We start from the raw sequence: 72,089 nt of genomic DNA on the forward strand, positions 1-72,089 counted from the left end.
ACGCTTGTCGGGCACGCGGCCCCAAGGTATCGACCACCGTGGGTGCGAGCGGTTGGTCGGCGGAGATCAAGTAGCGAGGAGGTCGGAGGGGACGAGATGGAGGAACGAGCAAGAGAGGAGGTGGGAAAGGGGGTAGCGATAGGCACCACGCCCAACCCCCAGCGATCTCGAACCCCTAGCTTCCTCTCCTCGAACCCCCCGCAGAGACGAGCAGCCAGCCACCCCAGGGCGCATTATCATATATTTCCCTTTTATATCCTTTTCCGAACTGCACTCTTACTTATCGCTGTCCCTTTTTCGACTCCTACCCTTCTGCTTCGTTTGCCGTTGCTATCCATGATTCTTGTTTTTCATTCGCGCAAGAAACGGTGTTTCGCCTCTCGGTCCACTTTATCGAGAAGCAGAGATTAAGGAGTTTGCCGTGGTTTTTGTCGAAAGATTTTTTGAAGGCTGTGTTAAAGCTCGAAGTGAGCTGTTTTCTATCATTTGGCTCTATCATACTATCACATTTTGTTCGATCAAACGACACACGCTTGGAGACTTCTTTTTCTTTCTACCATATCCAATTCCGATCAACACCTTAACATGTACCAAGAAAAGGCAGGATTGCTCTCTTTTCATATTTTCATCATTTGTGATATAGAATAATGGCGAATTAATACATTCATTTTTTATTCGTTATCACATATAAATATAAGTTTTTCACTGAAACGAGATATAAAAATACGAATCTTTTGAGATAAAAGTAGCACTCGACTCTTGTAACTGATAGAATGTGCCGCGACATAACTCCCAACGGTGCAAGATACACATAAAACCTTGCGTTACGAATGGCTTAGCGGCCACAGTTGCCGCGGTATTTTTATCTCCACTATATCCGAAGCATAATGGCGACGTCATGACTAATAATGTGGTGGTCAACGAACCGAAATGGTGAGCACGAAATACTGTGTAACTCTTGCGTTATCTTACAACAAAATAATAATTATTACCACTTGAATACATTTGTTTGTGAATTGAATGAAAAGTTTAGCAAAAATATTTTTTGATTTTCTAAAAATGAAGATTTTAACACACATCAATGAGAGATATTTAATTATTATTTTTATCCTGAACAAAAATAAGAACTTAAAAATGTAGAGTAAAAGAAACTTTATTTAAAAATTAATATTATTCTATATTACATCAAGTATTTTGATAAGCAATGATGAAAATTATTGTGTAGATTAATTCCTATATTTGCAGTACTTAAAAAGCAAATTAAAATTCTTGTCTATTATAGAATAAAAGCGAATCGGATTAGTCTTTTTACATTGTGAAGGAAAATACGAAATGAATTTGCGACAGTTTCCGTATAATTTATTATCTTAATTTGTACACTATACACAAATTAAATAATTTCCCTTTCTCTCTTTGGTACACTTAAGTCGGGAATCGAAAAGTAAAGGAGGTAGATAAGAAATCCAGGCGCAATTATCATTCGAATGCTGCAAGACTGCCTGCCATGAGCCTTCGGTTTTCGTTTTCACCATATTATACGCTCGTACTAAATACTTCTGGCCTGTGTACGCCATCCGCGTTATCCGAATGGGATTCTATCGTACGTACTTTGGCGAAGAACTTATTTTCTTGTGCCGTTGTTTGTTATCGAATTTAGTATAGTCGCCGCTAAATTTTACTACAATCTCGCGTTTGTGAATATAAGAGAAGTGCGTGGTGCGACGGGCTGATAAAGTCTAAGTTTTCTCTAACAAATCGCAATACCGTGTTGACATGTAATTTTTTATCGCAATTTATAGAGCTTGATTATGGTAATAATCAAGAACAATAATTTTCTTTGATGATGCTACGTGCGAATTACGCTTTTCTAAAAATATAAATATTTTTAATTTTCACAAAATTTAGCCCATACATTCAATATATAACAAATATTAAATGCAAATTATCTCATTTGCTTATTGTACGCTCAAAATAATGTAACAAATATATCCATACTTGATTTTTATTAAAAATCTCTTACAAAGACATGGATTTATATAATTTTATTTCTCTTTTTCCTACTCTACTCTCTCGTTCTCTCTTACTTCCTCTTTCCATTGTCATTGTCGAGGAATCAGTATTTTTTACTTTAAGAGAATTTACATACTCAATATAATAGATACTTATAATGTTTTAAAAATTTGCATAATTTCAATTGATACGTGACATTCAGGATTTGAAGCTTAAAGGAATTACCAACTGATTTCGAAGAAATGATTGGTTTAAATATAACAACGTGAGAGCACGATCTTTGCAAACTCACTAGCGTGTCGGATGATCCTATACTTTGTTATACATACTCCGGTCGATGTCAGGAAACCCATATGCGTGCACGCACGTAGTAAGCCTACGTCATCATCACTTTACGACACAAGGCCGTGCAATCGCGAGCGATCATCCGCCGACCGACATCGTAAATCCGACGGGGGTTCTCAACCTTATCGAGAGACTATAACTCTGCCACGTTAAGTCTCACTGAATGCACGTTGTTAAACATCATTCGCCGCAGTTTTTACGTGAGACAAGCTGCTTTACACCTCGCTTAAATATTGTATTATCGTGACGATACTAGTTTAGAAAATTTCAATTACGTTTATCACGCTTCTTGCATTTATGTTACAAAGGATAAAAATTCGAAATCTTTTTTCGTTTTACATTGAAGATGCATATTTGAAAGATAAGGATTTACTTATAAATTATAAAACACTTTTGAAAATTATGATTAATATTTTTATTATTTTGCCAAATGCAAATGCTGTGTTGTCTTCTGTATATTTGGCCCGTTTTATATTCTATGTTGTCCCACCATATTTCTTTCTACTCACATGCTATTGGACACACACCACGATATCTAGGATTTCCATGAGGATTCTCATCACGTCGCAATAATAGCAGTTTGCATTCGACTTGGAATTGAAACATAGGACGGGGCAGGATGTAACCGAGACGAGACTGAATATTCTATGTAACATTCACACATCAAACTTCTTCGTCAAAACGTACGTTTACATTAACGATTATATATCATAAATTTCTTTTACATATGTATTAAAGCCCAGATACGGGAGAAAAGAACAAAAAATTAGAGAAAAGGAAATAAAAGATAAAATTTATATTCGGATAAAACACTGATATCTTGAAATGTTTAGAATTTTTTTTCAAAAAATTTATGTATTAATTTTTAATATTTTTAATATTTATATGACATCGAGAATAGATGAAAAAATTATTTGTTATACTTGAAATCGGATTCATGTGCGCAATGTGACTGCAATAAGCATAATGCACCCACAGAGATTCATGCATTCTTCGAAGGAACGCGCTCTATGGTGGCCACTCCGTGCGGTACGGTCAAGAACGGTGCAAACGACCCTCCAAGGCCAACCACGCAACCCTTCTATGGATTCGAGCAGCGCCTATGTACTTTACTTTATGTCACCCTGAAAGACCGTTTTACTAGTATTCAAGAACTTAGTTTCTCGACAGAAAATTTTTCAGTTTTCATACGGATAATGCAAATATATTTACATCTTACATATCGAAATTTAATGAATAAAATACGTAAAAACAAAATAAGTAAATAAAATAATATATACATTAATGTTGAGTAAAAATTAATTTTCTGGAGCTTCTAATTTTGAAAAATATATATTATTGGAGCAAAATAATTTTTTTACGTGCGATATATAAAGATATTGTAGACTCATGAAGCGTTTACTTAACGCCAAAATGAAATCAGCGTTCAAAGAATGTACGTCCTGCGCAAAAACAAAGAAATCGTTCGGCCGCTTTGAACAGTTTGAACGCCGGCGCCTCGACGCGCTATGAACGGCGATTCGGCTTTTGCCATTGACTTTTTACACGAGACAGTGGCTCGTATAACGCTTTTATTAAGCAGTTAAAGTTTTATGAATGTGTCAGTCGACGGACAGCTACCGCGGGGCGGTTTGCACCGTTAGACGTCTGAGGGATACTGCCGCCACGTGTTTTCGACGACACGGTGAAAGATGTCACATGCTGATCCGCTGTAATCAAACACGACGTACTGTGCTTTTTCTAAATCAAATATTAGCAATAGGAATCTTAATGCTCTCATAAACTCATTAATCATAATAAATCAATCTTTAGCAGGTTTTCCTTTCTGGTAAAAATTAAATTTATAACTACAATATTTATTAATAATTTGAAGCGGTATAACTTTTTAGTAGCGATCTGAATATAGCGGACATTTTTTAACGGTGCGAAATTAAGTATCGTTACTCATACGAATCGCGAGAAGTAGAAGACACGTTTATAGCGTCTTGCATTTATTGCCAACAATGAGCATACTTATGTGAACGCGTATGGGTACATGTGACAGTCAACAATTTACATCTAATGAATAACTTCTTAAAAAGCAAGGAATAACAAAATACATAATGTGTAAAAGCCACGGAATTTTTAACTCTTAACAAATATATTAAAATTTATATTAAAACTAAAAGTTTCGTTTATGTTAAAATATGTATGTGCAAATTGCTTTTAAGTGTATCGTTTCAATACTGGACCAATGAAAAAAATATCAAAAAGCGAGAAACATCTTATCTTCGACGTACTGAAAGTGTACTGATAGAGAACAAGGTTTGACATTGAGATGATAACGTAGCTTTAAAAATGTACAAACTTTAAATTTTTCGTCAAGTTTTTTATGTACGAATATACATTTTTTATAAAATTGAAGATTTATGTCACATCATAATGCTATCGTTATCGTCATCCGATTATGTTTGAGTTTTGTGGGTAATCGCAGATATGAAGAGCGAAGCTTCTTATACGCACATATGTTTTTTATTATTTTATAATTAAAATTTGTTTATTCGTGTGTTACGACAGTGAGAAACGAAACAAAATACATTCTATACGGTTTTCTAGATTATTTTTTTCTAACGCCACTCTGGCGACATTTGGGAGAACTATTTATCTCTGAGGGTATATACCTTAGATTTTCACGAAAACTACGGGGTACAGGAGTAAGGGAGGATTTTGCCAATCGAATCCTGTTTGATCGGCCGGTCCTGTGGTGGAGCTTGAAAACACGACAGAGAAGGGTGCGTATGGTGAGAATAGTTTCTCTACCCCACGCCAGGTGACGCCAATCTAACACACTGTTTTCGCAATCTCTCACTGCTCAATAAAAGTATTTTACTCTTCTCTTTTTTAATTAATTTTTATTTTAATTAGAGACGGAAATATTTATAATTTTTATATATATGTTGAGAATATCTAAAATATATAGAATGAGTTTGTAAATAAAATTATACACATAATATGAAGATATAGAAGATACTTAGTATCAAACTCAATTTGTAAGTTATAAAGAGGAATATATTTGTGTTGTATTTATTATATTCACATGTAATTATAAATAAATAATACAATATTACAGACAGGTATTATTAATGGTTAAGTTAATAAATGACTTGATTGAAATTTATTTGATCAAAATCTTTGTTTGTAATACGGCAAATTCACTTGTAATTACATATTCTGCAGATTATTATAACATAGGAAATATAAATAAAAAGGAGCGTTTTTATAGCTCATCATAAGTAGGAAGAGAGACCATTGCCGCAGGATTATTGATTTTCAAAAGCTGAACTTCGCTCACCTCCGTCTTCGCGCCACCCTCTCGCGAACAAAGTATCTATTGGAATTTCTGCTTTACTTAAAATTATTTGTTTAAATACTTTTTCTATAAATACAGAAGATATCAATGTACTTTTGATTGTACAATGACGACGACGTATCGCAACACATATTAAACATATTAATTACATAGATAACATTAAACGGATGTAAAAATCAAATTATGTCGGACGGGACTCTAAAATACTTTCGGGCTCAGTTACGACCGAACGCGAAGCGATTAATAAAACTTGCAGCACAACCTCGGCCCGCGGTTTACGAACTCTACGGCCCAATAAATTTCCTATAACGCATCTCTCAGCCACCGAAAGCGCGCTGTTGCATCTCGACGATCTCGACATTGGTATCCATTATCGTGCGGCTCGAAATGAAAATCAAAAAGCCGTCCAAAGCGAAATGTGCGCGACAAGAGCGTGTTTACTCCGTTAGATGTGAACTCTCATAATGGCGTTGCGGAATCTCGTAGGAGCGTCGTTTTCTTTGATATCACTGTGCCAGGCGTCGCGATTGTATAAGCGAAACTATAAACTCGTGTCTTAATTTTGCCCATCGATTCTTATCACCTCGAGTAATAAACGAACGACTGGAGGGCAAAATTGGAGATAAAATTACATCGTATAGAGAATTTTAATCGTTACCATCGTCGCCATCGTACGATCGGATGGCGATGCGCGATAAGAAAACGGAATTTGTTCTTGCGAATATTTCTCTCACTAAAAGCTCTTGTAGTGTCCGCCGGGTTATTTTGGATTATAACTGCAGTGCGACTAATGAATAACCGAACGAAGATGTCTTGATAAGACTTCTTAGTCTCCTATATTTTTATATTAATTATATTAATATTGTACTTATATTGGTATAATCATTAGGCTCTCTTATAAAATTATCCGAGATTGTGAATTTTTAACTTGTCTTTTAAATGGCAAATTTAATATTCACGCAAACGCTTTTCAAAAAGAAAAAAATCGTGTTTCGATGATCCGAAAGCAGGGAACGAACTTTTTGAGAAAGATATAAGTTGCGGCGTAGCGAGCAAAATTTGCGATATTAAGAAGGGCGTGAACTTCGCGGCAGGACGAAAAAGAGGAGCGACAGGAGAGAGAGCCAGTGACCGCGTTTAGGGGCGACGGGGAGGACAGCGAGGGGGCAGCGGGAGAGAATCCGAGATGGCCGGACGAGAACGTTCTCTGGAGCAAGAAATCGGGGGAATGTTGCCCAGTTTAACCGGCAGTCGGCGGTAAAAGTGAAGTGGGGGTGTACCCACGCGCATGCACGCTTCCCGACCGGGCATTTTATGTTTTGATGGTGCAATAAACCGCCGTAAAGCAGCAGTAAAACGCATCGAGTCACAAGTCCGACCGTTTTGCCCCGCTCCTTTCGCGACGCTTCGCCTCTCTCGGCTCCTCTCGCTCTCGCCCATCGGTTGTCTCTCGTTTCCTCTCGCTTTTCCTCGTTCCTTCCTCAGCAGATGTCGTTAAGAGGCCCGCCCCGTTCGCGGGCGCTGTCACTGTCACACGCCTGTTCGCTCACTCGTCCTGCACGTTCCGGACCTTCCGCACATCATTACGTCACTAACGTCGCGGTTGTCAGACGATCGGTCGGCTGTCACGTGCTTCGCGGTCGACTCTTCGGCGTCGTGTGCGCTGCTTCGTGATTAGCACTTTGTAAGAAGGTGTGTGGTTCACCACGCGAACTGCAAGACAAGAATGATGAGACTAAAGTTTTCCCATACTTCGCGCTTCCCATACGTCACCCTATTATCGAGCCAGATTGCTTGAGAAAATGAAGCGATTAATTCTCGCGCGATTTGAACCGATGAAATAATTATTATTATTGTGTGACGGTATCTGTCGAGATTAAAGAATGGAATAAAATTTATCTCTCACCTCATATTGTTATATTACTACTTTAGTACGTATTTTTCATTGTTGCAATAATTATGACGTGTAATTAACAATTAATGTAACGACATCTGTTTAGTATTAAAAGTAAATGCAATATTTATTATTTTTATATCTGAATCGTCGACAATTGCATCACGAAACTACTTAGATTCTTGAATTTATTGGTAAACATTGGACACTTCTAAATACTACACAATAATCTATTTCTTATAAAAAATTAAAAAATCGACGCACTAGTACATACTGTATTTACTAATTATTTAATTGCTAATTATTTGTAAATGTATATTCTATAAGGAAGATCTATAAGGAAGATATTGATTCTTATTGACACTATATATCGATTAAAGGTTTTATATCTCCACATTTAATTATACGATTATTACAGTTTAATTTACTTAACACGATTTTAGTCACTGCTTAAAAAGTGTTGCTGTCTATATAACGTTTATTATTATTATTATTGTAAGAGTTTATCAAGGAAATGCATCGTTGATAGCGATTTAATTAAGTAAACCAGTAATTAGTGCTTCGAGGAACATCAAAGGTAGGAAGACTTTTAGTGCTTATTGCTCTGAGAAAAACTTGCGTTCGCAATAAACCTAATGACAACTTAATGATTCCCACATTTCTGATATCGGCAGCGTGTGGAGCCTCATAAGCGATGTCTACACTTATGGAGTAAATATGTGTATATCTTATGTAATTTAAACGTTTTGTTACGTAAAACACTCGAACAAAAAGTGCGCCAATTTATACGTCAACATTTTACACGATCAATTAAATTTATAAGTTTTGGAAGAGCATACAATATGTAATTTGCCATTATTTTCTTTCTCGTTTATAAATTTTACATTCTTTCTTTATATCGTGTCTGTACAAAATTATCGACTATATAGGACATCTTATTTTTGCAATCGCTTACATCAGTCCCCAGCGATAATGAATAAATGATGCCATCAAATATATACGTAATGTCTTATAGGTGGAGCCTCAGCATTTATCTTCTTTATTTTTCTTTCATATTTCTCTCTCTCTCTCTCTCTCTCTCTCTCTCTCTCTCTCTCTCTCTCTCAATGAGACGAAGAGAGAGAAGCATCTTATTCGCGAGCAAAACTTATACAAGTTTGTCTAAAGTGATAAGTAGCGGATATACATTTTCAGAAATATTTATTTATATTTTATTAATAAAGTTCACTGATAATAATTTATCGTCTAATTTATCTTCCAACTATTGAAATCACGAATCACAATTGGAGCGGCTAAGAAAAACTTTAGTCACGAATTAATGAGTATTCCACCAGTAATATTATGTTATATTATATTTTTATATTATGTACTGCATTTTCTCTTGTTTATGTGTATAATAAAATATAACTATGATCCGAAATCTATATCTCGATATAGAAAGAAAAATTAAATTATGTCAGATGTGTCATCCAGTATAAATTGCTGTGTGCAATTATTATACAATATTATAATTTTATGTACATTTGTATAATTAAAAAACTATCTAATAAATTCGTAAATTTCTCTCTAAATAAAATGTTAATTTGTCGCTGCACAAGCTCAATCGATAAGGCAGACAAGAGAACCTTGACCTTGGATTCTAGTAACTTTGATCTATGAAATTATAAAATTTATCAGCTATCAGTTCTCCTTCATTATTTTTTACTCTCAGTTATTAATACAATTATTATTATACATTTATGCATATTAATTATATCTGCCTGCAAAGAGAATTTTATCGCACAATTATACATGATATAAATGAAATTATATAATTCTTATGCAAAACTTATGATGGCCTTATGAAAGCCTACGATCATTTTATATTACATTAATTCCTCTTCTGTATAAATTTGTCTCTAATATAAATCTCTGTCTATATCTTGATTTGCACATCGATCTAAGTGGTTTCTAGGAGATTTTGATATCCCGAGCCTTAACATCGTTTGTCGAGGCAAAATATATCGGTACACAGCCGAGGGTTCGCGAATTGCTTTTATCTTCCCGGAGATGGCGCACTAGGTGCTCTTCCCCAATCGCTAGGGCGTCTCCCCGGAATGGGTTCCAGGATCAGCACCCACCGACCGCCGCCCAATTTCTCTTTTTTGCGTCCCGACCCGCTGTCCTTCTCCTTCGTTCGCCAAAAAGTGTCTCGAGCGAATTCGCTGAAGGACGCGACGTGTGTCCAGCGAGTCTCCGGCAGAGCGATACGTTCCATGTTTCAGGCGAGGGACGCAGATCGCCTCTTTTTATCCCCTTATACACCTTACCGCGGACACACACACACCCACGTACACACATACAGATTTTTACCTTTCTCCATCTCTCTTGTAGCTTCGCGCGTCTTGACGTGGTTGCAATTTATATACCGTGGTGTCTGAGACAGGTACATGCGTGTCTTCGTCGGAGAGGACTGAGGACACCGCATGTGTGCCCACACGTTCACTCCCGTGTGGGTGTTACATCTGTATGTGTATATGTTTATGTACGTGCGTGTTACTCTGAGAGCTCTTGTGTTCGTGCCTTATCCAGTCGAGCAAAGACGTTGAGATCCGACAAGCGATCGTTGATATAATTGGACCGGTCGGACTGTACTGGTCAGTTTTCTGGGATTACATTCTTGAAACCCCTTTGTCTCAACTCATCACCCGCGATCGTACTACCAGCTGAAGAATGTATCAGTTGCGCTTTATGAGATTACGTTCGTCCTACGATGAGTTTGATATTTTAAGAAATTACTTATAAGTAACGAAAGGAAAAGCACGGGTATCAACAAAAAATAACAAAAACTGTTTAATATTCTTTAAGTTTGATGAATGAAATTAGTAATCGTTAATTATCTACAATTTATTCATCTAATACATAAAATCACTCACATGCCTCGCCATAATGATTAAATTGTAGTAAAAAAAGCTTTCTCTTTATTTCACAAAAAAGTGAATTCTTTAAAGATCTGTAACATATTTGCATATTTTGCGTTATTTCAATATCAATATCAGGAAGATAATTAGAAAATCAAGTGTAGCAAGCTCGATATAAAGAAATAAAGTATGAACATATAGACATTAATTTAAAATACATTTAATGACGCTAAATTATGTGTTTATTTCTTTTTAATAGCCACGATGACTATTGATTACATAATTAATTATTTAGCCGAGATATTCGCGTAAGCACTTTTTGTGATTTATCTTATTGATCCATCGTCCAGACACAAAGAACTGCAGACATTCATTACTATACATAAAAGCCATATTGCGAACAGCCAAATAGACGATATTTTAAACGACAAAGGGCGTAATAGCGAATACATTTATCTCCGTATATTATATCCAAAAATATATATAAATATTTATATCCCAATTCATATTTTATATCAGACTGACTATATATTTTATTTTTTATTTTTTTTTCCAATATCTTCTGTTTATCAGAAATAATATTTTCTGAATTTGGTTTCAGAAAGCAGGATTTGCATGACCAGCCAGTCAACACTTCATATGGTAAGTGCTTATTATTAGTGTTGTATTGCTTGCTAGTTTTTCATAAACTCTCATAACTAAAGTCATTATTCAATTTATATAACATTCAAATGAATTGCACAAATTCATGTGGATACTTCTGTGATAGGTAAGTACTTATAGTAACTTAAATAGAATTTGAAATATGTACAATAATGTTTTGTGTTCGTGATTAACGAATACGAAAAGGACTTGCGAGATGATCAGAATTATAATTTATATCTTATTATAATGAAAAGTAGTTAAATGTTCTAACTACTATAAATTGCATAAAATTCTTGAAATTCTTAATTATAAATTATTGTCTTTTTCTCATTTACATGTGTAATGCCGAAAGAATATTTTTATAAATTCTAAAAACAAATATTTTATATCTTGAGATACAACCCACGATAAACAGCAATTTTTGAATTTTAATTTAAATCTTTTTAAACAAATTGATCAGAAGGTGGCTAATAATTAAAGCAATACGATAATTATGTGATAAATACGTTTTCTATTAGACAAAAGTGTTTCAAGCGTATGAAGTTTACCAACAAAATGGGGTGTGTAAAATGAGCTGTCCATCGTAAGAAACGCCGGAATCCAGGCTGTAAGTTTTACCCGCCCTCTGCACCTTACTACCTTCACGTGCGATATTCCCTGTACACCTTCTATCACGGTATTCGCCACCGACGTAAGCCGCTCCCTCTCGCAAGCCGCGTCACCCCTCGCCCGCGCCGCCATTCTCACATAGAAATGCCGCCGCGATATCCCAACCGGGACGAGTTCAGTGGTTTCCAAAAGTCGACGAGTCGACGATTCGACGGTGGCCGAATCGCGCCAGTTTCTGCAATACTTGGCGAAAGCAGCCGTAAGAGAGAAAGAGAGAAAAAGAGAGAAAGCAAGAGACAGAGAGAGAAAGAGAGAGGATGGAGGGGGAAGTAGGAAAGGCGTGAATCGAATGTTTTTGACAGAGATTTGAAATTGTGCATACTCTCTATGGATTGAGAGAGGCAATTACCTAAAGTGCCTTTTCTTATCTTGCATTAGTGACCTAATGCAATAACTATTCATAATACTCTCTGTTCATAATTTTGTTACGAGGAAACATAAAGCAAAGAATGAAATATGCAAGTCATTTTTTAACGAAATGTGCTGCTTTTATAAGTCTTAATGATAACTCATAATCGCATTCAGTACGACAAAAAGAGAATCGTTTTGAAATTGAATTCTTGATTAATGATACATTTGCTCATTATATACATTTTATTGCTCGATAAATCACACAAACATGAAACAAATATAAAATAAAAATATATATGTTAGTGACATACATATAAACAGAAAAAAAACGATTTAGGTAATATAGAAAATAACAAGTCTTCAGATAAAAATTTCATGTAATTATTTACGGAAATGGATAGATAGAATTATTTTGTCTGATATGTATGTCGTGCTTTGCCATCGAATAAATGAAATTTATAACTGAATAACTAAATGAAAACTTGATATATTTGCCAAGGTCTACTGCTTAAGACATTATAATCGTCATCATATACACTGAATTATTAAATGGAAACAAAAAATAAAAAGAAACCTACCCCAAAACAATTTGAAAAATATTCTAATAAAAAATAATACCATTGCAAGGATAAGAAAACTAATAAAAAAATTGGAAGTGTATATAGAAATACATTGGAGATTCGAGATTTAATGGTTGTACTTTTGTATTAAAAAGAAAGTCTTAGGACTAAATGCAGACTGAATAGGAAACAAGTAATGTGTACGAAGCAGAAATTCGAAAAAGTGCTGCCTTGTGGAGATACAAAAAAAAAAGAAAAATAATTTCGGTGAGGAGGACGGAGGTAGAGTAAAAACGAGATAAAAAGAATGCACTCAAATGAGAGATAGAGAGAGAAAAAAGAGGGAGAAAGAGAGAAAGAGAGAGATGAAGGAAGAGAAAGACAAATGGAGAAACCTAGAGAAGGACAGAAAATACCGTGTGAGACGTTGAAACGTTGCAGGGTATAAGGCAACGTGGAGAGCACGACTGCACTGGCGAGAGGCGAACGTACGGAACGTCGGGCGGACGGAGCACGCCGGGTATAGCGACGAGCGAGAGGAAGCGAGAGGTGTCCGAAGTCCAAGTGAGGGAAGAGAGCACGAGGTATAGCCGAAAGCGAGGATCGGAGCGAGAGGAAGAGCCGCCGGAGAAAGAGATCCATTCATCTTGGCGCGCCTAGCACGGGCGCGATTGGTCCGCCTCGGGTAAGGCCGCGCCACGATTGGCCGACTCTGTTTACCAGCTGGGTACTCCGGCGCGGCGCGCTCCAGACTCATAGAACGGAGAGGGGGGAAACAGAACGGAGAGACAAGCGGCGCCATTATTGTAAGGGGTTACATTTAGCTGGCCGTGGGTTGTAGTACGCGGCGTTCGGGATAGGGGGCTATAGTACCTTCATGCATGGCCCATAAAGGATTCGTCGACTATCCGAGAAGTACGCAAGAAACGGCTTCTAACACCTGACAGGGGCCACGCTCTTCTCTTCTCTCTCCTCGTGCCGTCGCCGGGTTCACCGTCGCCCAATTTCCTGAGCCGGGGACCACGATTGGGTGGGCCCGGCGTGAAGAAGGACCCGCCGCTTTATCGCCCGATTTTTACTCCGATATACGGATGGATTCGTAATCGGGAAAGGCGCGATATTACTCCGAGCGCAGGAATTGTACCGTCGCGAACGCGAGGATTCCGCGATTCCGCGATCCCGCGTGGTACTCGTGCGAATCCCGTGATCGAGAAGGAGGGACATGTCATTTGCCATCGCGGATGGTCGGTGATTCGTGGTCAGTCGTCCCTGGTGACCGCATCCCGCCGCGTTCGGTATTGTTATTGTGATAATGTGCTGAGTTGCGTAAGTGGCAGTAAAAGTGGACAAGTTGATTGCCGATAGGGGAAGCGATAGTGGACCCGGAAAGCGATAAAGCGATAAAGCGACAAAGCGGAACGGAAAAGGATTTCCAGGCGCGTGCGGCGAAGAAAAAGTGCGCGCGTTCACCGGCGTTTATCAGGGTTCACCAGCGTTTATCCGAGGGACCCCCGAGTGTTGTCCGTGATCCGTGATCCGTGCGAAGACGGATTACGCGCGCGACGATGAGGCAGCAGCCGGTGGACGTGTCGCCACGGTGTCGGTGTTGAGACACTAGTCCCGGTCGTCCGGCCCGGGCGTGTCTTCGGCATCGGGTCCACATCGGCACCGACAGGCGATATGAGTACGAAATTCATAATTGATAGTATGCTACCAGCTAAGTACCAACAATTTCATCCGCAACAGTTATTCTCAAGCGCGACTCCAGGTACCATTCAGGCGTGCACGACGAGTCCGGCCACCGCGAGCCTAGAATCGAGTTTATCCGCGGCTGCCGTAGCGGCCGCGGCAGTCAATTACGCGCATCAGCACAATTCGCCGAGCCCGACGGGTTCGAGTCCCCAGCACTCGGGAAGTTCCGCATCCACGTCACCGGCGGCACGCACGACATCCAGCATGTATCCGTACGTGTCCGCCGCCGCGGCGCATCATCATCATCAGCAGCAGCAGGCGGTCGCGGCCGCCGCGTTCGGCGCCACGTCCAGCATGGTGCCCGGCTTCGGGTCCACGGCGGCGTCCAGCGCTGCCCTGGCCGCCGCCGCCGCCGTGGACGCCGCCGCCGGCGACAAGTCCTGCCGTTACACAGCTAGTCTGACCGGCAATGTCACCCCTGCGTCGGCCGATCCCATGGTTAACTATACCCTAGGCCACCATCATCAGAACGGCGCTACGCCCGGTAGCCTCGTCTCGTCCGCGTCCGCATCCTCGGCCGTGTCGGCCGCCTCGGCGTCCATGGCAGCGGCGGCACAGTTCTACCATCAAGCGGCTGCCGCATCGGCCGTTGTCGACCCTTTGACGTCCTGCCAACAACCCACCACCGGTCAACCCGGGATCTCGGACATACCTCGGTATCCGTGGATGTCGATTACCGGTGAGTCTTTCTTGGATGTCGTTCAATTTGCATTTTTTACGGTTTTTTTTTTTACATTTCTTTTTTTACCTTTCTATCATTGCTGACTATTGTTGAACGACGATACGCGTGAGCGATGTGATGCATCATGGCGATGGCGATCATCACGGTTTTATCATCGTAATTGCTTGTCTGTTATGGGTGATGGCTTTTAGTAAAAAAAATTATGCTTTACAAAACATATTTTAGACACGTTTTATCAAACCAAATATTTCTTCATAGTTATATTATTAAATAGACAATTGCTGTAACTACTTATAAATCTAAATATAATTGTTAATATTTAATTTATATCTTGTTGACAAATGTTCATCTAGATTAATTATTTAAATGTAAAAATGGCGCACGAATCTATTTCTGCATTTTGATTTTTATATTTTTTATATTGCATGATTGAAAGAAAAAATACTTGAAGAATTATCGCATGAAACTTTCAGCATGATGCCGACAAAAAATATTAGATTTGTCTATCGCAATTTTAACCGAGTAATATAAAGAATGTAAATAACAAGACATATAAATAAAAAAACAATTAAAATTATTATAATTTCATTTTTATATTATCATTATTAGTTATTATTATACTTGTTAGAGGTATAGTAATATTTTTTTTTAATGCATAATTTATCCAATTTTATTTATAAAATTACATTGCAAAATATGAGCAAGATAGAAAATTACAGTTATGTAATCATCGATTTATTATTTTCATTTATATTTTAAATTTATTTAAAAGAGATTAAATTTATTATACATTTCTCTTTTTCAAATTACAATCTATTTTATATTAAATACGAATTGACAATGAAGGAAATGATAGAAACAACTGTTTTCTAGATTTCTATAATTTAGAGCGAACTGTATAATTAATGAAAGGCATGAATATATAAATATTGCATGCTTTCTCTGAAAAGAGCTAAATGCATTAATATTGTACACCGTATTATATTTCTTTTGCTTACATACGTTTTTGGTCAAGATTAATGATGTTAGAGAACTATGTACCAGCCATTTTATGATTTTACACGTATTAGAAACACATACATACGTGTACAAAATGTTTCTGAAATTAGGGTAGCTTTAAGAGCATATTATATGATTGTAAGGATGAAGCAGGGTCATATGAATATAGAAGTGGCTCTCCTTACGTTTAATATTAATATACATTTGAGAAGGGCAAAGGAATTCTCTTATCTCTCTTAATATATCCACTATTTTAGAAATTACACAATACCATACCAACTTTGCTATGTGTTGCATTTGCAAATGTAGCAGCGCTGACGAAAATAATTTGCATTGTAATTTGAAATGTAACAAGCAATCTTCGAGGAATACACGGACGTAACAGCAACTTAAAGAATGCACTACACACGTTGGATTAGAGTTTCTGTTAAAAGCGCTGTTGTTGCCACGCGAAACTTGAAGTTATTCCGATGTCGTGCATAATACATCGTACGTGTGCCTTGTCGAAGAGAGTCTTTGTCTGCTGAGAGACGCGTTAGCTAGGACAAAGCGCCGACGGTATTTATTGTGTATATTTGCGGCGAACAACGTAGCGGCTGCGGGCCGACCTGTTGTTGCGTTCTTAACGTTGACTCGCTGATGCGAAAACTGCGCATTTTTGCGCTAACGCGAAACGGCACGTTTCGTTGCTTTTTTTCGCGTTTGATATTGTTGTGACATTGTACTAACGGCGCACGAAATAACTCCGGAGAAGTTTGCGTGAAAAGGAGCCCCGTTGACTTCGTTGGAAGTGCGGTATAGAAGCCGACTAACTTGTCGATTCACAGTTCCCCTTGCGCACGAATAGCGTTTCTACGGTCACGGTTAGATTTATCCTCCTATAGGCATTTCGTTGAGACTTTAAACGTAAACTCCAATTGCAACAATCGCCGTATTTGTCACATTCAGACCGCGGTGCTGTCGTCACATGCAGCGTCGACTTAGCTAAATTCACGCGACGAATGAATTAAATGTACTGCCTTTCGCGCCAGTTTTAAGTTATTTACCATGTATTTACAATAAAATTTCTCGGAGAATTGGTTGCACGATCTTTCTCTCTTTCTTTTTCTTTCACTGTCTCTCTTTCTCTTTCTCTCACGTTATGCCAATGTATTTGCGTTAGCATGTAGTAATATAATACAAGGCATACACTCGCACGGAGCGGGGGATTGCGGAATATATTGCGATTAAGTTGTAATCTTTGAATATGCAAATTATTTTCCGAAGCCCGTTTCACTATCAACACGTTATAATAATACTTGACGTTAATGCATTAACTTTCCGTTTTACCAACTCGTGAGGTCCTGCATTATACCCGCCGCGAATGCGCGAATCATGATCGCGCCCGTGTAATTTCTAATGCTTGTGGCGATGATGCTGATTAGCGACATGAATCACAATTCCATATACCTTCCGCTGACTTATTATTATTATTACGCGTTTCTGTGAAGAGTAAATGATTCAAATTGGCCATTGGTCAACGGTCCTCGCAATATCAACTCCTGTTTACGTGAATGTTATCTAGAAAGCTAAATCGCTTTCATAAATTATACAGCGACTATCTCTTTGGTATAATTGATTTTCTCGATCATGACTTCCAGAATAATTTAATTTCACGTTCCTGTTATTTCAATGTGTTGTTTTATTCAATCTTGTAATGCTAGTTAAATTATCAATTGATATTTAATGTTGTCACTTCATATTTAAACTTCTCATAATATTTGTAACGTTATCTTTTACTTTGTAACGTTTTCGCACGTCTAAACGAACGGCAAAACAATTTGGTATTATTATTATTTGATATTCACGCTCTGCCGCGGTGAATTTTATTTATTCTTACGTTTACATTTGATATATTTCTAGCCTCTCTGAAGGGTTTACAGTTTTTTGAACACTTTTACTGTCGTATATCTATTCATGCGTCAATAAGTTTCTTATCTATTTTATGGGTATGTAAGAATAGTTTTATGTCTCTTGTGTGTGAAGAGAGGTGAATGATTCAGGCGACAATATAACGTGACGATTTTAGTTCTTTTAGCGAGGCTGCAATTGAATCAGCACGTCGACAATTTATGTCCATGTTTTTCCTTTTCAACAATTAATATTATTCCAAATATCGATGAATTTATTGAATTTTAATTTAATTGTGAATAACGAGACAGTTGTATGTGACAATGTAAATGTACATTTACATATTTATTAATTTCTATATTGTAAAGTAGTATATACGGTAAGAAGTGGTTCTTTCATAGATTATTTATTATTATATTAATACATATTAGTACATAGCGCATACGTTAATCGTGCAAATTTAGCTGATTTGAATATGTGTCAATACTTATCTCAACATTTTGATTTTTAATCTGGAAGGTCAATGGCAACTTCCAAGATTCTTACAAATTATTATGTGTCGGACCAACTTTATTTATTATCTAATCTTTGACATTGCAGAGCGTTCGTTTAATGTTTTCTTTTAACTTGTAAGATTGTAAGTGCGTTACGTAGTTTCTTTCTTCGGACTTTCTGTTACTTTAATGTTTTGCGTTATATATGCCATTTTTAGTATTAATACATGCATTTGAATCATAATATCTTGCAAATTTATTATAATACGCTTAAGAAACGTGCTCTATGTCATGTTAGAAGCTTATCTCAAATGCATGCGTAGTTTTATAGCTTTAAACTGCGCATAAAGCTGATTCATATTATCTCACTTGACATCATAAGAAAGAAGGCAAAAGATAATTGCCGAAGCGTTTGATAATTTTATACGAATGTTTTAATAAAATTTTTCATTTTCCAGATTGGATGAGTCCATTTGACAGAGTGGTGTGCGGTGAGTACGAATTATTGTTGTTAATTGGAATGCTTTTATACTATTATTGCCATTATTTACGTTATATATATAACATATATGTAAGATATATTCCATATTTCTGTAAATACTTAAAAAACGGATTTCACATGCACTCGAAATATTTTATTTTGAAAGAAAAATTTAACTTAGATTTAATTGTGATAAACGACATATCAATATGATTAACTGTAAATTAAGTGATTATATTTATATCAATTATGAAGAAAAGATAACTGTTTGAGGAGAAAAAAGATGATCTATTTTACATTATACATAAAATATTTTAACATACGGGTGGTAATCGATAAGTAATTTTAGTATGAGATCCACAGGCGTCGATCTCAAGGTTTGAAAAAGGCTGGCAGGGAAACGACCCTTCCTAAAGTTACGCTCCATATGCTAGTCACATTTCTCTCTTCAGTTTAATGTATCTATAGAGAAGGTACTTGTAGTTGAATGGAACATTATGGCTGTTTTCTTTTTTCTGAAAGCAATGATTTGTCCTTTCCCTTTTCGACGTTGACTTTATCCAGATACATCACGTATTGTATTTGCAAAACTAAAAGTACAAATAGCGTTTCCAAAAAGTTTCTTTTCTGTATGATTGTGCAATTATGATGCTGTCGATTAGTCGTAAGTTTAATGAATAGTTTGTCATCGGTCTATACGGAGATAAAAAATGATGTAATCCCAAGCGTGCCGAGGTGTCAAGGTCATCGTCGAGATCATTTACGTGAATCGCGCTACCGGGCGGCACACGCTAAGTCCTTACCCTATTCATTTATGTTAGTTGCGCATGCAAGAAGGACAGGTATATGGGCAACTACACCTGTCGTCACCGTGATAATGTTAGCCGCGAATAATCTCCATGACTATCTTTTATACGGCCACTTACGAGCCCACAATAGCGCAGTAAATACCGATTAGATAAAATTAAAACTTCGGCCGACGGCTTTTATCGCGATGGTTTGTTTACATCAGACGGATCATAATTTCAAAATAGGCATTGGCGATCACTGTACGAAGTTTCCCTACTGTGCAGACGGAATGCTTAGTCCGGTAGGAAATTACATTCCGATATACTCAAACGGAATATATCTATTTCTGTACATATATATGCAATCGGTCGATGAATCAGAATACACGTTCGCCGTTATACGTTTATACGTCCAGCTGTTTCTTGCTAATCGCGCGCATTGGCAATCTGCATGTATTTCAAGTTACGCTATTACAAGCAAGTTGGAACTTGATTGTAATATTTTATTAATATCAGTTAACAAATTCAATATATTTTATTTTGTACCAATAATTATATTAGCGAATAAAATATAATAAAAAAATAATATAATTTTGAAGCGATTAAATAATAATACATGCAAGATAATAGAAAGGAGTAGAAATAATTAAACTATTAAAAATTAAAATCATATATCAGTAAATATATATTATAAATTAGGTGTTTTAAACCAAAATAGAAGATCGTGAATAACGCGCCATTCTTTTATGAAAAGTAATCTGAATACCTATAGATTCATTCCGTTAAAAAATTTACTTGGTTTCCTAACTTTAATTAACTGTAGTTAAATTTATTGTCGTGGCGCATTGGTATATCGATGAATGCCTTCTCGTTTCTCACGCGAGAGGAAAGAAATTTACGGACAGTATATAGACACTTTGTATTTAACACTTTGTATATAACACTGTTATATTTATCGCATGTGTTTTAAATTCAATTCATGTGCTCGTGAACCCTCTTTTTTCACTTTCAGCTAAACTCGTCGTTGTTTTCACATTGATTCAGTATATGATTAATACATGAATTTGCTACGCTCCGAGATTTAGAATCAGCTTTTTTTGGAACTTGTGTGTCCTTCGAGATCATCTCCGCGTATCTCATTAAAATTTCTAACATTTGGAGATACAGAGTATCCTGTAAATTGTGATAAAAAAGAGAATGGCCAAACGAAATCACATATTATCTTATTTATTATTCAATATTATCTTTTTCGCAAAGCACATAAAAAATTTATTCTTTTTTCTTTCCTTATTTTTTTATAATCATTTCCTTGCCAATTATATTATAATGTATCGAATATTATAAATAGTAGATTTAATTGCAATTTGTTTCTTTCATATGATGCGCATGACCGCAATGCGTATTTTCGAACATTATACTAACTAAAGAACATTAGATTCGATTGTGACAGGCTCTTTTTTTTTATCTACATCGATAATGTCGCGGATACGATAGAATAGCTCTACATTTTCACTTATAACTAATGCAAAAATTTTTTCGCGAACCACGATTATTTTGCGTTTGAGAACGAAATCCTAAGAACGCGAAAATTTTCGAGAATTTCGATCACGTTCAGCAGAAATTAAAATTATATGCCGACTAACGCGACACTGAATGTATTACCGTGGACGATGTACGAATTTCTAATCTGTCTCTGGTACGCGAATACGCGAGCATATTCTGACATTGGGGGTTCAGAGGCCTGCAAATGTCTAGCTGGATTACGGTGTGTACATGGGGACTAGCAGGAGATAATGTATAATTTATAATCAGGCCGATCCGCCGACAACGGCGCACCACTCTACGGGCAGAGTCCACTGCCCCAAAAGCCGCCAACCCCTCATTAGCATTCGATGATGGCTGCCGCGTCCTGCAGCGTCGGTATTATCCCATTTCATCGCCCCCGCCTCCCCTACCTGGACCTCTCTTCGTATTCCCCCCTCTTCCCCCCCCCCGGCCTTCGATCCTGTCGGCTATCCCCGTCTCTCACACGTAAACGTTTCCTCCCTCGCCTGAGTCGCATCAGCATCCAGCAGGTATCTGACATTGGCTAGAAAAAGAATAGCCCCCATCGAAATTTTATCCGGAAAATTTCATCTGGAATTCTGCTTTATGCCACGACCCGGCGCGCGTTTTCCACTTTTCTATTTTACTCATCGCCTTCTCTCGATACGCCATTAATATACGTTTCTTTCTGAGAAACTCTAAACCCCACGCGGAACGTTGCTGCGGGAAAGTAAAGTCTAGATGCAAGGAAACATGTAACATTTTATTTGTATTTTAAGGCGTGCGAAATCGCGGGGATTGGGTACAAAGCGGATCGTAAAAACTAGACATTGGGGGGACGCAGTCAGTCGAAAAATCTGAGAGCGCGGGGGGGAGACAACGATCGAAATTTTTACACTCGTCGGTGCGGCGTAATCGCTTTTGACATCTCCCGAGGGAAACCACATTTCCAAAGACAGGTCAGAATCGTGTTGTCACAGAGATTATTGAAACTGCAGTTTTATGGGCCTTAAAAGCAGTTTAATTGCCGTTATATAAGTGTTTATACGCTGCCAGGTTTGGCCTCCGCCTGCGCCACCCCAAACGTTTATTTTATGGTCATACGGCGGCGGCGGCGGCGGCGCGTACCCCGTTATGTCGCGTGCCGAAGCCATCACACCAGTCAAATCCTCAGGCAGGCCGGTCGATTCCGAATATCGGCGCACATTTACGCGATGACCACCCTGAAGCGATATCTTACAATGTAAGGTATTCGGAATCGGCTGATCGAGGATCTGACTGACACTTAACTTCAGGAAGGGAAGCCCTTTACACCTTCGTTTACACTTTCGCATTTTCTTTCGAAGGGATAACTTTTAATATTATTTGACGTTCATTGGAAGATTAATATAACGTTATGGTAGTCCACATCTACCATTTAAGGAATTAGGCAAAATATAAATTCACCTGTTTAATAAAAACATGGTTTTATGATAATAATATAAGATCGTTTTCTGCTCTATGATATAATTAAATGGCTGCAGTATATTGACTGTACTAAGGTAGCATAATCAATTGTTTTTTAAAAGAAAGCTAGGATGAAGGAATTGATGAAATTTATACTGTCTTCAAATTTAAAAGTTTAATTTATTAATTAAGTAAAAATACTTAAGTGATATTATGGGACGAGAAGACCCTATAGAATTTAATATAATATGATATTATAATTTTTGAAATTTAATAAATATTATGAATTATATTTATTGTAATGTGTTAAAAGAAATATTTATAATCTAATTTAATGTACAATTTTTTCACACACAAGGAAAAAGTTCTTTTCCTTTTGTGCGTATTATAAAAATCATTCTAACAATCTCTCTTTTTACGTGAATGGAAACCGAGTGACTGAAGCAAACATCGAAAAGGGGTTATTGTTTTCAACCGCATGTCGCTGCTCGGCGAGAAGAACCAAAATCGCATGAAGGCGCGCACGAGGCGCGCGGTTGACATTTAATCGCCTCTTTAGATTTACGACGACCTGGCCCTATTGCCGCTATTACGACGCAGCAGTCTCCACCAGCTATTTTGTCCCAGTCGGAATGAATGACTGTCCAGTCTACTTGAAGTGACTGCCACTTCCCAGTTCTAAAATCTTTAGGCAGCCTTATCGAATACCGGTTTTGCCACAGTTTTCCTATTAATAATTTTCCTATGTAACATGGTTAATTATAGTAGATTAAGATGATTTCCCTATCTAGTATATAAAATTAAAATCTATAATTTCAAATATTTAAATAAAAAACATTGAATTTAGCAGTACCTACGCAATAATAAATCTATTACATAATTAATTAAAGCGAGTCGCCTAATTACCAGTGGTCACTAAATTATGAGTTATAATTAAATAACTAAATTATTAGTTATAAAGTAAATATATGCAAGCTGTTAAATAAGCTTTCCACTTCCTAAAATACGGCTTCTGCCTTTCATAAAAATTTATTTATTATATAATTTTTGTTATATATTCTGCATTGTGTGTCACATCGATTGTGTTATATTTGTCATGATCGCAGATTACGAATTGCTTTTCTAATTTAGAAAAAAAGAATCTTTACGTACGCTACTTATATACATATATGTAAGTCAGTAATCATGTTACTGGTACAAAGAAGATATAAGAGCTGATGTAACGAGACAATCCAAAGAGTTTTCGCCGATTTAGAAACTGGAGTATCCTCGTGCTCCGTTCGGTGGCTGCGGCACGACCGACCTGACACTGGCATTAACCACCGCGAAAACGATTTATCGCTTCCCCAGTTATCACATGGAGCGGAATACGAGTCCCCCAGAATACTTTGCAACGAAGTTACACATGCCAAACTTTCTCAATATACATGTATATATATTTAGTAACATCAACTAACAGTTTCTAAAATGACTTATTAACTCTTGAATAAGAAATTTTATCATTTTCAATTATTTTGTATATATATCTAAATTTGATCAATTAAATTAGAAATTGATTAATATTGCGCCATTATGAGTGCAAGTAATAGGAGTTAAATAAATTGCTATTTGAGCAAACATAACTTCATAACAAACTTTCTTCTATAATTAATCATTAAGCGTTTAATAAAGGGTATATATACATTTACAACCAACAATCAGTACCAACAACTATAGTACACACATTTTGACTAAAAAAAAAAACAAATTTTATTGTCAAACAATCCAAGTTTATCAACCAGTTAGATTTATATGAAAAAAGCACATGGATATTTGTACGTATATACGTAAAACGACATGAGCCACAAAGATGATACTAACACCACCGTGGCTGCAAGTTAGATAAACAGGTGCCCGCGCACGCGTAGCGTCCGTCACGGCCGGCAATAGACTTAAATCCTGATTGGTTGGACAGCTAGTAGGAGAATGTGTGTGAAGTACACAGGTACGCTGAAGGGAGCGATTTTGGTAGGACGGGGGGCAGAGATATACATATAGTATATATATGGAGTATAGCGTTCGTATATATATACATCGGGCGGTAATAAAGGATTCCGACAAGGATGGATGATGAGAGGGGGAAGTTTGCTCCATTGTTCCCGGTGGAACCCAAACGCCATCCATAAGGGTGTCTCCCATTATCCGGCATGTATCTACCACACGCACACACCTCAGCGCGCTCGTGTTCATACGCGGAGGATACCTAGGGACTCGCCTGCCCTAAGATCGAGTGCGAGCGCTCATCAGATGCGTGGTGCGGCGGCGCCTTTCAATGAGCAGAGTTGTACCTACATGGCGGCCAACTGTGCCGCCACGGCAATAAGAACTCTAATCTCCCACGAAATTGTAAAGTCGAGAGGAAAATTTATAAGAGAGATTCCGAAGTCGGAACAGTCGCGTCATGCGGTGATAGACGTCATCTTGAAAACTGGAGAGCTACGCAAAATCCAAACTTTGCGCGAAAATTTGAAGATAGATATAAATTATAATTAGGACAACTCTTGAAAAAATATTGGAGACTGGCATCTGTTTAATTGATTAAAATTAATGCTTTCGATATCCGTCTCTTTTTAATTATTATCTCAATTTATGGAGTATTTAAGATCATGTTACGTGTACATAAATTATATAGAATATTCGTGTGACTATTTTTTCCTCACAAGAATGTAGAGAAACGTATCAAGATTATTTTTTTATTTATATTGATAATGTTGAAATTCTTCATTAATCGCTGTTCCTGTTATGAGATTACTAAGACTGCTGAATTTCGTATGACATATACTGTCACGTGTGTAATATAAGCATGTAGATAGCACATAAATATAATTGAGTGCTCGTGAGCAAGGTGTAAATGTCACAACAAAACTTCTATAAAATCGTTAACTCATCCATGCGCTGAAGGAATACCGGTAACTATAATTTCTCGGATAGTGCCACGCATCTGAAGCACAAGCGTATATACCTAAAATTGCTACTGAATTTATTAAAATAAATTATACAATCCGCATTTCAAGAATTTATTACAATCGATCACATAATAATTTTTCCCGAATTTTTCTTCATTATTCAAATAAGCATGACTCGCATGCTAATTACGCTACGTGCTTTTACCTTGCCAAATAATTTCTAAGAACAGTTGGCAGTGTTAGCAGACTTAAAAATAAACCTATATTAGCAAAATCAACCAAACTCGAAATACGCGCAATCTCATCCGGAAGGTGAAGACCGATACAAAACAAGATTAAATTTTAATTTTGTAATAAAGAATAAAGTATTAGAATGCTGTTGGCAAACATTCCTTCCCCTCTTAAAGCTCATAACGGAGGCTTGCTACCCTCTATATTCTGACTAACGGTCCCCACTCCTGCCACCGACAACAGCGCGAACAGCTACCCCCCATAGAACCCCCTAAGACTCTAATTACGGCCTTACGTCCCCACCATTTCTCTCGTTCCCTCTCTCATTCTCTCTCTCACGCCCTGCAGCGCCCTTTCCGACCATTCTCATATTTTCCGACACTCCCTGTGCTACCACACTTCACTACAATCCACCCCCTATGCCATTACATGCAAATGCCACGGTTGTCTCTTTCCGCTAATAAAAGTCGTGCCTGGTGCAATTTAGAACATCCGACGTTGGGCCACTATGGCTTCCGAAAGATACAAAACGAGACACGGAATAAGTTTGGAAAGACAGTGATGTCGAGGGTTATTACTCATTAGGAGATTTGAAACGCAGTAGAGACGTGGAGCTGACCGTACGCAATTTGAATTCGATGAAAAAAAAATTAAGTAGATTTTGCAGATTAAACCGTAAGTTTGTACAATTGCATTTAATATTATTTCATCGAAATACATTGAAAATTAAAACTCGAGAAAAAAGCCAATTTAAAAGTTTACGAATGTTGCATTCTGTAACGTTTATTTTTTAATGGTATAAGACATTTTGAAATTTAATTCGAAATATTAAACGAAATATATGTTAATACCAATAAAATTAAACATATGTATCATTAATCATTGAACTAAATCAATAAATCGAAAAGTTTATATCTTAAAGGTAAAGATATCGCCCAGAGATATCCTTATATACGTGTGTCGCCGTAGTGAGAAATGTTAGGATCCACATAATGTTTAATCAGAGCACGTTGCGGCTTTACGATATTAGCCGGTGTTACGCACCCTCTTTCACCCTTTACCAACCATCCCTACTGACGTCACTCGACCTGGATATTTGATAAAATGTGAGGGAACTGTCCAATTATTTTGAATTTTATAGCTTTGAAGTGTTTAACTTTCAAAGTCGCGATCGAACGTATTTGCTTTCTACAATCTATACATTTTTTTCTTTTAATAACTTCACAGGAATCTTTATAGTAATGTAGCGATTAATAACACATTATTAAATTTCCATTAAATTGTGATTTTTTAAATGCAAAATCGGTAAATTAATCGATAAATTAAATTAATGAAAGACATTACATATCAAAGTCCTACTTGACGTTCGAATTTGATAGATCTATTAACATCACGCCGGACTTGTTACTGATGACTTTAACCGATGACAACTCAATCAGTAAATATATACTTCTCGCTGACCTTCCCTTTTATTAGGATAAATTTAACTAACAGCAACAGATCCTTGACTTTATTGAGTCTGATGACTTATAATACTTCTATTGAGACTAAGGCAAATGTCATGTATAACCGAGGCATCCAAGACACATAATGTATATAGAAATAATGCGCTCTGATTTTATGTCGTGAAAAAGTATTCGTCTTCACGTTTATATTTATAAAATATACTCAGGTGGCGAATGACAACAAGTATATATGTGTATGTTTGTCTCAGGGCGTTAGGTATCAATGGTTTTCGCAGAACATGAATTTCGCATCGCGTCTAATAAATCGTCTTGAAGTAAATTATTCTTTGCGTTCTCGTTATTGGACCTTGAGAAAATTACCGCGCCGTAAATTGCGTACTTTTTCTTCTTTTATACTCTCTAATTTTGTTTACCATACACGTTTCAATCATTGTGATTCATTGTGATGGATAAATCGAAAATATCCACACGATCACGATTGATAATATTCAGCTCATTTAAATTTCTTTAAGACACTTATAAGATAAAAGCTTGTTTAGTTTGCTCAAAATCACGGAATGCTTAATTTTGTCTACGAGTAACTTATAGCCTAGGAAAGCATCGCCAGACAAATATATGCATAATAACAGCTGTAAGATAAAAGAACTCGTTTTGAGAGCATCGAGCATTCCTCCTCCCGCTCGGCGCCACGCACTCTCTCATATTCTTACGTGCTTCGTCGCTGCCTCTTGGGCCCTCCGCTTTAGTTCGGACATATCACGCGAACAAAGGGGATACCGGGCACATGCGCACTCGATTCCTAGCACTGGTAACGATTCTAGCTCCTGTTATAGCCAAGCGCACCCTCCGGTTCACTCTCCCTATCTCTCCTTCTTTTCTCTTCTTCTCTTTTAGCCAGCCACCGACTCGGGGCACAAGGTACGGAAGTAACTTCTATATACGGTGAAAAAGCAGTGCGCGAATGTGTGAATGTGTATACACGAACGTCGAACGGAGGTAGGATGCGCGTTGGCATATTTGAGAATCATACCGAGATGCGCGTACCACGTGCGGATGCAGATGCAGAAGAAAATGTGTATGCGCTTTCGAATATATATACCACTAATGAATGTAATATAGATCCGGCACACATATATCTATATATACATATGTCAATATATCGGTAACAAACAGATACGTAACGCATACGTGGGTATAGTTTAGGATGGGATAGGAGCGAGCAAAAATGAGGAGGAATGGTAGGTACGCGCCGACACGAAAGAAGCTGGAAATGGAGCCCTTACTTTTTATCGAGAAATAACAGACGTGATAAGCTATATCAGAGGTGCACCGTGAAGCAGCATACTCTGGGTGATATCTAAACCAAATCGTTCTATGATACTATTCCACCTATTCCACCTATCGTGGAACCTCCGGAAACTGCTGCCGTCGGAGTCTTTAAAAGTTAATACGATCTATTAACTATTGCCATGCTATCAAAACCATAACGATCGCCATCTTCAGTAAAAGCTTAATTACACAGGAAACGAAGCCTTGCACTCTAAAAGGAAGATAAGATACAACAAATGCATACGTTCGTTCATCCGTCAATGCAATTGATTTATGTCGAGCTTGGCTGACTAGAAGAGATATATCCATTTTCTTGTAGGAAAATTACGGGTAACTATGATGATAAGAAATATTTTATTATGATAAATTAGAAGATAAATGCTATTCCCGCATTTACAAGCGCGAATAGCTCAAAGCATAGATTATATGTATACAAATCGCTTAAGGCAACGTATCGTCTTACAAACGATTGAACTCTAGCGCCTCGTAACAGTAACTCTATCCCGTCGGGTGAAACGTATAATCCCCCTCGAAGGTATATCCCATTATACGTTGTATAAATAATACGTTCGACAAACAAGTGTCCGACTTGCTACACGGGGTACACGGGGGTTTAGCCGCATGCTGAAATGCAAATTTGCGGATGTCGCGATTTCTAGCAATTACAACGTCGCGCCTGCTGTGACATTAGAGGATAGGCGTATACCATTCGCCATTGGCCATCTCGTGGCATAGATTACACAAAAGTCCCTCGGGAAGCGACGTTACCCTACTGTCGAACCCCTACGTTTCACCCCTGTCCCCCTACCGTTGGTCCCTCTTTTCCCCCATCCCTGGGTGTCTCCATACGAACTCGCCGGTCCTTCCCCTGGATACATCCGTGGCTAAAGGTCTATATCGCGCACCGTCAAACCTGCCCGAATTGCTCGTCGTCGTGTTATGCAAACGGCCGCATTTTGTTACGATAGCGCCTGCCGGGGGTCGTCCTCCGCCGCCGTGTTATGCCTCGCAGCGCGGCGCAAAGAAGCTGAGGAGCACGCTCCGCTCGGCGGAGAGCTCGTCGGTATGTAGCTGTACGGCTTACGCCGTGCCCGTCGAGCACGTTTTCTCGTCCGGACAAGATCGTTCCGTATGTCAGCGCCGTACATTTCCGTAACTACGCGGACGACGTTTCTCCCAGCGTCGGGCTCGTATGAGCTTTCCCGCGAAAATATGAAACACCTTAAGACTCGTCGGCTCCTTTATCCTCCGCTTCCCCGCTCCCCGTATAATGGAATACTTCGAGCGTAGTGACGCGAGTAATGGCATCGGAACAACGCCGTCTTAATCTTCGCATTGAATATTGCAGCACGTTATAAATATGCCGTCGAATTCTTCAAAGTATGAAAATTCGCGAAAATTTTGAGTCGAATTCACGTGATCGCTTCTGGATTTATTTGAAAGATCGACGCTACCGAGCGATAAGCATGTATCGAGCACTGTTTGTTTAAAATAATTTAATGAGATTACAACGGCATTCGAGCTGATAATGATATCGTTGTTTAGAGTTTCATTTGACGCCATAACACTCCATTAAAGCGATAGTTCGTTCTTTGATCAATGAGAAAAATTGCGATTCTCTAAAGTTTGACTCTTTAATACTAGATACGTTTTTCCAAATTATGTAAATTAAATACAACATAATATAAAAATTATTTTAGGTTATTTGTTAATACCATAATCTCTTGCATTTTTCTACATGTATAATTTTCATATATTTTTTTGTTTACCTACCTTTTTATAAAATTTCAACAATCATAAATAAACATATTTTTTATTCATAAATTAGAAAGCTTCGAAATTGTAGTGTCCTGCTTACTACTTAATTTATGATTGAACAAATTAATTCGCTTATCAAGAAATATGACTTTAGCATCACGCTCTAAAGTGCATTCACCAATACGAATACATTTACAGTTATTAATAGCTTTGCTGTAAACAAATCAATCTATAAAATTACTTTAATAAACTTGAATTATTACAAGATGAAAACATATTGCAGATATCACTTTGATAATTGCATATTTTAAAAGCCTTCAATAAGATATAAAAAATATATTTTTTATTTCATTTTAACCACAAGTTAAACATACTAAATATGAAAAATGGTTTTTCTATTGTGCAGAAAAATGTTGCCTATTGAATAACGTTAATTTGAAGTATTTATTACACATCGGTGAACGCAAGGAATTGACATTCAAAACTATATTTCTAATTATCCAATCATGAACCTCTTATTCATGTAGAGTTAAAAATGGTACACGAAAGCTTCATGTAAAAAAAGTGCAATTTTCAACGCTCATTTATATTCACCTGTAAAGTTTCGTATACAATTAATGCAGACGGGCATGCCAGTCGTAACTCGTGAGAAACAGAGAGATAATACTCTTGCGGTGTAGTTGTCATAAATTTGTCTTCTTTCAAATAATTATTATCGTGGCAACGTGACGCATACACATCGGACAATATCCCCGCACGGCCATGGCCGCGCAAATCTCGATTTTTCAGACTTTTGCAGTTATAAGTGGCAATCGTGAACGCCCACTATGGTGCGATATACCGGATGTCCTAAATTTAACCGTCCTATATCTGTGTTTTCTTTATCTAATTTAAGATCTTTTTCTTAGCGACAAAAAGACTCATCGTTTAGTGCAAGTTTTATATTTTCGATGTTAATACATTAACTATATTTATATTCACATTATAAGTCTATTTAAAACCAAATCTATCTGTTTATACTTTCAAAACTTATTTATTACAAAAGACTCTTTATTTGCAATCGTTCATAATTTATAAACCTTGATCGCTCAATGTCTTTGTTAAAAGAACGACTCCAAATCTGCAAATCTGTCAAAGAATCTGTAAATAACCCGTTTGCTCAAGTTGAACTATATAAAGTCAAATACAAAAAGTTCCTATCCCTGCTGAAAATACAAGTGACTGCACGCCGCCGGAGGAAACAAAGGCAAATACAACATCTTTTATAACCCACATGTACATATTTTATTGGAATTTAACTTTCAGATGAAGGATAAAACGTTTATCTTCAAACAGAGCAACCGTTTCTTGCTGTTTGGTCATGAGAAATAAAACTTAATCCTAAAACTTTAGACATTGTAAATGTTAAGCATGTGCATGTAATAAAGTTTTCGCGGTACAAATAAAGACTGTCTGTTGTAACAAATAAAACTAAACGACGATACGCGTCTGTGACATCAGTAATCTTGATTGCAGAAATTATAATGTGAATAGTCCATATCTAAAATAATATATAAAATGAATTGCGCATCAATTATTGTTTATATTAATATTAAGCTTCTCTCCTTTATATTGTATTACGGGAGACCTTATTCATTTCATAATAATATTTATATTAATATTAAGCGTCAATTTATGCGTAACACAATTTTAAGATCATACGAGAACAATTACTTAAAACAGGGAAAAAAATTTAATTAGAAAATATGATAATGTGCCCCTATGTAAAACTTGAAGTCGATTATTTAAAATTTTGTCCAGTTACTGTACATAACACCAATTTAAATTAATTCCAGCATAAAAGTACAAGAAAGAAATACGTTAACGGAAAAGGGGTATGAATGCACGTAACGTCCTTTACTGTAAACGTGACGTGGTTGATTTTCGTGTAACATACGATCGTCAAAGCCTTTACTTTCACTTGACTCAGCACGAAACAACATCGTGATTTATACGCGTTGAGAAAAAAATCTTTGATTCTTGCGCTAGCTGCGCTTTTCTCTTCCTGTGGTTCAGGTAAACTTTACTGTTTTTTTTTACGATAGCGAGGAAGAATGCGTAACGCGCGACAAAGGGTGAAAGTCTAAGCGTGAAAAAAGTGGATTTTGAGAGGAAGAGTTAATGTTATGAAAAGGGAATAGAAAAGGAAGCGTCACATAATTCTTCGATTCGTAACAGTAAAAAAAAAGAATATGCTAAATTTTGTATCCAGTATCATAGTGGAGACTTGCGGTAGAATATTTATTAAGGTAAATATTTAAAATTTAAATTCTTAAAAGAATTTAAATTTTGGCGCGCGATAGGCATCGCGAATAACTGAAGAAAATTAAAATATATTTAAACATAAATACATGATTATCAGGAATATTTCAATGCAGTGAGAGATTGTAATATTCTACTCTAGTTCTTCTGTATTTAAGGTGCTGTTGAGAAATATTTTCACATAATGTATTTTTTCGTAATATTATTACGTTGTAATGTGTTTAACACATGAAGATACCTTTTATTCAATATTATAAATCCTAACTTATAAACATCATAACACAAAATAAATAATTTATATACGCTAGAAAACATATTATAATTGAGAATACTTTAATTGAAATTGAACGCACGCTACCATAATCTTAACAAATTAATGTTCTAGAATAAAGTTTCTCTTATTAGTTACTCTTTTTCTTCTTTTATTAGTTACTAGTTTCTTCAATCAAATATAACGTTTTTTTTATATAAAATAATAAGATATTAATAAAGATACGAAAATATTAATAAATATGCGAAATGATCTAAGTCATTCTGATTCATAAATCGGAATAAAAACGACAGAATCTTTCTCGTAACAAAATATAAATTTCTAATTGCTTTTCCGGGTACGAAAAAGAGCAGGATATTAAGAGGAGTAATTTGACGACGAAATTTATAGTGCAGAAATAATATTCCTTAATGACCGACTAATTTGGTTCCGAGGTCTGATTAGGTAATCGCTTGAGTCTCTTGCTGTGCTTCGCAATGATATATTAACGACGGAGATTAACGTTCCAAGTGGAAAAGCAATGTATCATTGATACACTCGAATAAGCAGCGTTTTGGCAATTTACAAGGAACATATTCGATTTGTAAAATTACCCAATTACAAGTATCAAAGCTAGCGTGATCAAAACGCGTTTTATTTAAATTGGTCTTTAAATTAGAGTAGATTTAATCGAAGCCTCTTTCGTGTACCGCTTACAATAATTACCTGCGAACAGCAGCCCGCATAAAATTTACATAGCGCACTTCCCGCGGTGGTATCGGATACGTACTAGCCGTCTGGCAATCGAGGATATAACCTTTCCCGTATGGCTGCACGGCAGAAAAAACCTTGCGTTATCGGTTACAGAATAGAAATTATAACATAGTCTGTGAATTCCCCGCGTGTAACATTTCGCGAGCGTTAACGCTATAACGCGAACTTCCACAGTCGCATCTTCCAGATTCCAGCCACTTGGAATTTTTCACGCGACTTATGTTTCCGATAACTGCGACCATCGGCAACAGCATCGCCGGGGCTCGCGAACCGGGGCGCGGGGAAGGGCGGTTTAATGAATGTCAGATAGAACAACGGTGTATCTACCGTCTGGCATAGCTGACTAATCGGCGAACGGCCTTGAAATACAGCCTAACCGGATACCTGGCGACTGGACGAGACGTGGGCAAGAAAAGTGCGGGGATTAGCCGCATAAATCGCACCCGGAGCTGGAATCGCGACGGAACGGACGGCGGAGTTATCGTGGGCATTTTTCCTGCTTGGCACTTTCCATCCCTCTCGTTCCTTTACATATCTCATCCATTCTCCTTCCCCCTCTCACTCTTTCTCGTTCTCTCGGCTGTTTCCTCCACATTCTACCTCTTTTCCCTCCCGTTCCTTTAACGTGCCTCCTACCCGGTCCTCTCCAACTCTATCGTTCTGGCAGAGGCTGCAGTGACCCGAGACAGCGATCAAGCGAGTCGTGGGTCGTGGCTACGCCGTATCTCCTCTCTCATCCCTCTACTCCTCTCCCCCGTCCGTTCTCCTTCATCTGGCAAACTGTCTACATTTTTCACCGGCTCGAGATTTTATTTGCCCGCAGCGCCGCGAAATTAAGCCGTTTTGAGATATTTATGAATGGATCGCTGAGGGGGCTCACGTATGGTCCCTCCGGCGGTCGAACAAAGAGGGGTTAGGCTCTAACGCGACATATCTAGACGCGAGGGTTCGCGATTTGCAGGTGCTGTCAAGATTGTACAGTGCGTTGGCGAAATCTGTCTAATGCCTCTTCAGCATCGCGTATATTATTTTTTTCAAACGCCGTACTGTCGCGTGTCGCGTGCTGAAATTTTTTTGTATTGTGAAATTAATGGATAGTCTAAAGGCTAGCTAATCTTCGGATGGAATCTAATGAAATTTTAGAGTTTTAGTGCGTGATTTATTAATAAGTTACAGACATTCGCGTTCTCAGTTCGCACTTGATGCTTCGATTGAAAGAATAAAGCTACAGTGTTAAGACTTAATACTGATTCATTTACATAGTGATGATAATATTGATCGCGCTAAATGAGTCGCTTCGTAGACGCGAAAGCATCTGTGGGCATCTGGCAATATCGAATGGACTGCTCAATATTTAATTTAATAAATCTAAGAGAGCACGGGTTGCTGATTATTTATAGAAAAAAATGCCAATGATAACATCTTAGTTTTTCATGTATAGTTCTTCTTGTCTAATGAAACGACATCGAAAAGATTTAATCAAATATAAACATTCGTTATTTTTTAATGCAAAGTAAGGAGTTCTTTGAGTAGTTATATAAAAAATGGCATAGGTCGATTTGATCAAATCTGAATGCGTAGTGGTACAGACTGGCGAACATAGCCTGACAAACTTCCACAATATCCACGATTGTTCCCCGAGCCCCGAGCTGCATGCTAAAGCAGACCTAAAGCAGATATTAAACTTAGTATATGACCGTAATTAGACACAGGCCTGTGCCATCCATAATGGCGTATTTCTGTGCGCGCGCGTCCCATCGTGTCGCCCTTCTGTAGAGTGGCAATGGACCACTGGCAATTGACTATAATTTATTTGTCTCTGAATCATTTACGACAGAACGCTAATTAACACTTTGCGAGACTTCACAGATAAACGATATCTATCTTTAATATTCCATGCATGAGTTTCTATCTTTTTACGGTAACGTATATTTAAAAAAAAGTCTCTGAATTTTTATATCTTTATGTATGTAAAGGAAATTGTTAATTGCATTAACTATCGTCTATATTATTCTCTAAAGATATTTTGGATTTTTATTTTAGAAAAGCAAAAGTTTTTCTTAGTCTCATCGAACGAATATCCGTTTCGCGGCTTCTGGTAAGCCTCCATCTCGGCGCGCAACTTTATTCTCGCCGGATAAATTCTAGCACAGCGGCATTAGTTTTCTCCGTCGAAATTATTGATAATGCTCGCACACCCAGCGCTTCGCCGATGGGCCATATTTATGGCGAATGGAGTGGGCGCAATCAAGTTCACCCGTCTTCTAAGACCGACGTGACGGGCCCTCCTAGGGTCGGTGGAGAGGATGCAACCAAGAGTTTTCTGGCTGCTGTGCTAGGCTTGCCGCGTGATATGCCGCCAGGAGGATAGAATGATCTCCCCTCTGGTTGCCAAGGTAACCTATGTCCCACCCTTCGGGCTTCGGTAACCACCCCGTGGCTGCAACGGACGTACTACGTGTGCCAAACTGACGCACACGGCCGCGCTAAAAACGGTGTTGATTCGCACTAATACAGACGCGGCCGGTCCCACCACACGTACGTAAAAAGCGGAATTCGTGAGTGTGGTCGCTGATTCAGGTACACGCGTACACCGACGCGGGGCTCGTGGACCGCGCTGGCGAGAACGGCCATGCTGAATTCAATATCAGCATTCTCTGCATTCTCCAAGAGTTTTCTGCTCGCCCCGGAGCGATACGTATTTGATGGGTCATCCTGCATCGGGAATTGCGCACGTGCGTGTCATTTGAGCGCTCGATCGCTATAGCACGAGTATCGTTATGACGGAAGATAGAAAATACGGCTTAAATCTGTCGTAGGGTAATACCCCCTTTGCCATTTGTTAATCCGATTTCTCAACATATTACTATTCCGCAAGGTGTAAGCAAATCACGTCAGCTATATCTGTATTTTACGTAAATTGCCCATAACTTGAGTGTAATATGTGATCGCTTGCTAATCAGCCTCATGATCTCATGAATAGTATTATACTGACTTCTATAATGTATGATTATGCCATGCTGTGATTTTATCTATTCATGAAAATGGATGTGCAATATTTCAAGTAATACGATCTTCTCGATTATAAATCTATAAGCAAGTCCAATTTTTAACAAAAATAAAATTACATTTTTTTTCAAAGTTTTTAAATTTTTGACAGTAAAACACCCTTGCTCATTAAATCGTAAAATTTTGATTTAAAAAATCTTTATTTTATGTGGTTATTAAATAAAAACTGAAATGCTTTTATGTATAGTACCTATATATACGTATAGTTTTCAATGCACCTGTGACTAATTGTTCTACGTATCACCTTCGAGTTCTAACCAATTTAATAATTAATTTTCGACACTTTTTACCGTGTCGATACAATCTTCGTATTCTCGTAAAATAATCGGAAAGAAAAGTCTTGCTATCTTTTATTGGTCAGTAGCACACATTTGCTTCATCACGAGGCAGTAATATGGCCACTCAGCGTCGCTCCGCGAATGATGGTATTATGGCTGTCCACTCTTTGCACTAAAGAACCGGTTTCTTCGCGATCCTCAGAAAAGAGATGCTCGTCGCCCGTGGCGACAACTGAAAGTGAAGTTACCTTTGAATTGATTACGAAAATATATTCGAAATTCAGCAATGACGTTATAAATGTATAAAGAGACCATTTAGATGTATCATAGTTAAATTTCCCTCACAATTTTTTATTTGTAATAAATTTATTTTATATTTGATTTTAATTGTTATTACTGTCATTTAACTATAAGCAACACGTGCTGTCGTATAGAAACTGTTTCGAAGCAGGTCCCGTAACATCGCGCAAACTTTTTTTACCTGCGCACCCGACGTTTCGATTCGTATCTTTAAAACTCGTAAAAAAATTTAAAGTCGCCTGTATCCTTGTTTATGACATCAACTCTCTTGGAGAAAGTTAACCGAGTGAAGTAGCACTAGAAAGGGTTCGTTGTGAGTAACTTTCGTGAGAGCTTCCTGGGAACTTTCTATTTTTATTCATTTTTTTTTAACCCTCACAATAAGCGGTAGGTCCAAAGAACATTTTTTTCTTTTCGGAGAGAGAGAAAGGTAAGAGAGAGTTAAAATTTGTGATAGGCTGTGAAGACCATTTAAGATCATCAGTTATTGGAAACAGAGAAGAATATCCTTACTGTTAGTTGGAATTATTGTTGCTGTTAGTAAGATAGATTTTACGCTCCATAAAAAAAAATTATTTAAGATGCGTCATAATTTCTTATTATAGAAATATGGAATATATTTATACTATTTCGTTCTTTTAATATATTTATGCTTTTTAATTTAACATATTTTAGTGTTTTAATAATGCGAAGAAAAAGTTAATTTTTAGAGTAAAAATAATTTTGAACATTTTTAAATTCATATTTGCATAAACTTGTTTGCACATTAATGTTACAATTTGTTACGACGAGAGGAGTTTAGAGACTATCGAGTGATCTCAAAAATTAGATTTTTTGCCATTTTCAGGTCCGAATGGTTGCCCGAGGCGCAGAGGTCGGCAAACGTACACGCGGTTCCAAACATTGGAATTAGAAAAAGAATTTCACTTCAACCATTATTTGACGCGACGACGACGAATAGAAATCGCGCACGCACTCTGCCTGACGGAACGACAGATCAAGATCTGGTTCCAGAATCGGCGAATGAAGTTGAAAAAGGAGTTAAGGGCGGTCAAAGAAATCAACGAGCAAGCCAGACGCGAGCGCGAGGAGCAAGATATGATGAAGAAACAGCAGGCGGAGAAACAGGCCAAGTTGCAGCAGGAGCAGCAGAGCGCCGCCCTACAGCATCAGCAGCAGCATCACGTAAGCGGCCTGGAAAAAACGCAAAGCGATCTTCTGAAGGCAGTCAGTAAGGTACCCACATAGGATACCTTACTGAGCCGACTCTCTTTCTTTTAAGGAAGACACAAGAGACTGGAGCGGCCTGGACGAAGACTCCGAAGCGAAGTAGTTGGTAAGGTCGATCACGTAGAAGATCCTGAGTTCTCTTCCTCTCATCTTCGCACGCGAGAAACAGGTACGAAGCATCTGATGCAAAGATTTTCGTGATCTTCCTCGAGTCGGTGAGCCGGTGCTCGCAAGTAGAGGACCTTGCGCGGATGCGGTCATCGGCCCTTTTTTTTACCAAGGGGGGAAGATAGCGAAGATTTAGGCAGCCTGGAAGATACGCACAGAGCGCGAGCTTCTCTGTAGGCAACCGAGAAAAGGTACGCGATGAATACCTTGCTGAATCGGTTCTCTCTTTTGTTTTTTTAAGCAAGAAAGAAAGATAAGTAGATGTTACGATAGTAAAAAGAAAAACTCGAAGCATAGAGAATGAACGCACCCCACCCCAGCTACGTACTTACTTGGCTAGTCCCCGAAGGGCGACATGCGAAACCGCCTCGCACGGGGCTCAGCCTGTGACTGATTCCTAGAACGTATAATGTATATTGTTAATCGGGTGCTACACAATGAGCCATCGCGATTATCAAGCGATGAACGTGCGAATTGGCGCGATACTGCCATGGAGAGCCAATAATTACGTCGAGGCGGTGAGTAGATTAATTAAATGGGCCGAAACTGAAGGATTAATGGTCGTATGGGCCAATCAGAATCATTAACGACGACATTGCGATTAATTGATCGAACTCTGAGAGAAGGAAGTAATCAAACTGCGTAAGCGGACCGTAAGCGGCATTCAATTACAAGAAACCAGCGAACGAAATAAGAGTTTAGGTAATCCTCGATTCATCACTTATCTTGCAAGTGCGAATTTTCGTTGATTAGCTAGACCTTATACGAAGCGTCATCCGTTCCGGAGGAAGAAATACGGTGACGCAATTTCGAGAAAACGGTTTCATCATTTTCGACGTTGAACGTTTTACCTTCGACGTTACGTGGACGCTTCCTTTGCACGATCGCTAAACGAAATTACAAAAGGCGTAAAATTTGCGACGTTCTCGTTGGAACAACGAACGTGTCTCTCGCGCGATTGCGGACTTCCGGTAACTCCTTCTAGATATCGGTCTACGATTATAAATAACGGGCGTACACGACTATTTTCCCCTACATTTCCCCTCCTCGCTTCATTCAATAAAATAATTCAATATTTGCTTATTATGTTCACTTTTTAAACGAACTAGCTAAATGTTATTTATGCCGATTTTGTATGTTGAAATTTTTAACTATTTATCGAACAAATAGATTAGTCATTGGCGGTATAGCAAGTTTTATCTACATATGGGTTTTATAAAGAAATTTGTACTTTCTTGGAGGAAAAGATCTGATCTTACAAATTATATAATAATGCACATGTAATGTATATATGGTAAAATAATTTTTTCCTTGAAAACAACTCTTTCGGTACGCTCGGTACATTTTCGCATAAAAAACCTATACTCACGGATATAGGAAAAACATATTGCTTATGTTTTCCAGCCATTCCGATATGTCAATTCAGACAAATCGCAAGAAATAAAACTTTTTGTTAACGAAATATAGTAAATTATTTTAGACACAATAAAAGTTTAGGGTATTTATTTTTTTACCAACGTGAGTAAAAGTAGTATTCTATCGTGAGCAATAAAATATTGTTGAATTCGCGAAATTTGTCGAAGAATTTAAGAAATATAGATGTATGATGGAAAGACATAAACGATATTCAGACATTGAAGAACGTGGTAACGTGCCGTGAGTATATAAACATTGGTTTTCTCAAGAATATATCTTTCTGAACATTGTTTCTCGAAAGCGTGATATAGATGGTAAATAACTGTACAATATGCTTGGCAACCGCGTTTTGTCAAGATTCTGACAACTAGTAATTGTCTCGATTATCCTGCCGTGTCGATAAACAAGAAAAAATTATACATATACACATGTACACGTAACATACAGTTAATCTACTTATCATTTCGAGAGAATGCTTTAATCATTTATCTAAAGTTGGGATAAAATGTTTTGCATGCTGAATTTTATAATATAATTTCTGTGTAACACTCAATCAATTAATTGTTTGAATTATAATTCGCACATTTTTTTATTATTATTTTCTTTTCAACCGTATATTGGAAATTATACATGTAAATGTTCGTGAGTACACAATAATTTTGATGAAAAAAAAGAGCAACAAACGCGGGAAAGAAGTAAGCTACACATGGATACACGCTCGTATGTACGTACGAGAAACACGAACCACATTACCGGACGAGTATCTCACTCTTAGTACATTAAATACGTAATTTGGTGTCAGGGTAGACTTTTCCATAGATATAGAACCCGTTGTTGGTATTACTTACTTAGAGTTCGTAAAAAAAGGAAAAGATAAACATAAAAGGAATAACCGATATATAAATTATTGCCTAATTATTTTTTTCTCCTTCATATTAGCGCGATCGATGCATAGGTCTTGATTCTTTATCATAAAAGTCTTGAACAAATTTTATCCGAGGTATATAGTGCTCCTCTTAATTCAATAGCTATAAAATTGAAAATAAACATATTGTTGTTTAATGCTAAGCAACACAATGTGTTCATTTTTCATTGATTTCATAATTATTACAAAGAAAAATAAAAAATATATTGTATTTGTTATAAAGAGATAAGATTTTAATCTAAATATGTATATACATATTGTATATGTATATACCTTTAGATTAAATTTTACCAATATATATTTATATGAATGAAAAATACGTAAAATCTGGCAAGATCACATTTTTTCAGATCAAGATCAGAATCTATTGCATGGATCGCCTAATTTATAATGACGTAAAATCATATTGTACACAATACCATATTATATATTATTAAAAGTAATAAGTATATATTATATATATGGACAAAAGAAAATGAAAATCTGTTGTATCGCGCATCAAGGTAGAATTTTTTCTGGTGCGGTAAGATCTTAGGATACATTTAAACAAGTACGTAAACTGAGGGGAAAAAAATACCTTGTTAATCTAATTGAATGAGAAAATAGCATAAATAACGGTGAGCAGCTCCAAATAGACGTCCGTAATCAAAGCAAAAAAGCACACTTAAATAAATTGAAAGAAAAAACGTATTCGTATTAATACTCTACCGCTAATTTTATCTAAACTAAAAAAAAATAATACTATAAATAATATTCCCATACGTAATGTAATGATTAAGCTGCGCGTGTGAGTCTGCACGTATGATGTACTCACGTATCTCCTCACATAGCGAAGTACCTACTTACATACCGTAATCGTAATAGTGTTTTAACATGTAATGTGCAAAATGAAAAAAGATGAAGTAGAACATAATATATGCGTGTGTAAGATTAAACAGTTTTGCAGAAATTAGGTTTCAATAAGGTAACGAGAGCACTCGCAGAAATATGGTCGGATTTACGGATGTTACAACGTGCTCAGTAATTACAACGTATCTAATTAAAATATTCGCGGAATATATTTTAAACTATTATTCAAATTAAAAAAATAATATAGCCTGCTAAGGCACTATAATGGTGCGTTTCATAATGATAATAGCGATGTATTTCGGAGATAATAGTCATTAATGATTAACGAAACTATTAATTAAATTTAATTAATTGATTAATTACATTTACTAATTTATATATAAAATGTAAGTGTAAATTGTAATAAATCAATTAGGATTCGACCCATTTTTAATTATATCTTTCCATTAGTTTTATCTGCAAAATCTACGGTAGAAGGTACATTAAATGTTTAATTCATATATACGAAAGGAAAGTTGCATTATAATTTTTGAAATATTTTAACTAAAAATAATATTTTTTTATTGCACATCGATATGATCATCACATATGTCGAGCCATATTTCGTGCTTGTACTCGACTTACATATATAGATATACAAAAAATATTATGGAACAACACAACACACATATTTGTATATCGGTTCCACTCCACGTAATCTGTTATCGTGTTAAGAGTACACAACGTAATTATTGTATATTTCGTGGCCGTAGCCCATGGATCTTTCGGTTGTTCTGTCGGAATGTAAAAAAAAAAAGAGAAGTACGATCGCGCCTGAACATACTCCGGCTCATTGTATACGGAACAAAAAAAAAGAAGTAATATCGTGGAATCGAAAAATGAGAGGGACGCACGTGACGCGGTTAGCTCCGAGAATCAGTGTATCTATTTATAGAAAAGCTTTATAAACACATGACTTTATTTACGAACTATTATTATTATTATATTATTATCATTATCATCATCATCCCTATTAATTATTATTTTTATTTTGTTTTATAAATTTACCTGTCAGGTCCACCATGTAGCTTTCGATTCTACAAGGCGGACGTGCGAACATTAGTTTTATTATATTATTATTATTAAATATGAGTTATTATCATTATTATTGCTTAGTTATGTTTTTATGTTATTGCTATACAGACATCGTTAATTTTTAAGCGACGTGGCAGCAGCAAGTACTGCGACGATGGCGGCGCCAATACGTCCGACAAATTAGAGATATACGTAATGCGTAATAATAATTATTATTAAAACTTAGTCCGAAGAATTTGTACAGTATGGGACGATGAGATTTATGGCGGCCGTGTTAGTTTCTATTTACGATATACATTAAGTCCTTAACTCTTAGCGAGGCGGTGTGTGTGGCGAATAAAGGGGATGACATCGACGTACGACATCGGAGTCGCGCCACTTTTTGCGCGCATACGTCAAACATCGACCATAGTGTTGGACTTGAGAAACGGATCGATGATGAGGATTAGTGATTTCTCTTCTATACGCCATTACGCCATTACGCATTTCTCTTCTAGAAAGTCTCGAATCACAAATCTTGTCTTAACGACGATAATCAGTTATTGTGTGACTATATTACTTTATCTGAGGAAAAGTTCCAGAAAATTTCGTTTGAGCTGCTTCGTTGATCGCTTATAAACATTGTTGATGTGGAATTTTGACGAGCGTTGTAACTGCTCGCTTTATATTTTTACAATGGGTATACGAGTAACTTTAAAAAGGAAAAAAACGATTGACTTGTTTGGAAATTGGCATTACAGGTACATAAGACTCTTAGAAAGTATATTGTCATGGATTTAATTCGTGATTTTCTAAATTACACGAATTAGTCTGCATCCGATCTATCCTAATCAATGAGATCCCTTCTCGAATCTTTCGCATGGATCGGAAGAGTGTAGAGGTATAAGGCGGAAATTTTAGAGTAAAAATTGTGCGGGCGCCGTCCACATATGAAGCTTTCTCTTGGCTTATATCTAAGCTAGCTGCAGCAACTCTCTATATGGTTATAGAATATTATTCCAAATAACTGACGCATAATCATATCATATAACGTTCATAATGCTTTCCCATCCTCTTCCCTTTTCTCCTTGTTCCTTCGATCTGTCCTCCTCCTCCTCCTCCTCCTTCTCCTCATTCCTTTTCCTTTCCGCTTCTACCTCTCTGCCATTTATATACTCGCTCTAATCTTACCATTATCGTAGATGTGTACTATATCGAATTGATAGTACCGACTAGGTATAGTTAACTGAAACGTTAAAAAAAAAGGAAACACATAATATGTTAGTAGTACAACATTGCCCGACTTGCCAAACTCGCGTACATGTCTTTCTTGAATTCGCGTGGCCACGGCCGGTTCTTCGACATTAAAGCAAAAATATTTATTGAAGCAAACCCCTACCCCAGTCTCCACTTCCCAAACCCCGCGCGAGGACTTCTCTTATCCGAATTAATAAATATAGAACGAACACTAGAGTGTGGCTCAAACATTGGTTAAACGATGTAGTAACATTTAATGTGCGTGTATGAGTAGTGGAAGAGATTTTGCTTTTGAGGACAAAAAGGGTTGCATGGACGTGCGAAAGTAATGATGGCATAAGATATGAGAGAGAGAGAGAGAGAGAGAGAGAGAGAGAGAGAGAGAGAGAGAGAGAGAATGTGCGTATGTGTGTGTATGTCAGAGAGAGAGAGAGAGAGAGAGAGAGAGAGAGAGAGAGAGAGAGAGAGAGAGCGTGAAATATTCAGCGTAAATCACATCGTATTATTTGTAAGCAAATGCGAATCTATTGGCAAAATTGAAATTAATTAGACCTATTCTTCGCGATAAGCGCTACGTATTGGTTAAAAGAGGAAAAGTTATTTATGAAACAAGTAGCCGAATCCGTCTGGCGAAACGTAGGATTGAGATGAGAAAAAAATTGTTTGTTATATTTTCTTTATCTATAGATGTCATTGTTTATTTATGAGCTGTTTATTTTACGTATTTTTTTTCGTATATTTGTTTTTGTTAATGTGAAAAGAAAGGTACTGACGAATTTTTTTTTTAATGATAGCATAGTGTGAATATATCGCTTGTCGTCTCTATTGTTTCGATGCGTATTTTTTATATAGATATATTATGTAGATTTTTAATATTCTGTACTCGAAGACGATGATGCTGTTGCGTACCGCAATCTCTAAGCTTAACAGGCACTAACGATTTCGTTGAAATATCTCGCGATTGCCGAAAAAAAGAAACTAATTCTAGTCTTCTTCTTTGGCAACTAAACGCTGATGATTGGTACGGAACAATTTCGTTGTCCTTCGCGCAACTGGTTGTATTATACTTATTGCATTTGTTCATTCGACCTGTGTGTACTAGTGTAACGGTGTATCCGGCTAGCGTGAACACACAAATCTGGGCACTTGAGGTTGGAATCGACTGTGAGTATGCAAAAATTAACTGTTAAACAGATTGCTGTTTGGGATTTTAACATCAGACGATGTTGAACATATTTAAAATGTTTCTGTTCGTTCGCAAGAATGTGTTGACTGTCTTTGTTGTTATTTTTGGTAATTGTTTGCCATTGACGTTGCTCACAACTGATTCCGTAAAGTGATAAGCTAATCAGTTTTTATATACACATTAAATGTTATTTTTTTTGTTGTGGCAGCTTTTTTACGTCTCGAATTTTTTTAATGATCTTCCTATGGCAGCGCGTCCTGTATATAATATAATAGCTTTCTTGATCTTTCGCGCTTGTTATTATCTGACGAAACTTGGAGAAATTCGGTGTAAAATGTTCTTCATTGTTCGTTTTGACAGAACAAAGGATCTTCTCATTTTTTGTCAGAAACTATGCGTTAAAAATTTTACGCAGAAACGTATTTCATCACGACGACATTTCGTTGCTCTTCCTGTCATCGAACGCTTTGATTAAAGAAAAATTCCTCGAAGTTGTTGACATAAATTCAAGAGTTATGTCTAACGGACACTTGTTCTGCTCCGATTGTTTAATTGAATGTTGTTTATTGTTTAAATATAATGATGGAATGTTGTATTTCGTACAATAAAAACAGTAAGTCCGGGCCTGTGCACATTTTTATCAATAACGATGGAAATCGAATTATAGAAATATTCATTTCCGAGATTCTGCAATGTCTTTGCTCAAAGTTACAGCCGATTCAGCGCAGTCTCTTTCTGTTCTTTCGTGATATTATACGCAATAATACTGCGAAACTTCGTAAGTAAGACAAGTTAATTGTCAATTTCAATTTAATTTGAGCCTTTTTTTATTCTATTCCCTCGTAATTTTTAAAATAATCCACAAATGCAGATTTTTTAATCTTTTAATCATTAATTTTATGTCTATCGAATGGATGGAAAGCCGTACATTATTTCAACAATTCTCGATGTAAATATTAAACACCACCCTAACGTTAACATCGCCCAGTGAATGAAGAGCCGCAAGAGAAAATTAATTAAGATGAATGAATCCGCGGGTCTTAACGTATCGATGATACCCAATTAACGTAATAATGTAACGATAAGCGAGCGTAGCTGTCCTTCAATACCTACCTACCTACCTACCACGTTAAGTAATAGGAGTAATGAAATAATGGAGTCTCATGTCTATTGACTATTAATGATTAGTATTATACCGTACGACGAGAGCTGGTGACGAGATTGACGACGATGATGATAACGATGATGATGGCGAGCGAGGTGGTAATTCATTGACAATGAATGTAAATGTATCCATTTTCAAAACTTGATGTAGAATTATATTCGTAAGCTATCTATGATATTACAAACGAAATAAAAACATATAGTAAATTATGGATGCTTGTTTTATTCCTGCAATGTAATAAAATTCTCACCATTCTGTTATTATTTTCTTTTTCATCCGTATATGTAAAAATCGTAAGTGACTTCATGTTTAAAAAGCATCATTTAGTAGAGGTAGACGAAGCTATAATAATCTTGATAAACTCAAATCTTGACAAATAAATACACGAAAATGGCGTATATTTACGACGAGGGAAATAGAGATGTGACAATGAGATATATTTCAAGCGTTTTAATTTCTTTCATTATTTTTCCATCTAATTGTTATCTTTTATACTATTTAGCGGAACACTGGATTACTACCTATATCCAAGATAGACACATTCTTATTTTTCCATCACGAAGACTCGAATTTATAACAGTTTCTTCTACAAAATGGAGCATTTAAGTTTTGTATAATTTTTCGTCTTAATTATCTTATTAAGACATGAAAATGAGAAAAGGAAGAAGATAAAGATAGAGTAAAAAAATCACCAAGTTAACTCTCTTACATGTAAAAATGTACATTTTGATGGCAAATTTCGGCCATACGTGAGGAGGACAAGCTTTTGTTTCTATCCTCTTTTAGATTTCCATTCCTACATCTCATCGAATTTTCGCCACTTTTACGCTTGCAAGGGTGGAACATTGAAATGGAGGCATCGAGTGGTCGCGTATGGCTATGCGGATATTCGGAAATAACCGTATCGGTTTATGCGTCACGGTCCCCTAGGCTCTCTTCCTATTTGCCGATCACCCATTTCTCTTGCAATCCGTTTGTATTTGGTGTATCGCACCATTTTGCTTTGTATTGCGCATCTTTCGTTTAAAAAATGACCGTTTTTATATCCTGAAGTATTCTATCCCAAGATAAAAAGTCACAAATAGCATAATATTATAGAAATAATAACGTGACACAACTTTTTAAGAAAGTGTTTAACATAAGAAGAGAGAATTTATTGTATATACGAAAATTTATTTAAAATGGTACGGTTGCATTTTTTTCTGCAACAACTTGGAAAGTTGATGATTCAATCAACAGAATGACAAACTAAAAAATAATGATTGAGTGAACGCTTGATATAATTTTGCAGCCACTCACGACACGGTCCAATTTTCGAAAATTTTTATTCAATATTACGTTATTGATCTTTTGTTCTAAACGAGCATACGAGTCCGAAGTGGTATCGCAAGTATTTCCGTTAATGTATGAAACCAGTTGTTCGCAGCACGACATTATTCCCCCAATGTTACGTAGAATCGCCCTGATCCGCTTTATAGAATCTTATTCTCCATGGTAGGCGGAGAGCTAGAATCCGGTATTGTCTGATTGACGAATGAAATAGATCCCGTGGCGAAACCCGTCCCGGTCTCTTTGTCCTTGCCTGGTGTTTCCGGAGGGTCCAGGACGGTTCTTCGCGCACGGCGCGGCACGCCATTGGCAATCCGCGAGGTCTCGTACCCGCGGCGCATATGGAATATTAATTCGTGGGGTTAAGGTTACCAACGGCATTGCGTACATACGGACGGTCATGTATATCCGCACGTCGCGCACATATATCCACGTCGCTTCGAATGTATGTCTTCTCGCCGGCGCACACCGTCCTCCATCCCGTTTCTCTGCCCTTACTTATTGGTTTCGTTGGCCCCTGGCGCTGGGGAGGTAGAAAAGTGGCGTGGACCCGGTACGAGATCCGAAGGATCGTTCTGCCTACGCGGAGGAAGAAACGGGCGAAGGGCGACGTCCCTCGGGGACTTTAACTGAAACGTATAAATGGATGAAGGCGCGGAAACGGTGACCCTCTCGTCTCAATACAACGACACCATTGTTCTCCGTAGATCACAACTAAGTATCCTAGAGGTAGACCGTTAACGGATGCGCTTCGCACTCCTCGCGATACAATTTGTGTGTGATATAAGAATTCGATAAAATTAAAAAAAAAGTAACATGTGAACGAAAAAGAATAAATCGTTTCTTGAAAAACGCAATTCTTCAACCTTGATTTAGTAAATAATTTGTCGCCTCGAAAAACTTTCTCTTTTCTAATTATCAATTTTTTTTATTACTTTTTATACGTATCAAAAGTCGTTAAAGCGGAGATAAAACACCGAGAAGCGTTTGGCAGTAACGAATCAGCCGGTTACGTTGAAACATCGCGGATGACGAAAATAACAGGAGACATGTACCATGCTCTTCACATCTCGGTCGTTATACGCCGCTAACTTTATTGCTCCAGTCTCGGTCCACAGTCTCACGGTCTCTTATCTCCCCGTGCTTGTAACATTACAGCCACGCTATACTTTCCGAGTCTTGCGGAGAGACGTCGGTGTGCGCCGTTGCGCCAGGGTCAGATCAGCCTCTTCTGTATTACGTGCAAGTAGCAGCGGTGTATTTCGCGAATTATTTCTTTATCATTCTAGATTCCAACGGTTTCCGGTTCCTACTACCAATTCTTAACAAAAGTTTGCTCACTACAAAGCGACGACTTATTATGTAGAAATGAGGGGTCCTCTCTCTCTTTATTGCAATAAAATATATTTCTTCAGTTATTTATTTTAATGTCTATTTGGATTTCTTCATATCTGTATTTTTTTATATTATTTTATCTCCTCGGTATATATTCTCTTCTAAAGATTTTCTTACGCTATAGTATATGAAAGTTATGATACGGAGAGCTGCTGATGAAAACCTTTTCTTATTTTACTACTTGAATTTCCCTCGAGTATTCTTCGATGTAGATATCTCGTAACTAGAATTAATTAACGATCTATCGCTATTACAGCTTGGTTATATTAATTTTCTTTAAAATAACGCTGGTTATTAAATATATGTGTGCCCTTCAACTGCATAAATATTATATCATTTTTGTGAGAGAAGTAAAATGCGTTGATAACGATGTGATAAATATGTTTGAGAAATTACTCAAATGGCAGAGGAGATGTAACTCAGCTCGAAAGCTGCATACCGTAAATGGAACACGTCGTCGGGTTCTTATCGGCTGTTTCATTCCGTACCCGTACTTTTGGCCCGAGCTAATTGAGATCATATCTCTTTGCTCTTTATGAGGCTCCGCTCCTCCCATGCGCAACAATGTAGATCGTTGGTGTTAGAAACTTCGCAACATTAAGTCAAGAAATTGCTTGTGCACATCCGACTGAAGAACTCCGATATTTTGCATAGGGAAACATTTATCAATTGTACATAAACGATTCGATGATCGATTACAATTGGAATAAATTGCAGCAATCATCATTTCACGCTGTTAAACATCCACGACTGTTTCTCCTTCGTAAAGTGTTTGTCTTTATCAGCGAATAAAGAGATTTCGCCGCAAATATGCGCGACAACCTATTTTAATTATTATTGATTGAGAAATTATGATCGATAATTGTAAGCGCTACAGATTTGAAATATTACGGTTGACCTTTACTGCAATAAACGGTTTTAAGAAAACCCGCCAACCCGCCAACGACACTCTCGCCGCTGAGACGACTGTCGTTGGGACGGTCATAAAGATTTCATTTTTTAAGGAAACGGAGTTGAAGGGAAGCCTTTAGTCCGTGCCGGACTTTTTTCTCGAAACAAACGAAGTTACGCGAGGGTATATTGTGACCAATAGCGAGAATCCTTGCCTGGCTTAGAAGGGATATATCAAAGTGCAAACTTTCCTGTGTCAGTTTCTTCTTGCTCGTCCGATGGCATCTATTGCTTTCTAACATTTCCGCGGTCTTTTAATAAAATACAAGTTAATAAAATCAGTCTAAGCATTCTATAGTTTTATAATAATATTTAGAACAATTATTACGTGCGGACTATAATTTATGTGAAGTGTGAGTGTTTCAAAATGTGTGACAAAAAAATAAATTTATAGTTAAAATCAGTTTTCATAAATCTTTCATGAAGAAGGATAATAGCTGTAAACGTTAACATTGGTAAGTACAAAATTATACATTTTATGTAATAAGTAGTAACATAAATCCGGAAGAAAATTTGTATTACGTTGCATTAAGAAAAATTAATTTAAAATATATGCGTTTTAAATATATAATCCGACATATTTAGAGGCTTTATTCCAAGTTTCCTTCAAAATTTCGCTTTTGTAAATATCATAACAAACAGTTACTTGACAATTCTAGTTCAAGTCATTGCGTGTCTCAGTGTAGGCAACATAAGAAAATAAGAGATGTTTGTCAAGATAAATTAAAGCTACGATTTTTTTGTCATTATCAGGTAAAAAAACAAAAAAAAAAGAAACATTTATGATATTAAATTTGTACTCGACACGATCACAGCGGAATTAACGAAACAGTAGACACCGAGATACAGATAAGTTTTTATGCGACATTTCACACGTTATTGCATGAAAGCATTATAGATAACTTCGAAAATATCGATCGTAAGATCGCCGTAGTTATTATAGTTGACAATTTACCGACACGTGCTCATTATACTAGTGTTTTTTGTGCAATTTTCTTGCACTCCGTCTGGTTCTTGCGTCTGGGCCAATATCGGGAGATGGAAAGCTCAGATTGTCTTTAACGATTACCCTTGCCGCGTATTATGCGCGGTCGCATGTGCGTGCGTTGCATGTGCGGTACTCGCAAATTCTTCGCCGTTTTCCACATAATTGGTCGGCTCGGTCGGAGTAAATTGCTTGCGTGCAGATTAGAGGGGACACGTTTCGAGGGGCGAATACTGCCTACGCCATTCGTATTCCCGGGTAAATCATGTTAGTTTTTAGGAAATATTACCAAGACGATCGATGTTGCGCGCACCGTTTCAAATAAGAAACGGACGTCGAGCATATTGATGTTATTTTTTCGTTCGAATAATTCACGAATAATCGTGATAAAATTTTTAGTATGTTTTGAATCGTGATCTTATGAAATGGAAATTCTTGAAATTAGGCAAGTAAAACTTGACCTAAAGCTTTAATAATAATTTGACAGTTCTGACACATACTTGAAATATTTTAAAACTAGCTTAGATTTATATTTGCAAAATAATTAAAAATTTTAGTTTACATATTTTTATTTTCCCTTTTTTCATCTAAATCGCGGATTAATTATTTTACAATTTATCCATAAAGAGGAACCGTGAGGAAGAAATACGAAGGAATAAATTTTTTCTATGAATAAATGACGAATTGTTTTGATCATTTAATGATATATATAAATATGTCACGTATAATTTTATACCATAGCGTTTTATAAAATATTGAAAATCATATTGGGGCAGTTCGGATCATTACTCAAAATTTATTTAATTAATTTCATGCTGATTAAGTATCGGAGTAATTAACGAAAATACGTGAAAACATTCAATTAGAAAGTTCATTGATTGTATTATATACGAAAGCAAATGCAGGTAGAGGCAGTTATCAATGGAACCTTTTTCGATCTGTGTATCAGAGTATCTGTGTATCTGTGTATCAGAGTATATAACTACAGTACTACACGAATAAAACGACGCAGACACCATTAAATAATGTACTGTCGGAATTCTATTTACTTCTCCAACGTTAAAGACATCTTTATATTGAATACGCGATAGGAGCGATATGGAAAGAATAAAACGTTCGTGCTCTATAAACTCAATCGAATGATTCACGTTTCATAAACATTTATTGCCGGTGTTAATCGATCGATTTGAGCACAATTATTTATGTGTGTCGCAGCTTATAGGCTTGGACATAGATACACACAGATGTACACAGGATACACTCGTTTACCCGCGTATTCGAAGTATTCAATGTGACAATTTATATGCTAGAATTCTGTGAATTAATGTCTGTCGATGGTTTCGTATTTAAGAGATGGTTTTGTAAAAAAAAAAGGCATGGCACGCACACACACATTTAACTTTCACGGGTGCTTATTGGATTATATTATACAATAAATGCTAGTGTATGGTAATCGTAGGAAGAAACGCACAGTATCTTGATGTACTTACGAATACATAATATGGTTTATGTCCATAATCAACGTTTCATAATGGCACTTAAGCATCCACTTGTTGATACCATTTATGGCCATTGTATGGCATTACACGTGTAAAACGGTCACACGGACGTCGTACCGACACGCACGAGTAACTATGTTAACGTTAATATCGTGTATGCACGCACACGGATTTAAAACTGCAAACACGTTCTTACACCTGCTCGAAATTATTCGGTTGTTTTATCACCTATTGCTTGCAAAAATAATTGAAATTCAGATGCATTTCTTGTCAATATACTCCTGGCAAATATAATCAAATTTTGTTTCTTAATATGAAGATTTAATTTTCGATATCGTCGATTAAATGTGTGCCGAGTTGGATATTCCTACTTTTCGGATATTTTTAGATGAAATATGTATATTAATCGAAGAATTATATTCTTATAATTTTTTACTTATAGTTTAAGGTTTCAAGAAAGAATGTTGAATATGTCTTATTACTAATAAGTCTATATTTCAATCGCTTCATTTATTATTCATGAAGTAAATTTGTTTCGTATTATTTTTTTTTAGCATATTGAATTCTTTGATCATACTATTAATACATTCTTCAGTAATTCCTCAAACAATTCCAATATTCTCTATTATATATATATATATATATTGTCACAACTGAACAATAATATATTATGATCAAAGTAACATACGATATGAATAGATTTATTGATTTTAATTTTCACAATTGTGAAAGTTTAAAAAGTTTAAACTGATGTAAGTTAATGCATTTAAATAAGATTTATACTTGAATGCGTAAAGCATGAATATTTATAACTACGGTCACAAAAATAGTTTAGTAACTTTTTAACACACATTACGATATATTTTTGATGGCAGTTTATAATTTAAAAGCTTTTAAAGCAATTTTTAATAAATAAGGTAATTTTTATAAATCAATAGACTAAAATATCAGAAATAAAAAGATTACATTGGATAAATATACGTATATAATCTGAGCATTAAATCATTGCACAGCTGGAAACATGGAAGAGTACTTTTTTCCTATAAATGCAAACACGTATTCTGAAAGAACATCACACGCGTAAACACATAAATATGTTTCGAACTATGAAAAAGTACCGTCGCTCGAATTCGCTTTTTCGTCCCATTAAAGATAGAATTGGGATACGTCGTACAATATTCGATTTATCCTGTTGCCCTATTTTGAAATAAAATATCGTAAAGGCGATCATAAAGTATCGAAACCGCTTGCTATCTATTATATTTTCCTTATGCGGTTTAACGTTATCGATAAATAATAAGGTTCCAGATATGAAATATATTATTATCGAAGGATATAGACAGAAAGATGTTGAGAAATACGGTGTCCGATGTGCAAATAGGTAGGTACGTACCACTCGCACCATCTAGATTCTAGAGAACGCTGAACAGCGATGGCGTATTGATCTTTTTAGTGACATAGCGTCTCCACAGACACAATCCAACTCCCTTCCACTCTTCCTCTTGACGCGGACTAAAGGTCTATATTTCCTCTGGGACAAATATGTTTCACTATTCCTATAAACACAATTTGCCAGGAATATCGTACTACGAATATATGTATAAACGCACAATGTCGAAGGGGTGGAAGGTTAAAGTGTTGGTACGCTCGATCTTCTGTTGTCGGATGTATATAACAACAAACGTGCCGAAATGAAACATATTTCTGGATTAAGAGTGCGAACCGTACAAAACATTTTATAGACAACGCGAAATTTTCTCTTCGTGTTGAAGTTTTACGAAGAGACGCCCAAAAATCATAACAAATGATACAATGTCGATGTAATAAGAATATAAACAGTCGACTAGTTCAGATCAGCGATGCGCTCCGTATTTTATAAAAATATTAGAGCTGGAGCAAGAAATCGCGCGCCATTAATTGACACCGGTAGTTTGAAGCTGCCGGCGTTGCAAATGTGGGACTTATGGGAGACGAAGACGATTCGCAAGTAGTCAGCGTCGGAAGTTAAAAGGAGGTAGTAAGGAGAGGGGAAGAGAAAAAATAAACGTTGCATATGCTTTTCGGAGCGTACAAACGTGCCCGTCGGACGTCGGCGCTGTTCGCCCAGTTCGCCCGGCGAGCGCCACTCCGTCTAGCCTGACGTCTACACTCTGTCAACTGTTTTATATTTAATCCGTGCCGCTTTAGTAAGCAATAAACAAACACTGTATCACATAAGCGCTGTTCAAATTAGCCTCAATACCATTTCAAACGGCCATCTCGCATTTATGAAGATGACCGGGGATGGTAACCCACCCGAGAGTTCTTCGTACGACGGGTCGGGAATGTGCCAGAGGAAAAAAGGGGAATCACCGTAGAGAATCGGCGGAGAGTGGGAAGGGCGACCAGTGGGGATTTGGAGGGGAGAACGCGATGACGTCACGAAATGCCGTGGCACCGCCTACCGGTATGCAATGGGCGGGAATCTCGCTACGATTTACGATCAGCCACGCCACCGACATCTAGTGTCAGTCAAGCGAAGTTAGGCGGCTCCATGGTGGCCATTATAAGTTCACGATTGGCCAGAATCATGGCACAACGCGAATCAGACGATGCTTTAAATATGGATTTTTTTTCTCCACCCGCAAAAACGGGACAAGAGATTCGCATAAATCGCGATTGATTATTGATGGGTGCCAGGAGCAACCAGCTCGTAATATTAATGGCAATTTCAGACGCACACTTGTTTCCAGCGGTAAATCTATATTTGCTTAATCGAGAGGAGACGCGAATGGGATAGAATACGATCGTGCGTTCTTCTTTTATAAATTACTAATAAAAATACATTTTTCTCTTTAATAATCTGTATTTTAATCCATATGCTTTATATTGCTACTAGCAAAAATATATATTTTGAATTTTTTAAATAAATATTTTATTTAGGTAGAATTTATATCTTAAATATATAAAAGGAGTATACATATACGAAATATCAGTTTACTCCTGTTTCTGTTTTACTCCAGTATCTACATATTTATAGGCAAATAAATATAAATATATTATATAATTTGTAATTCTATTAAACCTTTATTGGCATTTATATGCTAAATTATTTATTTTTACCGGAAAATAGATTTAAATAAATGTATTTTTAAGTAATAATTTTTTATTTTTTAAAACTTGACATAGACATGAAAAAAACATACTATCTAGAAACTAAAATACACAAGAAAATATATAAACTATATATATAAATAATAGATGATGACTATGTAATGATTATTTAATGACTACTTAACCGTTCATTAAAATTTTTGTGATGAGCAAAACATTTACAAAATTAGAATAAATGACATTTTACATATGTATACCATTATTACATATTTATTTCTTTCTTTAATTGCTGTTGATATAATTGACTTTTCCACAGGAAGTTTATATCATTTTGTAATAATCATACTTTACAATTTTTATGTTCTGTTAAAATAGCACTATATATGTCACCTTGTACCTATTCTTAAACATATTTCTCGATATTATCTTGAATTTTGAATTATTTCCTATTATCAAAAAAAATTATTATTATCTATTAGTTAAATACTAAAACGGTTTATATTGCTTAGAATTATTTATCATTAAAATATAATATATTATGTCCGACAAAGAAACAAACATTTTTATGGAATTTGTTATTCATATATTATTTCTTATTTTTTATTGTATAAACTACAATGTTTATAGTAGCAAATTATTATAAATTGACTGCTACAGTTTTTATGGAATATTAGTAACATCACTCTTACGACTAAACTTTAAACTATATATTGGAGATATTGGAACTTAAAAGATAATTCTCCTGCAATGCCTGCAGAGTCTTAGAATCCAACTTATCACCAGTGGAAAATTAATAAGCATTGTCAATTGTCAATAAATACTTTTAAGCACTTTCTTCTACATCAACATATGATAAAATGTTTTAAGCAGCTTAACAACTTGTAATTAGGATAATAATACTACAACTATATATTCCACATTAATTTTCACGTACAATTTTCATAAATTTTACATATATTAATTGTTTCACAGAAAATTTAATTAAGCAGAAACAATTAAAAATAAATGTTAACCGTTATATTGTTTATTATTACATGCTTGCGTACATGTTATTGTCAAATAAAAATATGTAGTATAAATTATGAACTAATTAAGCAGCAGATAGCATAAAAAGTTCTATATATTTCATTTAAACGTATAAGTTCGTGAAACATTGGTGTCTGTAAGACAGGTTACTCCGCGGGCGGTTATGTGGTTTACGGCTGTTTTTAACGAGCGCCGTTGCACGCGACTCAGCACTAAACCAACCTTACAAAACGTAACCATCACACTAGTTCAAAGTTTTATGGCCAAATTTATTATCTGTTACCTTCTTATATGATGTCACAATAACAATAATTGTCAGTTTTATTTCAAATGTAAATCAATGAAAAAGAAATTTGAACCATTTCAAATTGCACACAAAGGGAGAGAGGCGCAGCATATTGGCGAAGATCTGGCCATCTGTCGTCACATTAATGAAATGCTTTTCGCTCTTGAAAATATCTATAACTACACCAGCTTTCGCTTGTAGTTAACTTTGGCTGTTTATAGATGGTGTTAGTAATGACCGAAAATTTCCTTAGAATTCAATTTATTTTTTACATTCAACAATTGCTAATTCATTATTTTAATCTATTATCTTATTATATTTTTATATATTTTTAATATATCACTTTGATAAAAAATTTTTATCTGTGTTTAAATGTGTTAAAAAATATAGAAAATATAGAAAAAAGTCTAAAATAATGTATTCTTTAATGCAATTTTATATTTACAAAAGCAAGCAAATTGTTAAAATCCAAGCATTTCTAATAATGTGGCATTTATATATGTATAAATTATAAATTCTTATTACCGTGTATAGTCAATGTCGAAAGCTGTTTTACAAGATCACGTGCAGACTTACTTACAGCCGCTTACTTTACAACCAGAGATCCTAATATTTAAGAATTCTGTTGTGAGATGGCGCCACTATATATCTATATATGTATAGATTTATATTGCACCATTACGCATAAATCCGTAATGTGATACAAATATCCATTACATTATGTTATAAATCCGTCAAATATAAATTTATCAAAAAATATCAATAATCTTTCTATATTTTTAAAGCGTAAAATGTAGTCAGAAACGTACATGAATGATAAATTACTTTAAATTGATGTATCATAATTCAATCTTATAAATATTCTTCATTATAACGTTTTATAACAACTAATGCTTCATTGGTATCCCGTTTTTAATTTAGGGTTTAAATTATTTTTATTTAAAGCAATTGGTACCATATATAATAATTGTCATTATATTAAAAGCAATATAAAATAATAAATCAAATATAAAAGAGACAATATTGATTCAGTGTGGAACAGGTAGCAAATATACTGAAGAATTAGTCTGAATGGGTCTTAAAATTTTTATAGCTACTAACATCAGCAGAGAACGTTTCATAGCGCTTCTCTATCGATAAATCCATGCTCGCTGCGGGCGGCAAAACTGAAGAGACAAGATGCGAAGTCAAACGTATCTGGCAATGTCATCAGTTACATTTATGAGGCCGTGAAGGATAAAGTGAGCACCTTGAGGTTGCATCATCGTCACTTTAAATCCCGTTTGCCCGCTCGTAAAAGTCTTTGACGACTTTACCGGAGTGCTGCCGGTATAGCACGAGCGAGTTGCCTGCCATAAAATCAAGAAAGAGGTTTTCCCTCTCCTGTCTATACACCCTTAACCGGGACAGAAAAGGGCTTAGCGTTTATTTACCTACTTGTCAATAATCTTTGGTCGTTATCCTTAACAAATTCTTACGATGCGATTACACACCGCTATACCATTATCTGGTAACACTTGTATTTTTTGTTTTATGGAAACAATTTTGACCTTAATGCTCAACAAATGATGTTGGAAAATACCTTCAGTATTTCTTTGCATTTCGAGAAAAATATTTTATACATTATTAATAATAGTAGTAATATCTGGAAATATTGTCTAAAGATAGTATTTGATGAAGATATTCTTACCATTTTTATTTATCTATATAGCGTTGTTAGGTATATTAGAAATGTTATGGAAAAGCTATATGTTATATTCTAAAATTATTTGTGACTTATATCCCACAGAGAGATTGTCGTTGTCTAAATGAATAAAACATTGTTTTCAATGTGGTGCTTTATTCACGTTTCACGAAGTAAGGGGCTTTAGGTACTCGAAGTAAGCGAGTATTCGTTGCGAGTTCAGCTGGGTCGTTCATGAATTGGAAATATCCCACGGTGACGACAAAACAACCTATACGACGAATAAACCGCTCTATATCGGTAAAGCGTCGTACGATTACTGCGGCTGTTGGCAATAATCTATATTATTTATATTTGCGCATCGAAAATCTTTTCACCTAATAACACTCTTTCCATAACACTCAAAATTCCTGCTTTATTAAAGTACAATATTTATATTATTACATTAAGAAATATTAAATTTTATTAAATGCATGGCAATGTGTCTCTCCCCATACGAATTCTATATGCTTCGATCAGGAATATTCATGACGACTTTAAAGTTAACGTTACGTTAGGATTATACTACACACGACATCTGCTTCTTTGTAGCTTTTATAGCTTTCAAGGTATTATAGTCTCCATTCCCTGTCAAAATATAATAAAGCCGAAGAATGAAGCCATTACATTATCAACATTGTATATTTCCAAGAGACGCGACGAATTCGATCTTACCAGAAGCTCGCAGGGTTGCGTTTATAGATACTCCACCATTCACATTTGACCTAAATACCACTCGTGTCTATTACAGCCTTCAGTGAAATGCATCGATTGTTCGAACTTTCCCACAGAAGAGAGTTCGAAAGTCTTTCTTTCGCTTCTGCTTTCAACCTATCTATCTCGATGAACCGCGACGAAAGTTTCGCGCGTAAATCTCGCGATTGACGTTTCAAATATAGTACCTGTACGGCGTTCCTCTTTTTTTTTTATCGAAGGACCTTGCGGAACGTTTCCTGGCGCGTTATTAAGGTCAGCCACCTGCCGCTCGATGGAGCTCACTTCAGGGATGAACACTATTACACCCCTCCCATACCTATATATAAGAAAAAACTTTAGGGGTGCAACGGGGTTTGGTCTGACTGAACAAAGAAAATAAGAGATGCGAAACGGCGCGTCGTGGATGGCGGAGGGCAAGAAAGATAGTAGGAGAGCAGCTTCCTTTCGGCGCGAAGAAAAGGGAGAAAGAGGGAGAGAGACGGCGAGTGAAGGAGGAGAGGAAAGAGTCCCGGGACTTCTGGAGCCAGAGGAGAGAATAAAGGAAAAGCGAGAAAAATGTGTCTAACGTGGCAAAGGCAATTCTTCAGCCGGAGTTGCCGCCTTAATGCTCGTGGGAGAGAGGCGATTGGTTCTCGAGAAGAGCCCGCGGGAAAGATGGCCGCCATTTCCCTCCAACCACCCGTGGAAGTGTTTCCCCTCCTACCATTTATTCTCTCGCTTCCTCCTTTGCTATCGTACCGCGACCTACGAAAGGAACCCCGTTCGAGGAATAAAGGGGGAGAGTCCGACGAAGAGACTCTTATTCTTATTAACTGTTTAATCTTTCTACGTGACATACGAGACGCATTACCGCCCGCCGGGCTTGTTTATATTTCGCTGGATCACCGCAAAGATGTGGTACCTTCGTTACGCTACGTTCGGTGTATTCACGATATCATTTTGAACGATATTGTTTTTCTTCGGAACTTATGCATTATTGGAGAAACACAAAGATTATTTGATGCTGGTTTCTCTATAAGAAAAAGTATCGTACCGCTTGAAAAATACTTGAAAATTTTTTATTTATTTAAAAGCATAAATATATATTTATGTATAACTATACTATTTAAAAAATTGTCTACTTATGATATATAAAAGTTAAATCTACAAAAGTAATATATAATTTATTTTACACAATGGTAACATGTGCATACTCTTTTCTCATACTATAATAAGATGCATGTGTAATTAGCAAATAGATAATATCGTGAAATCGACGTAGCTTAGTCTAGTTGGCGAACGAAGGTAGGAAGGAGAGATTGGAAGGAACGAGAAGAGAACAGAGCACAGGGAACAGCGAGATAGCGCTGAGTTACATCTCTCAATTATTTGATAATGCCGCCGACACCGCGCTGAGGGGATCTCGTTAAAACTTAAAACGAGCTCTCCCGTAATCTCCTCAATGTTTATACTTGATTCGTAAATCTGGGCGAATCTCGGTGGTGTTATCGCTGTACCGACTGGAAGAGGGACAATAGATAATATAAACTCCCGAGACTTATAACAATACTGACATTATTGGTTTTCTCCTTTTTAGCTAATTAAACTCCCCAAATCATTACAGATGGTAAAATAATTAAAAAAATTAATGTCATCATATGACCATATGTAAATATAAGCTGTAATAAAATTTAAATTTATTAACTTGTAATTTTATATAGATATGTGATTAATTGATATAAATATATATTGATATTGTATATATGTATTTATGTTTTTATAATATGATAATATTTATAGACTTGGATTAATATGTACTTTTATATTGCAGTGATCGAAATTTAGAAAATCTCACATAAAAGTAATTTATAATCATACATAAATATTAGAATGCAGGTATCGGACATATATATCTGTGCGGCTAGTTTGCATTTAAAAGGAAAGACTTCTCATTAAGAATTGAATATGGCTGTATAGGCAGACAAATGGCAAATTAGACAAGTGGACAGCCTCGATGACCACTCGAAGTCGTTAAGAGCGGTTGAACAAGCGACTATGTCAGCGATAGTCACGGGGATTACTCAGCTCACCGTCGCGCTTTGTCTGCTCGTTTGCCATCCATAAATAGAGCGGCAGAATAAAGAAAGAGAAAGAAATAGCTATAAGCTCGCAACGGCGAAATAACGAACATATGGTAGAAACCTGTCGGTCCCTGTGAAGACGCGAGAGGTGAGACAGAAAAAAGGGGGAAGTGTTAAAAAAACGGCGAGAGAAGATTCGAGCAAGACAGGATTAGTCGTTAGTTGAGATGGCACGACGGTCAGAGTACATCTAGATTAAGATGCATCGGAAAAAAAGAGTCGAGGACAAAGGAGACGAAAGGAGAGAGAGTCGGTTCCCCTTTTAGGTTGAAGTGACGAACGACATTATGGGACTTTGAATGTCTTTGACTGTCCATGGGTATCGCTGACCTCGTCGTGGATCTTTTTGGCTCGAGGGAGGAGCCAAACGACTGGCAGAGAACTCTCCTCACGTGATGTACGGATACGAGGACCACCCCTGATGATCAAATCCCAAATCTTCCAGTCGGTTTCACACAAAAATCATATTTATCGTGTTACCTATACCTGTACCGCTCCTTCTTCACCTTTTCAGCCGACGGAGATTCATTTTTATTTTTGATCTTGAGCTACCCGTTATAGCCTTCACGAGTAATTGTCACATATATGGTTAAATTTATATAATAGAAAAACATCTTATTCCGAATAGAATAGAATATATGTATAATGAATATCTTCTTTTATGTGATTTTGTATTATGTGTTCTATAGTGTAACATAAGAATATTATAATAGGCAAATATCTGCGAGGATATCTGTTTTATATCATGAAATTATATATTACAGAAATTATTTTTTATTATATTTCAAAGCACTCTTTCAACAAGATATAGGAATAACTTTTATAAAAATTAATTTAATTTACATAAGATTGTAATCTTTGCATATAAATTTAACCGCAAGAATTTTATCAATTTTTATAGAATTTATTTAAAGCCATCAATACATTCTATAAAATATCAAAGGTAAAAACATATAACATCGCGGAAATAACGAGAAACAGCGAGATAATGGAATAAGCTTTAAAATACAATAATAATCGAGTGTTACTACTTTCTATTCAAATCAAAGCGAGGGTGATGGTGTAATTGAGGACTACGATCGGTCATTACGTCTCGTTCTGTTATTCCTTTTTATTTATAACTTTTTCCTCCCTATTTCCCATGTAATGGCAATAGATGTGTTGTGAGAAGGGTGTGTAGAATAGATGTAGGAAAGCAGCGGAGGTCCTGTTAGACTAGGGCCATTTCTTCCCAAGGGATGAACGCCATTCAATAACTCAAATCCGACTCAATTTTGTGGGAAGAAAGTTTGCGCAGATTGTTCTCTACCATCCTCAATGCAGACAACTGACGGCGGGTTTATTGACTTTTTTGAATTTATCGTAATACTATGCAATTTTGTGTTATATAGTACAGTTAAACGTAAATGTAATCGAAAACTTTGCAATTTATATCAATGTATTCTATAACATTCAAAATTAAAGGTCTGAGAATTATAATGTTACGCGCGTTAATTATCGCTTGCACAAGAATATGTAACGCGAATAATAATTGAGACATACAATTCTTAATAATCGTCTAGAATCGTCCAGCATCTGCATCATTCCAAGGATCGAGTCGTAAAAAATCTCGACCTAGCAATTTCAAACATACCGTATCGCGCGGGAAAGAATGAAAAATGCTAGCAATGCCCACGCGCATTAAGAGGGCTGTAGGGAACGGCGCAGTAATGAATTAAGGGAAATCAGAAATTGCTTTAAATAGCACCGTAAAAATAAAGTTCGTTTAAAGAAGGGGAAACCTCGAGCGGGAAGCAGGGTTGGAAGCAAGGCGGAAGGAAGAAGGCGAGAGCACACACCTTGGGTTCCGGGCCAAGGAGGGGTGCTAAGTCGGCGGTGGAATGTGTAACGCGGAAATTGCCGAGAAACGCGTATTAAAATCGCTAGATTTAGTAGGGAGATAAGCCGTGGCGGTGAGACTGCGGGGGTTAGGGGTGCGGATCCGGGGAAAAAGAAAAACTCTCTTTTACTTGCACCCCGACGGCATTGCCGTCGTCTTTCCGCAGTCGTTATCCAAAGCTCAGAGCCTAGACTACATCACCACCCACCAACATCGCTACCCCGACGACGTTACCCCGGACTCTCGCGTGGTCCTCAAGAATCCAACTCCTAACATTCGCATCATTTAAGTCGCTATGCACACTTCCGCTTGCTCATTCTTTTCTTCTTTATTGCGCACGGCTTTGTGTATTTCCCACGGAACGCTTTCCGTTCTGAAATAATTCGATGAAAATGTAAGTCGTTACCGTTTGCGTGAAGCCCGACGCGAATAACGATTTAGGTTTTGGTTTCTATGTAAAGCTGGTTAATATATTTTGAATATAATATGTTGAATAAGTTGTTAACAGTCCAAGTAACGTACATTAATTAAAAAAATAGTAACGATGACGAAGTTAATTGGACAACGTAACGATACGTTAATGCTGAAAGTAACATATTAATGTAGAAGGTATAAGTCCAATTGTCGATTTTAGAATAAAAATATTGTAACTCATGGATATAATCCAAATATAATCCATAAGCAATTATTTAAATTTTATAAAATCGAAAGTTTCACAAATATATGTATTTTTGCGTGAAGCTTTCTGTGTAGTAAATATATTTTCTTATTACAGTTTCCTGATTAAAAAATAATTTCTATCTGTATATAAAGAATCTATATATATATATATATAAACTTCTTTTTCAGATTATATTTTAGAAATTATCTGGTGTGATTTGTGTGCAAGGCACATATTTAGTTAGCAACTTCATAAACGTGCCACAACTTCTATAGATTCTTCGCTGACCCCTGAGAAGGATGCAGCACAACATACTGTAGTGCAAGACCAGATGCTCGTTGTGGGGTCTATGATGGAATCCACTTAGAAATAATGTAAATTAAAATGATGAACTACAATGAAATTAAAATTGAGAAACGTGTGTAAAATGTATAAAAACACTAATTTTTATTAGTATATTTAAAAATATTTTCTACCTAAACATACAGATAATACATTGTTTAAAAACCCGAAAAGAAATTAATATTTCAAAGAAGCAAACACAATTAAACATTTTAAATATATGTATATTCAATAGAGAAAAAAAGATTTCTTAGAATAAAATATATTAGTAAAAAATAAGCTTAATTTCTATTTTTTCATGAAAAAAAAAAGTAAATTTGAAAAAACTATTTTATTTTTCCTGTTCTAATTCTAGTTAACTTTTCACGAATACGTTTATTCATTGTATATGATATAATCGCCATTTGTTTTTATATGAAAGAATTTCTGTATAAGAAACGCTTTGAGAGAGATGCGTCAAAGGAAGAGCTCTATATGAAATAAAGTTGCAAAAATAATAAAAATTTTTTTATCATCAAGCTTCTCTATTTTAGAAAAATATTCTATGTTTTAATTCTTTGACTGTATATCTCTTTCGATAAATTTTTATCTCCACCTGTCTTCAAGTCGACGAAGAAACCGGCACGCGCGCAAGTATGTGTAAGTATATACGTCGTACAGTCTCGTCGGAGGTAATAATCCATCGGAGGATTCCCCCTTACAGCACTGTGCCCACTCAAATGGTCGTAGCCCGCGCTTTTATGCCGTCGTAAAAGCGCAGTAACAATTAATAAGTATCTCGTAAAAGCTATTGCCGTTGACACCTTTTTGAATGACAGGGACGGGCTAAGAGAGAACGTCGTCGTCGGCGCCCTTCAGCATCTCCGTTTTTTCGTGCCAAACTCACTGAACGTCAACTAAATAGCAACGATAAGATTGTCCATAAATTTTATTTACGCGCAAATCGTTATTCTTAATCGGACAGTTATGCGATCCGCTATTCTGCGGAGTATCTATCAACTGTTCTGACATTTTAATGCCTCTTATTATGTGTTTACTGTTTAACGCGAAACGATTCGTACAGGTAGAAAAACATAAGTGCGTAATAATAAATTTGCTATGCTATATTTATGTGCTATAATGTTTGCATATTAATGAATACATAAGAATACGTAATAAGAGATTTGCTTTACTATTTTGATATGTTATAATGTTTGCATGATCACGAACATCTACTTTTGCTATTATTCTTTGAATATTAATGCCCGCTGTTGTAAATTTCTTATTAATTATATTCACACACTAGTGATAAATATTAAACATTTATAAAATTTGATTTATGTAATATAAAATTAAAATTTTTCAGTGGCTGACATTTATATAAGGTAGGTATAATTGCGTGTAATTGTATATATGCGTGTGCACATTTCCAACACAAAATTACAAGGTATCAATATATAATATTTAAAATATATATTTTGAATCTTATTTCAGACAAGTCGAAATTGTCCTGCATATGTAGAAAAACATGAACGTTTATAATATTATATAGGCGTTATTTATTATCTTTGTAAGCTTTATTATTACAAAATTAAATATTTAGTACTGTTTTTTATGAAATATTTGTTTTTAAAATATGGTATCTCTCTTTTTAAAAAAATGCTTTACAAAAAATATGAAAATAAGAAAGAACTTTGTTTTATTTGATGGTGTTTCATTATATAAATACAAACCTTTAAAGAAAACATAATTTCACGAAAAACTTGAAAAGTTGATGTTCTTCGTAATAAGACAGGACCATAAAGATAAAGACATACAGAAATTTCTTTTCTTAAAATTTATAATCTTGTTAGACTATTATATATTACAATCCCGAAAAATTCTAATTCACGTAATTGTTTTAACATATTAATATCAGCTATTTTTTCTTTCTAGTAGAAACATATTTGCCAAAGGTCATGGTAAATGTACGTGTAACAAAACAAATATAATTCCAAGCTAACATTGCGGCATTTTATGGGTTGCGAAGAGAACAAGGGAACAGACTAGATAATATTACGCAGAACGGATATAGAGAAACGGTAGCCACAAACGCGGTCGGGTTTGTGCCGTTGCTTTAATTAAGTTACATGTTGGTCGCATTGTTCCGAATATACATATAAATGTCAGAATAGAAGCTAGAAAGGAAGTATTAATTAATTTTATTAGCAGTTCTCCTTGTCGAGACTGATGATATTCTATTAAATTTTCGATATTTTTAGGTTTTCATACCTCATACACAACCTACGCCAGAAAATAATAATGACAATAAAAATAACTTGCAATAATTAAAGATAAAGTATAATTTATGCAATTTAAGCAATATAGAATTAAGGTGACGTGGTATTTTATATATGTATATTTCATTACTCAAGATAGGAAAAAATATAGATCGTATAGGAGCAACAAAGTAATATTTCCTTAAGTTATATCTTTTAGCACATACTCATTACTTAATCGGATTTAGCGAATAATCCAAGATATCGGCGATAATTAATTATGTCCTACTGAATGGGATTAGATTGAGTATACCAATACTCTATGTCGACATTTCTGAGGGTACGAACGAGGTGCGTATAGAGGCACGAGGGTAGAAGCATCCGGGTGGCGCTAAGCCAGCTTTCTCAGCTGCGGAACGCAGAAGGGACGCGGGGTAGAAAGGGGTATGGAAGAAGGGATGGAGGGCAGAGCAATAGCCTTTACGACTCGGCCATAGTATCAAACGATCTATCCTGCCATTAAGATAGTCTCAGAACGATTCGGTAACCTTTGGGTCCGTGGAAAGCGATACGCTATCGACTTCGTAGCTTGGCCGCGGCATTTTGTGAACGGATAAGAAAGGCGCTCTTTCCCCCTATCGGTTCGTCCTTTCACCCGTCGTCATTTCGTCTTCATCCTCGGATGAAGGTGCCAATAAGGTTGACTGTTGCCGTTCCTAGAAAGAAGATCTTAACTAGTCTCGATTTTCGGTCATATCGTACACATTTTCAGCTGATTCTATGTCAATTTGTCAGTCTCTTCAATATTATGGTTAGCCTTTCGAATTCGATTATGATCTATATAGAATATGACACGTGTATTCTGAAAAATACATATGTTATATGTATTCTCAAATATACTACGAAGAGCAAAATTCATAAAAAGCTCATAAAAAGTTTACAAAAAATTCAGTAATAATTTAATAAATTTTTTAATAAAAAATATATGAAATAAAGATGAATTTATGTTTTAATACGCGCAAATTCAGAAAGAGATAGTTTAGGAAGACTGTCATTTATCTATTGTCATTAAGCATTTTATATTTAACTTTCAATGCGCGAAATATTTCTTAGAATATTTTCAGAGACGTCTATGTCATAGATGGTACATTAAAGTGAGCCTCACTGCTCATCAAAATAATTTCATTTGGTATGAAAATGCATGCACATTATACAAAATGCAATACAAATATTCACTGAGGTGAATCCGGGAAGGTGGTAGTCTGGAAGGGAGGATACCATGCATATACATCCAAGGGAATGGAGCGTCATGCGCCAAGAAAGTGGGGACAGGGCTTGCGCGGCAACGTAGCTTGGGAAGCGCCGCGTTTGACGGGGGGGTTTTCCCTGGCACGAGAAGAGGGGTATGGTACCGCGAGAGTTTCCAGGGTAGTCCAAGGGGGTGGAAAAGGGGTGGAATGGAATGGAATGGAGTCGAGCGTAGTGCCCGTAGGGTGAGGTGGTGCCGAGGGGCCGAGGGGACCGAAGATTGATAATGCAATTCCAAGACTGCCATTATCCCCGTCCACCCAACTCGCTCCGGCGCTTCTATCTTTTTTGCTTCTGCGTTTCTCTTGCCCGCTTCTTCTCCTCCGCTCCTCTTTCTCTCTCTCTGCCCCCGGTCGTCGTATGAGAACCGACGAGTTTTAGAAATGTTAACTCCATAAATGTCACGCCATTCCTTTTTTTTTCTTTGAGAAAAGAAAGGGCAGGTAGGTAGGCGGTCTGATGTACAATCTCGCTTATGGCAAATAGAAGATATTATTCGCGGGAATTAACTGCCTCGGATAAACGCTGAGTCATTCAGACTCACCATATTAGTTTTTTGTGCCAACTTCGTTCTGCGGTTTTGCGGTAACTGCGTTATAACTTTTAAAACTAATAATTAAATCCAAAAAGAAAGAAACGAAGAGAGCTAATTACAGTTTACTTTTGCTAATTCATTTTTAATATAGAAAAGAACCATGATTTGGAAAAATTCACTCTGAATCTTAATACTGCGGATATGAAAAGGGGCAATTTTAAGCCCGAGGTTTAGAAGCCCGAAGATTGATAATCCAATTTCAAAATTCCCATTATCTCTAACCATCCAGTTATCCCTCCGGGACCTCTAAACCCTCCTAGCCCTAGGTTTTTCTTTAGGATCTTTTACTTTTGAACTTATCCATTTCCAGGGAATGAACGAATTTTATAATCTTCTTTCTATCAAAAAGTTCCTGCGAAATAACCCCTATGTTTTCTAGAAATAATTATAACGTGTAACTTTATGCGGATGTCGCGAATCCTTTTTTTTTAACATTTCAGAGGAATATTCCCCGCGCGAGATACCTCTTTCGCCTTTCGTCTGATATCCTCCGGGAGATGCCGACTGGCTGCCATTGGCGTTGCCCTGGGAACCCCCTTAGAGCCGTATTTCCTTGGCAGGAAAGCTCGCGTTTTCGCCTCGCTTCCCAAATCCCGCCAGGAAAGTTTTCGCCGACTGTGTGTTTGAATGGATGTTGAAGTAGAAAGCGAGGGATGGTCCGGAGAGTACGTGCTGGTTGTGCAAGCTTTTCGAAAAATACGATTATAACGATAATTGTGTCTGCCGAGTACCGATTGTATATCTTGTTTATTCTTCGGTTATGCACTTAGGCATTGTGATCGTAACATCGTCAGCTCCAAATAGAGCACAAAATATAATGCATTCGATGCAGTATTATTTAATATGTATATATCGAGTAAAGAGACGACGTTTTATGCAAAAAGACGTATCAGTTAATTACAATACAAATATTTCGCAACCTTGAACGCAAAGTAATATATTCACTATATGTGATTAATCAAGAAGATAATCGTATCGTTTTTCAATAAGCAAAAATTTAAACGCGTTGCGGCAGAAAAGCATTGAATTAGAAAAACGCACCGTTAAGGAGTACACTGTCAAAAGATACAGCGTTGCTTTTGTTTCAGTCGATAATGTAGTTAAAGAAACTGAGATCTAATTCTCGCCTGGACTTACAGTGATTGCCCTTTGATAGCCCATCGAGCCAAGATTACATACATAATACTGGCTTGTCGTTTGACCAGTATTATCTGTGTAGTCTTTGTTTTCTTTTTTCGTATAAAAGAAACTCAACGAGCGTATCTTTGCTATCGACGAGAGGAGCTTATCGTTGTCTGAGAAAAATGCATGTTGAACTAGAAAAGAATGACCGGCAAAGAAAATTCGATGAATAATTTAAAAAAAATGTATTAAAAAGAATAAGAATGACTTTGCTCTCACACAAAATGTTCATCCTCGCACATTTCTTTCGTGTTCGTATTTTTAAATTGTGATCTTATAATGTGAATCGATTCATTAATGAGAGAAATCGGGCGGACAGAGAAACATCTATAGTTAAAACTACAAGTTTGGAAAATGACTCTGCGAAAAATATATATAAACATATAAACATGCTCATTAAGAGCTTTAGTAAATCCATGATACTGAAAGGCCATAGAAACAGAAGAGTTTACCGAGAATAGCGGCACATTGAGGAGGAGATAGGAAAGTGTTAATCCTACCGAACAACTTTGCTGTAGGGAACTTGCACGCTCATGCCGAGAGGATTTCCATCCAATAAATTTGGAGCTTTGTATAAGCTTTCCACGCTTGAGTTTAAATCCCGGCGTTGGCGCGGGCTTACGTGCAATCGTGTTGGGAATGCAATATATCTGCAGTAGAAAACTCACTTTTCCATTGCCGTTTGTCAGTGGATGTTCAAAAGTTGTACAAAAGCAATTTAACCGAAAAAGAGCAACAAAATTAATATTTACACAAAATGTTTTTTATAAAATTCAAATTTCTTCTAAATATTTTTCGTAATATCGTAGCGATCGGAAAGATGCAGGTTGGAAATCATAGATTTTATCAGTTTGCGTCATATTCGAAAAAATCTGCCGACAGAGAGATGATATCATTGCGTATAGGTATTTATAGGCATAGGTCTGGTCGTCACCCTCTTATGCGCAAATACCTGGAGTGAGACTAGGCGGAGGAAAAATTTTCGTGATCTCTTCGCGTATGACTCCCCAGGCACCCTTTCAGTCCGAGGTGGGTCTGGCCTGGAACGCGTAACACGCATTTTTATCAAACGTTACGAGCACCGGAACGAGCGGGATGAAAACCAATATCTTACTACCGCATGGGAATTCGCTCCAATGCCAGCGTACTATTTTCTGTCTGTGTGTTCGATCCCTTGTTTACATACCTTTCGTAATCATGCGGTCTTTTATCGAAGCCCTCCCAGTATCCGAATGTATAAAACACGCAAGTAAAACTAAACTGATAAATTTTGAAATATTACGAATGAGGAAACTTGCACGATTAAATTAAAGTTAAACAAATATCAGAATTGCGATAGAGTTCAGTAGGAAAAACTGATTTTCCAAAATGGAAAACTTCGAAAAGACTCGAGGGAGTCATTTATAATCCGATACCTTCATTTTTTATAGAAGAAATTGTTTCCCTATTGCCGTGATAAGATTCAGGCCTTAAATAATAATTGAAATGGAAAACAAAAGTTTTTTAGCGATAATAAAATCGGTTATTATTTTGTTCTTGCTTAATTAAATTATCAGAACAAATTACGAATTTCATGGATCCTCCTGCCCTACGGTTTATTAAGTCAGTATGGATGAGATATACGTTCTCTTAGCACATTCACCGTCAAGCGTATTTTAGCTGATTTTCCTTTCACGCATGAAAAATGACTTTATATTAAAAACGAACAATAAAATACTTAATTTATAGTGATGAATTTATAGTATTCAGTTGCACAAAAATATGATATGTGACATTTATTTGACAGTCGCCCCATGACAGTCATTGATAATATAATTGACAATACGTAAACAAAATAAATCAGTCAACGGTGACCGTTATGATAGTGAACGTATTAAGTTGAACAGTTTGCTAAATTCTAATAGTAATGAACTCAGTCGTTCGGCATTCAAGGTGTATCCTAACAAGGGCAATTTTATGGTCCCTAGTCTTTTCGAAAAAAAAAAAGTAGAGTTAATTAATTGCGAGTCGT

The 72,089-nt window shown here is 36.5% G+C and overlaps 1 protein-coding gene across 2 annotated transcripts; it reads left to right on the plus strand.

The window, feature by feature from the left end:
* The first annotated feature begins 13,241 nt into the window (after positions 1–13,241).
* On the plus strand, positions 13,242–44,808 carry LOC139811374 (homeobox protein abdominal-A homolog). Of its 2 annotated transcripts, XM_071775639.1 has the most exons (4): positions 13,243–15,154; positions 18,999–19,031; positions 38,349–38,686; positions 38,784–44,808. In XM_071775639.1, exons 1-4 carry the CDS (start codon positions 14,404–14,406, stop codon positions 38,832–38,834), a joined length of 1,173 nt encoding a protein of 390 aa, XP_071631740.1. In that variant the 5' UTR covers positions 13,243–14,403; the 3' UTR covers positions 38,835–44,808. The 2 variants fall into 2 exon arrangements, with proteins under 2 accessions (XP_071631739.1, XP_071631740.1); XM_071775638.1 differs by having other exon boundaries at positions 13,242–15,154; positions 38,349–44,808.
* Positions 44,809–72,089: the final 27,281 nt, after the last annotated feature.

The sequence above is a fragment of the Temnothorax longispinosus genome, chromosome 4 (assembly GCF_030848805.1).
Source record: "Temnothorax longispinosus isolate EJ_2023e chromosome 4, Tlon_JGU_v1, whole genome shotgun sequence".
In the NCBI taxonomy this organism is placed as follows: Eukaryota; Metazoa; Arthropoda; class Insecta; order Hymenoptera; family Formicidae; genus Temnothorax; species Temnothorax longispinosus.

Bases quoted from the DNA above. Each gene is read 5' to 3' on its own strand.
- LOC139811374 (XM_071775638.1), top strand. From the start codon at position 14,404: ATGAGTACGAAATTCATAATTGATAGTATGCTACCAGCTAAGTACCAA. The intron at 15,155-18,998 runs GTGAGTCTTTCT...TTCATTTTCCAG, and splicing joins TCCGTGGATGTCGATTACCG to ATTGGATGAGTCCATTTGAC. The intron at 19,032-38,348 runs GTGAGTACGAAT...TGCCATTTTCAG, and splicing joins ATTTGACAGAGTGGTGTGCG to GTCCGAATGGTTGCCCGAGG.